This window comes from Calonectris borealis, unplaced genomic scaffold (genome assembly GCF_964195595.1).
Source record: "Calonectris borealis unplaced genomic scaffold, bCalBor7.hap1.2 HAP1_SCAFFOLD_33, whole genome shotgun sequence".
NCBI classification, from domain to species: domain Eukaryota; kingdom Metazoa; phylum Chordata; class Aves; order Procellariiformes; family Procellariidae; genus Calonectris; species Calonectris borealis.
The window spans coordinates 3110795-3179524 of NW_027441449.1; the positions used below are offsets into that span (position 1 = coordinate 3110795).

General features: G+C 47.6%; 1 protein-coding gene across 1 annotated transcript; it reads left to right on the plus strand.

The window, feature by feature from the left end:
• Positions 1–3732: 3732 nt before the first annotated feature.
• On the plus strand, positions 3733–19268 carry LOC142076136 (adenylate cyclase type 10-like). Its single transcript, XM_075138517.1, has 21 exons — positions 3733–3835; positions 4577–4770; positions 5208–5301; positions 5600–5685; positions 6189–6380; positions 6494–6615; positions 7252–7328; positions 7630–7819; positions 8739–8791; positions 10254–10407; positions 11114–11306; positions 11830–11916; positions 12347–12630; positions 13239–13375; positions 14205–14330; positions 15228–15524; positions 16212–16557; positions 17334–17541; positions 17913–18020; positions 18179–18357; positions 19039–19268. The coding sequence occupies exons 1-21, from the start codon at positions 3733–3735 to the stop codon at positions 19220–19222; spliced, it is 3414 nt and encodes a 1137-aa protein (XP_074994618.1). The 3' UTR covers positions 19223–19268.
• Positions 19269–68730: the final 49462 nt, after the last annotated feature.

Genomic DNA, 68730 nt, shown 5'->3' on the forward strand with positions numbered 1-68730 from the left:
GCACGGCACCCTCTTTTTATTTCTTCCCCTGGTGTGCTTGAAGTGATAATATTTGATGAACGTTGTTATTTTTGTGAGATATCTTAATTTCTTTCCAGTGTAGTGTCTCCCATCTCCATTCATCTTTTGGATCTGCCTCGTTCCCATGTACAACTAAAAGAGCAAGGCTCAGGTTTGTCTTGTCTGTTGGTAGGGTTCCCACACGTCCAGTGTAATTTAGTGGTGCATGGTCCCAGGGATCTTGTGTCTCAACTAGAAGGGTTATCCTTATCTCGACTAAAAGGAAAAACAAAATTGGGTTGGGGAGATGCTGCTGCTGTTGTTGTTGCCATCGGTATAGGTTCATCTTCTCCTGGTGAAGAAAAAGAAAGACGACGTTTCGGTGGGGAAGGCCGAACAGGTTACCCCTTTTAGAAAGAAGGAAAAATCCATCTAGTACCGATTCTGTGTTTTGCACCACTGCTACCAGTAGCTTCCCAAGCAAGTGGGCCACGGGGTTTAGTTAAAGTCACAGGCACAGTTCCAATTTGTGGTAAATTTACCATAACAGGTTGCCCTGGCTGTAATGTTAGCAGACGGCTTCTTTCATCAGCAGGGGGAATATTAGGCTCAGCTTTTACAAAGAATGCTCAGTTTGTTGCCCCCCTGGAATGCACCACCCCCACGGCACAGGAGTCGACACAGAGAACTTTTGCTCTATTTTGTGCTGCTAGAACAACTGCCCTTAATTCTCCTACTTGTGCACTACCTTCACCTTCTTCGATAATTTGTTGATGTTTAATGCAGCAGCCTTGGGTTGCCATTTGCCATCTATTCTCCTTGCTGAGGCATCAGTAAGCCAAATATCTTCTGATGGTGTTCCCTCGGTAAAGGGAGGCGCATTTAAAATAGGTGAGGGTTTAAAAGGTTGTTGTAATGCTAATGGGTCTGCATTTATAGGCATCTGTAATTTGGAAAGTTTAGTGTGTCCTTCAGTTAATCTTATTTCCTCTGCAATTCCTGTCAAGTATGCATACCATTTCCTAACTGTAGGCTTTTGTGCAAGTCCTTCTGGGGGTGCAGTCCCCTTCAGAACTGCTTCTAATAATTAATGGACCTCGCTGCACGAGCCTCCCTTCGGCACTGGGCGCCTCCGGGTCAGTGGCTCAGCGGCAAAGAGGGGACCGGGGTCACGGTGGCGGGCGATGACATAGGGAGGATGTCACTGTGAGCTGATTGTGTCGCTTGAGGACAGCTGACGGGCGATTGTGACCACCCCGCGAGGGCAGAGGGCCAGTCGTCCCGCGCAGAGGCCCCGGGCTCACTGCGACTCGCGCTGTGCGGCGAGGTCCTCGTCCTCCTCCCAGCTGGGCACGGCCATCTTCTCCTGAGGCACCCCACGTGCCACAGGGCGCTGGCGATGGCTTCCATCTGGGAGAGGCAATATTACTACTCCGACCTGGAGAAAGCAGCAGCTTTCCTCCCCACCCTCCTTGCTGAGGACTGCCCCAAGACCGACATTCAGTCTGTCCACGGAGTGCTGCTCTTCGCGGATATTTCAGGTGGGGCGAGCAGGGAGGAGCAACCACGGGCAGGAGCCATTTTGGGGCACACCGGGCCCTTTGGAGCCCTGTCCCTACCCCTCAGCCAGAGTGGCCATCTTGTCACTGCTGAGGTCTTTTGCTGGGATGCCCAAAGAGAGCGGGATGGCTTATCTTGGGCAGTCAACCGCTGCTGCCACCGGCGCTGAGCCGGGGCACGGGAAGGTGTGACCTACAGGCTCTCGCGCCGGGCAGCGTGGAACTGGCTGCCGGGTCCTTTGGCCCACACGGGCATCTCCTGATTTCTGGGTGTCCCTGTTCCAGGTTTCACTGCTTTGACAGAGAAGTTCATCCAGATGAGCGGCCTGGACAGAGGCACTGATGAGCTGGCGCAAACCCTCAACTCCTACTTGGGTGACATTTTGGAGGGTAAGAGCCGCCCTGGCATCGGGCCGTGAGGCTGCTCGTGGAGGGTGGAGGCAGACATGCCAGGCAGCCTGCTCCTGCCTCCTTGGAAGGGCTGGGGCTTTCTGTGGCCCGGAGGAACAGCGAGAGCAGCCAGGGTCTCCTGGCGAGCCAGGACCAGCGCAGGTCCTTTCTGTGGCCAAGGAGGCACCCGCTTTCTCAGCAGGCACCTCTGTGCCGCTGGCGCGAACAGCAGGCGCGGTGACGCCTTGGGGCCCGGAGCAGGCTGAGGGCACCCAGCAAGTGCCAGCGTGCGAGTGACCTGAGGGTGCTGGCACTGACGTGTGGGCGTGCGTGTGACCCCCACGAGCCCCCTTTCACAGGGGATGTCTTGACCCTTCCGAGCTGACCGCCAGCACATTGTGGCCACCCCTTTGGCAGCACTTGTGGAGCAAAGCAAGAGAGTCCTCAAAGATGATGAAGGGTCTGGAGCATCTCTCCTATGAGGACAGGCTGGGAGAGCTGGGACTGTTTGCTCTAGAGAAGAGACGGCTCAGGGGGGATCTTCGTAATGTGTCTAAAACCTGAAGGGAGGGTGCAAAGAGCCACTCTTGCCAGTGGTGCCCAGCGTCAGGACCAGAGGCCACGCCACGGGCAGGCACTGAAACACGGGAGGTTCCCTCTGTATGTCAGGAAGCACTTTTTGACCGCGAGGGTGACTGAGCCCTGGCACAGGTTGTGGAGTCTCCCTCCTTAGAGCTATTCAAAAACGATCTCGCCACCGTCCTGGGCAGCTGGCTCTGTGCGGCCCTGCTTAAGCAGCGGGGTTGGACCAGATGGACCCCAGAGGTCCCTTCCAGCTTCCACTTTTCCGAGCTTTGGTGGCGTCTGGAGGCCCCGCGACCCTGCCTGCTGTGCGGGTACCAGGGCTGTGGCCACTGTGAGCCTGGGAGACAGGCCGGAGTGGGGCTTTCCTGAGCTGTGCCCCAGAGCGCACCCTCGCCCGGGTGCTCCTCTCCGGGCAGAGGGGCTTGCTCTGTGGCTTCTGGAAGAAGGTGTCCACATGACTCTTCTTTTCCTTCCCTCTGTCCACAGAGATACTGGTGTTTGGAGGAGACATCTTGAAGTTTGCCGGTATGTACTTAGGACGACGATGCCCACGGGTCCTGATCTGCAGCACTGAACTGTTGTGGCGGCCATTTGCTCTGCTGTCCTTCCCAAGGGGCTCCGTGCAGCACCTTCAGCCAGCTTTCTGGCCAGGCACGCACCCCCCCCCGCAGCGCCCTTTCTCCAGGCTTCTCTTACCCCCCGGGCCTGCCTGCGGTTTGGCTTTGGCTCCCCTCGCTCTGCCCCCGCTCGTAGGGCCCTGGGCTGGGGGTGGGGGCAAGGAAGCACCGAGAGGAAGAGACCCCCTCGGGAGCGCCGCCGAAGGTGTGTGTCGGGGTGGTGGTGAGGGGCAGGGAGGTCCTGGTGATGGCGGAGCTCGGGCTGCCAGGCTGCGAGGGGAGGGGTCGTCCCTGGTGCGCTGCAGCTGCAGAGGAGCGCTCGGGGCGGGGGGTGCCACCGCTGCCGGCTGGCTGCTGCTGCGGCTGGCCCGGGAGAGGAGAGGTGTCCCGGTGCCCAGGGTGTGGTGCTCCAGCAGGATGCCCTCCCACAAGCCCATCTTCCTCAGCACGGCGGCCGGTTTCTGCTGTCCCTGCCACTGAGCATAGGTCGGGGAGAGTCAGGGCTCAGCAGAGCCTGTACCTTCCCCTCGCTTTCCCCAGGGGATGCTGTGCTGGTGCTGTGGAGAGCCCCCCCCCAGGAGATGGCTAAGACCATCCGCCTGGTGCTGCAATGTAGCCGGCAGATCCAGAAGAAACACGGGAGTCATGAGACGAACGTGCGTCAGAACATCCAGCTGAAGATAGGTACGGGTGCTGTGCCAGGCGCAGAGCCGTGGCACTCTCCCGTGCCACAGGGTGCTTCTCACCGGCAGGGAATGCGGGGATCCCTACTGGGGCTGGTGCCAAAGGAAAGCATCTCCTGCAAGCATTCAAGGGGCCAGCTGTGGTCGGAGCGGGGATGGGAGACCAGGACTGCTGGGTTTGCACGCGTTTGCAGATGCAGAGGAAGCTTCAAGGCAGAGCGGGTGTCAGATCAAGTATTAGGGTCTTGGAATGTCCGTTTTAGCAGAGACCTCTGCAGGAGGGAGCTACCCTTTCATTTTTTTCAGGTGGGGGCAGCTTTGCCCCCTTTCCCCTGCTGGATTCTCCCCTGCCTTGCACAAAGAGCAAAGGGGAACGGCTTTGCAGACGGCTGTGGGAAGGGCTTTGGCAGGCTGTTGTGTTTTCTCAAGCAGAGAGCTACAACCTGCCTGCACGTAAACGGAGCAGGCGGTGATCAAGCCTGCTGGTTTGCTGGGCTTCTGGGGCAGGCAGGGCTTCTGACGCCCGGCACTCTCAACACATTCTATTTCTAGACACCCGTTTCAGGGACCCGTGTCAGTGCGCTCCCGAGTCGGACGGAGGGTGCCCTCCCCCTCCATAACGCCCATCTCCCCGCTGGGCTTCAGATTAGCTTCTGAACAGCTGAGATGCCGGGGGCTGCAGAGCTCAAAACGTTCCCTGTGACAGTTCTGCTTCTCCCTCTCTCACCAGGGATCTCTGCAGGGCCCATGGACCTCCTGATTGTCAGACAGAGGACGTGGCAGTACTTCTTGATCTCTGGCCCGGCCCTGGATGAAGTTTGTGAGGCCCAAGAGCTTGCAACGGCAGGCGAAGTTATCCTCTCGGCCGCCGCCTGGGAGCAATGTGAGCAGCAAAGTCTCAGGACCAGGAGATGTGAAGGCAAAAGAGCTAGGAAGGTGGGTGGATGGGATGGCGTCTAGAGCCATTCTGAAGACCCCGACCTGGGCATGAAGGAGGGAGGTGTCAGAAGGCTGAGGAGCTGAATGTGGAGGGAGTTGTAGCTGTGAAAGCGGGCAGGCAGCTGAAGCTCTTGTCCTTCCACCTCAGGGGTAACTGTGGGCTGGGCTTGCTGGGTTTGAGGGGTCGGGAGGCACTGGAAGGGTTCTGGCCCCACCAGCAATGTCCTCTGTGGGTCCCGGAGCTGTTGTTGACAGCTGGGGGATGCTTGGGGGATGCCTGCCCAGCTCCGGTGCTTCTGAGGAAGCACTGCTGTCCCATCCAGCCAGGAGGGCTTGTTCTCCCCTCTTCTGGGCAGTGACAGTGGGGGGCAGGCTCTGTCCCCTGGGGCTCCTGGGGAGGCCAGTGGCAGCGCTTTCATTCCCTGTGTCTTCAGGTTACGGACATGGATTGGATGCCTTGGTCAGAATCCCAAGACGTTTTACGCAGGCTTGTCCAATACCCAATGGAGCACCGCTTGGAAGGGGAAGGTGAGTGCCAGCTTCACCTTCTTCTGTGACTGCCTGGGAAGGTGCGGCCCGGCTCCTTCAGGGGCCAGAGAGGAACCACTTCTGCCCTCTTCCCCCTTTCCGTCAGCGCTCACGCTTTTGGCCCTCCTGTGCATCGGCTGGGGCAGTCACTGCTGCTGCCTCCTCCTGCAGGGGACAGTTCTGCCCCGAGCATCTGGAGGTGGCAACGTGAGCAAACGAGAAGGCTCTTTCTCCTCCCTGCTTTCCACCGCCTCGTAGTCCCATCCTCCCAGCGACCACCTGCACTTTCTCTCCTCAGGTGCCATGAGGCCTCCTCTTATGCCCCATGACCCCGATGCGGAGGAGGAGATTAGGAAGTACATACCAGAAGCTGCTCTCAGGAAGGTATGGCCAGGCCACCGCTGCCGGGGGCTGCGTTTTTGGAGGGCAGCAGCGGTGCACTGCAGAGATGGAGTTCTCACGAGAACAGACAAACAAAAGAAAATGCACCCTGAGACGACAACGCGGGGAAACTGAGCCAAGGGGCACCGGTGCTGCACCATTGCGTGCGTTGTCCTCAGAGAGAGGCGGGTGGCGGGAGGCGGGCGTCTGTCTCTCTGTCTTTGCCGTGGCTATGGTTCTGGATGTGCTGCGGACATGACGGTGGGATAAAGGGGAGATTCCAGTGAAGTCCCTAGGGCGCTCCTGAGGGTCGCCCCTCATGTCCGTACCTGTATCTGCCTGCCGCAGGCCGGGCAGCCTGCCGGCCATCTGCACCCAGAGGAGGATTTACCCCTTCCTCCTCGTACCTGCTATTGCCGGTACGCCTGCTCTCCCTCGGGATGGGGGGTGGGCAGTAAGCCCCCGGGAGAGCTGGGCGGTGAAGCTGTCCTGCTCTTGTCTTCCAGCTTGATGACAGAGTGCCGCTGGACTTCTTCTCTGAGCTACGGCCGGTCACCAGCCTCTTCGTCCAACTGCGGCTGGCTGCAGGAAGCAGCAAAGAGGATTTCTGCGTAATCCTCCGCAATGCCAGCAGGATGATGCTAGAAATCCTCCGTCCGCACAACGGCGAAATCAACAAAGTCCTCCTGTTTGATAAAGTGAGTGTGAGGGAGCAATCGTCTCCCCCTACCCCGAGAGGGTGGGCGGTGAGCAAGAGGGAGAGACCCTACTTAGGCGTCGTAGCAAGATGTGCTGCATCTGTCCTTGGCAGGGCTGCACGTTCCTCTGCGTGTTTGGGCTCACCGGAGAAAAGCTGCCCTACGAGAGCGTTCACGCCTTGCAGTGCGCTAGTCAGATCTCCTACGCGTGCCCCATGATGCTCAGGGAAATACAGTGAGTGTGTGGTGGGGGGGCGGGTGCACGCTGCCTGGGACGGTGCAAGGGGGCTTACCAGAAAGAGACGTGCCTTCTAGCTTGCCCGCCCTCGTCCCTGGCAGGAAGGAGGCAGTGCCCTGAGAAGTGGCAGGTGACCCCTGGGCTTAGCCCACGGCAGCCAGGCGGACTCCCTCCAAGCACACCCTGCTAGCCACCGTGCTGGAGCGAGCCCTCGCAAGGGCGAGAGGCTCCTTGGTGCCAGAGGGAAAAGGCCCTTCTGGGCGACTGGTCCATGAACTGAAGCCACCTCATCTCAAGTTGCTGTCATCGCAGGCGGTGACATCATGGGGGCCTTCTTCCCTCTCTCTTTTCTCACAAGAAGGCTGGGGCCTTCTGCAGGTCGCAGCTCAGGGAACGTGGCCTCAGGGGAAGAGTCCAAAACTTCCTGCACGCGCTCTACCCCTGTCCTTTGTCCTTTGCAACCCGGGCATGTGGCACCCCTGAGCTCTCCACGTCCCCGAGGCCCGCGCTGGCGGGGCAGGACGGCAGGCGGCCCAGGCTAGCGCCGCGGGGAGGGGCAGGAAGGGATGGAGCCGGGCGGGCAGGACTGTGCCTGGGACGCTGCTGAAGCCACACCGTTTCCCTGTGTGCCAGGGCAGTGTCTGTTGCCGTTACCAGCGGGACGGTGTTCTGCGGAGTCCTTGGCCACCCTTTGCGGCACGAATACACAGGTAGGAGGCACACGTCTGCAGCGCGGGAGGCTGGCGTGGGCCCGCTTACGCACAGCAGCCTGGAAGAGGAAGGCGGGCTGGGAGAGGGCTTGCCCAGCAGCCGGTCGGGAATGGCCCAGGCGGCGCCGGTCCTGGCCCAGGGCGGGAGAATGGGCTCCGCGGCCGGTTGTTCCCCTGGGTTCTGCTGACCCCGCCGTGGCGTTGGCCTGTGCCGGAGGCGAGGCGGCCGTTGGCTGGGAAGGGCGTCGCGGGGCGGGTGGCACAGGTACATCAACGCGTGCTCTCTCTCTCTCCCTGGCAGTCATTGGCCAGAAGGTGAATTTGGCAGCCCGGATGATGGTGAACTACCCTGGGCTGGTGTCCTGTGATGCAGTGACGTACGCCGCCTCTCGGCTGCCCCCTCACTACTTCAAGAAGCTGGAGGACAAGGAGATGAAAGGCCTTGAACACCCTGGCACTGTCTATGAATACCTGGGGATCACCAAGGAGGAGTGAGTGTCCTCTGAGAGGGCTGGATGAGGGGACGGTGGCACCAAGGGTGCAGCCTTGGCCAGCAAAGAGGAGTTCTGCAGAGAGAGACCGGGCTGGTCTCCCTTCCGTGGGGCTGAGAGGGTCAGAAGCCCTGGCGTGGGAGGCTTTTTGCCTCTCTCCCCTGCTGTCTCCTGCTGCTGAGAGAGCGGGAGTAGCCACAGGGATGGGGACGGTTTGTCTGTCTTGGCAGACACAACCTGGCCTTGCAGGCTCTGTCCAAATGGCTTTCAACTGGGCTTTCCGTGCTGTGCTTGCTCCACCACGTGCCCTGGTAATGCTGACCTAAGGAGGTTTTTGTCCCAGCGGCTTCCGAGCAGGAAGTCCGGTTCCCATGGGGAATGTGGACCATCGGGACACTCTTCCCCGTGTCTTCCTGCTGAAATCTCAGCTCTTCCTCTGGGCCAGGATTTAACCTTCTCTTTGGATGACGGTTTGAATGTTAACATCGCCGTCTCTTTGAAACTACAGGAAGACTTGAGCCACAGGTGTCAGGTGCTTGGCATCCCAACTCGTTCAGTGACACAAGTCCTCCTTTCCAAGGCACTTGCTTTTCTTGGCCAACGTGGTGAAGCTGTCTGCTAGCCAAGAGCGCACCCTGCCTTCTTTCATGTCTCCAATTTCTCTGGGTTTGGCCTCTGGGGATGGATTCTTGATACGTCCTCCTGTCCCACCATGGCCGTTGGGCTTCTCTATGCTTGAAGCTGTCCTAATGTGCAGCTTGAACTTTGGCTGGGGGAGCGTGCAGGGGATAAGATGCTGCTCGAAAGAAAAGCAGGTACCCGAGAGGCACATCCTGCCCCTCCACGTCAGGCTGCTTCTCTGTGTCCCCTGGCTTCTCACCAGCTAATTGACTTGTGTTTTCTTTTCCCCTGCTTCTAGCGTATTTGGCATGGCTCTTACCACGGAGAGGTCAGAGGAACTCCCCTTGCTGGGTAGGTGGAGAACGCCTTGCTCTTCTGAACCCCAGTTTCTTCCCCGTGGTAACTTTTAGTGCCACGCTGGGAAGGGAGAAGCTTTTGCCAGGGATGGTGTTGCCTGCAGCGGCCCTAAGGAAGTGCCGCCTGTCTTGGCCTCTACTTGGTTGGTATCTGTGGAGTGGAAAGCGGGGTGAGGCGCCTGGTGCTCCCTGCCGTGCTCCAGACCTCGTACAAAGGTTCCTTTCAACTATGGAGCTGCTCACACCCCGGGGGCTAAGCTGATCCCCGTCTTTGGGATCAGGAAAGAGATTTCCTTCTGCCAGACTGACGGAGAGTTTTGGTGGTGGGTTCTCCCCCTCGTACTCCTCGGAGTTCCTTTCTTGGCAGCGTCTGCGAGTAGACATGGAAATGTCAGGACACACGGGATGCCTTTAATCGCTCGGTGTCTTGCCGGATGTTTTGGGCCCTGCTATGGCTTAAGCCCAGTAGGCAGCTCAGCCCCACAGAGCCGCTCGCTCCCCACAGTGGGATGGGGAAGAGAATTGGAAGGGCAAAAGGAAGAACACTGGTGGGCTGCGATACAGACAGCTTAATAGGGAAAGCAAAAGCTGCGCACGCGCGCAAGGCAAAATCAGGCATTCATTCACTGCTTCCCTTCGGCAGGAAGGTGTCTAGCCACTTCCAGGAAAGCAGGGCTTCATCGTGCGTAACGGTGACTTGGGAAGACAAGCTCCATAACTCCGAATGTCCCCCTTCCTCCTCCTTTCCCCCAGCTTTTCTTGCTGAGCACAGCATCACATGGCATGGAATAGGCCTTTGGGCAGTTGGGTCAGCTGTCGCGGCTGCGCCGCCTCCAAGCTTCTTACGCACCCCCAGCCTGCTCGCTGGCGGGGCGGCGTGAGGAATGGAAAAGGCCTTGACGCCGTGCGAGCACTCTTCAGCAACAACTCGAACATCGTTGTGTTATCAACGCCGATGTTGGGTCACAAATCCAAAACACAGCACCGTAGGAGCTGTTACTGAAGAAGGTTAACTTTAGCCCAGCCAAAACCAGTACAGGTTTGAAGATGCCGCCTTAGCTACTGGGAAGTGCTCTGCGGCTCACGGTACAGCGAGGGGTCTGTTTGGGACATAGCTGCCTGCAGCGACTCAAATCACCCCTTCCAGTCTCGCGCCGGATCGCCGCGGGGAGTCGCGTGGGGCCGGCTGAATCTCTGTGCTTACGGGAGGGGAGCGGGGCAGGGAAGAGGGCACGGGAGCGGCGCTGTGGGGCAGGCGGGCAGGCGGGTCTGCTGCCGCGCTGAGGAAGGCAGAGGGGCAAAAGCCGGGATGAGAGGGCGGGAAGGAGGCCTGGGTGTAGGCAGGCTGGCGGGTGCGGTGGCGGGGAGGGAAGCTGCGGTGGAGGGTGCCAGCTGAAGGGACGGCTCTTTGCTTTTCAGCACACCCCAGCAGCTCCTTTTCTTGTTTGTCTTCCCAGGTCGGGAGAAGGAGATTGACCTCTTTCGCAGCTGCTTGGAAGCCTATAAGGAGTTAGGACAAAGGCACATCCTGGCATTTGAGGGCAGGCTGGGCTCCGGCAGGAGCCACTTACTTACTGAACTGGCCCATTTAGGCCAGGAAGCTGGCTACAGGTACAGGTTTTTGACCCGTAGCTTTGGGACACTGCCCCTGCCCATCCCCTGACAGCCATGGAACACTCCAGCCCCTCTGCCAGTGCGCCTGGCCCTTGGACTGCAGCCTCCCGAAAAAGCCTCCTGGAGACACTCCCTAGGAGCTCCTGTGTGCTCGGCTCCCGCCTCTGCCTCTTCGGGGAGTTGGAAGTGGCTTCTTGAGCCATGGCCTTTCCTCCTTCACCTCTGGGCCAGGCACAGATAGAAGGAAAGAGCCCAAGCTCAGTGCTTTTCAGCTGGCTCCAGACCCAACAGACAGCAGGGTGGCCCGTCCCAGAAGCCCTGCTTGCCCTCTGCCTGTGTCCCAGCGGGAGGACTGGGGCAGAAAAGCCTTCCTGTGGCCTGGGAGGCAGACTGCTGAGGTCTGGAGCCCAAAGGCAAGCTCACCCCTTGCTCCACCCTTGCCTCTTAGCCCCGTGAGTTCCTCTGCAGGGGGCACGTAGCGAGACCTGGGGCCGACAGGGGGTCTGGGCCCAGCTCTCCCAGTGGCTTGGCAGCAACTGCCCCTCTGTGCCCTTTCTCGTACGGGGAGTGAAAAGCTTGGGCTTCTCTGGGAAGCACTTTGGGATGGGTGGCTGAAGAGCCCCGCGCAAGGGCACCTCCACCCTTTGGTCTTAGAAGGCATGGGCCGTTGGGGAGCTCAGTCCCTTTTGCTTTTGCACGGCAGGGTGGTTGCCATGAAACTGGTCGAGGTCAACATGAGGCAGTCCTTCTCTGCCCTCCGTACCCTGATGGCCAGGGCTCTGGGCCTCCACGACTGTGAATCGAGCAGCGCCAGGCAGAGCATGCTGCAGGAAAAGCTCCAAGGGACCATCGAAGAGAGCAGCTATTGCCACCTCAATGACATTTTCCTCGTCGAGGTAAGAGAGAGGCCTCTCTGGCCCTGGAGGAGGCCGCCTCCTGAGCTCTTCGGGGTCCGACGTTGTGTGGCGCGCTGCTGGGCGTGCCTTAGCTCAGGGTGGGAATCGCAGGGGTCACGGCACACGTTTCCCACTCCCGGGCCCGGTGGTGAGATCATGTCCCGCACTTCAGCCGGCAGCGCCCGGTGCCTTGCTCAGCACCCTGGAAGTGCGTTGGAGAGAGGCTGGTGCTGCCCTGGTGCTGAGGTCACTGCTGCGTGAGTGGTCTGCTCCAGCCAGCCCGAGATGCCCACAGCCGGAGAACCAGCTCTTCAGCCCACCCCAAAGCCCCAGCTCTGCCAAAGACCCTCAGCAGAGGGCCTCTGCTTGAGGCTCCGGGCGAAGTCCCCACTGGGGCTCCCCGTGTTGGGGAGAGGTGGGGTGCTGAGGCCAGCAGCGGCGGTTTGCTCTGCACTCTTGCTTGGTGGGTAAGCGTGCCTAGCCCCGGAGTGACGTTTCTCCCTGACTCTGCTTTTCTGGCCAGTTTCCCGTTTCGGACAAGGTTCGCAAGATGCATGAAACGGAAAGAAAAAATGAATTGCACGCGACTTGGACGAAAGTGCTAGAGAAGGTGAGCATTTCTCCTTCCTTCCTCCTGGGTCGCAGAAGGACAACAACCCTGCCGGCTGCGGGCTCTGCGCCACAGCAGTGTGAGCGGGTGGGAGGACCACGTGCCTGGGTCATCGCGCTTCAGGGCCCGAGAAACCCCCCACCTCCCCCCGCAGCCCCACAAACACACCCCGTAACTTTCCTCCTGTAAAGCCTGCCCTGCAGGAGAAACAGTCTTCTGCATTCCCTTGGCCAAGCTCCCTCCTCCTGCAGGGCAAGTGATGTTAGGTGCGACCTGAAAGTCTCAAGGGAATTAAGTGTCAGTAAGCTGCTGAGCAGGGAAGTGGTTGAGGAGAGACTTCAGAGAATCCTCTGGAGAGAGAGGCTAAACCTCCCCTGGAAGACGCTTGAGAATCCACCGGATTCCCCTCAGAACAACCTGCTTTTTTCAGACCATTGGAGGAGAATTTGGCATAGTTGTCATCGGCAATGCCCATTTCATCGACCTTGCCTCCTGGAGTATCATGTCACCCGTGCTCCGAAACATCTCCCTCTTCATGGTCATAAGCTTAGCTCCGGGCTACGCGAGAACAGAGAACTTCCGCAAAGCTGCAGCAGACAACACAACACCCCAGAAAATCACCTATCTTCGTCTGGCTGAGCTGAAACCCTCAGCCGTGGTGCAGAAAGTCTGCAAGAACCTCGGAGTGGTCAGCATCTCCAGGGATCTGGCAAGGTAAGTTGGAGCCAGGGGAGCTCTTCCTGAGGGCTCGAACCTCTGCAGACCGTGGAAGGGAATCAACCCCCCAGGAGAGGGGGCGCAGGGCCTCCAGAAGCAGCACTGACTCTAGCGAGTGCCTGACGGGGGTTGCTTGTTGTGCCTGGCCCTGGCAGGCGGGAGCTGAGAGCGGGCGACTCCCCAGACACAGAGCGCGGGGCTGTTGCAGAGGGAGGAAGGGAGGCAGGGAGGAAGAGTCCCGAGCCCCAGCGTGGCCGGGCTGTGAAAAGGCCTCGGTCTAGGTGGCCAGGCTGTGGGGGAGATTCCCTGGGGCAGAGGTCCGCCCTGCTGCCAGAGAGGATCTAAGCTCCTGCGGAGAGGAAAGGCCGGGCTCGCTGCTCGGTGCTTTGGGCGTTGTCCGCAATTCTTTTCCCATGGACTTCAGCGAAGGCTGGAGGTGCAGGGGGGCCCAAAAGCCCAAGCCAGCGGGAGGACCATCCCTTTCAAAAGTGCGGTGTAGCTGGCTGCTGGCTCCCCTGTTAGGCGCGAGTGACTCACCACCCACCCGAACTGTGTTTCACCTTACTTCCCTTCTGCTGGTCACTGCTGGGTCTGCTCCTGTCCAGGTTCCTGATCCAAAGGAGCTCGGGGAACCCATATTACTGCGAGGAGCTGCTGCGCTGCCTTCGCAGCAACGACATGCTCCTGTTCCGCACCCGGAGGCAGGGTGAAAAAGCAGAGGACAACTGGGAGAGCCTGATCAGTAAGCACCTTTACGGCTGACGAGCGAGTTGTTGTGGCGCATTCTCCGCAGCACAGTCTTGCCCCGTCGTTCCCCCACGGATCTGGGCAGAGTCAGATCCTGCAGCAGGGCAGAACTTGGTCTGGCGGAGGTGTGGGCTCCTGCGTGCCTTGCTGTTGGGACAGCCAAAGCAGGGGCTAGCGAGTTCTGGTGGCTTGGAGGGGCCTAAATTCTTGGGGCAGGGGCTGGGGGGCTAAAACAGGGGAAATTGCTCTGGAGCACATGTTTCTGCTGTTTCTTAGGCGTCCTAATGGGCATGTCATTTGCCTTGGCCAAATGCCAGCTCGCTTGAGAACAAACCCCAGCTTGAGGTGGGGGACAGGCCCGGGAAACTTGAATCCAAACCCATAAATCCCCACAAGGATGCTGGTAATAGAAGAAAACGGTGGTAATGCCGCCGAGAGGGCAATGCCAGCCAGAGTGCTGTGGCCTTGGGAACAGCCAGGACTGACGCTCCGTTTTGCATCATCGCCGGCAATTTCCCTGGCTGCGAGGCAGCGCTGTTGAAGGCAGCGATGCTGCTGCTTTCTGTCCCGGGGCGTTCAGTCGCGGAAGCTTTGACTGAGGGACTGTTTGGGAAAGCTGGTCTGAAGGCAGAACATCTTTGGGAGGGCTATGCAAAGAAACTGTTTTGCTCTGCTTAATGACCACGTTCAGCACAGGCAGGTCAGCGCGCCCGCACTGGGCCACGTAAGGTGGGACTTGTCCCATCTCAGGTGAATTTTGAGATGTTTGCAAGCTGCAAGTCCCTTTGCAAATTGCCTTATTCGTGCTCTCCTGCTCCACCCAGCTTCTGCAGTCGAGGCGTCGTCCCTCCCAGCACCCTCGAGCTCCAGCGCGGGGACCGACGGCAGGGTCTGCATCATCAGACCAGACGTGAACCTGGAGAACACCGTGCTGCCCGCCACCTTGAAAGGTGAGGGGCCGAGCGCCGCTCTGCCCGCTCTGCCCGGGGGGCTGCAGAGTCGCCCTCTCAGCCCGGGGGCTCTGCTGGGAACCAGAAACAGGCCTGGGGTTGCGGGCAGCCGTTTTCCCCTCCTGGGTGTGCACCAGCTGTGAGCCTGCTGGCTGCTTTCCAGCAGCAGGTAGGAGAGAAAAGGTTATTGGTGCAAGACTAACACAGCTCCCTTTTCTCACAGAAACAAATCCTTTGCTGGGAAAAATCTTTGACTTGCCTCTGACTCAGCTTTGAATGTGGCTTCTACCTCGCTATTCTCTTTTTAAGTTCCCCAGCTAACGCTGGTCTCAAGGCACTTGACCCAAATCAAATCCATTTTTTTTTCTGTGGATTGGCACAGAAATCCCCCCGTAGCCAGGGGAGCTGGGTGGGGGAGCTGTCAAGGAGCGTCCCTCCTCTCTAGCCGTACCCATTTGTATGAACCTTGGAGAAACGTCACGCTAAAGCATTCCCGCTATGAAGTTGCTTTGTCCAAAAACAAGCCCAGAAGAAAACCAAAAGAAAGGAATAGTATCGTCTGGGCAAGTTAAGACAACCGTTGTGGGGAGCTCCCAGTCCACCTCTGAGGTGGGGAAAGTTCTCCGTTCTCTGCGTGCACTGTTGGGCAGAAACCTACTCCAGGTCTGGCCGGGCGCAGCACGGGATGCCTGTACCTGCTGGATCCTGCCCTCCTCTGCCTCAGTGGGGGAGCATTTGTTTGAGCATCTCGCTTTTCCCCAGGCCTCGTGGCCTGCGATTCCAACAGGAGCGGAGCCGTTTTGAAGACGCCTACCCTGGGCTGCGATTGCCCAGCAGGCGCAGTCCCGAGGAGAGGAGGCCAAAGTCTACCCCGTTTCACGTGTTGAAACTTTGCAGCCTCAGCCTGGGGAACAGGCAAGAGGGAGACGTGTTGCTTCTTTTTGACAGAGGTTGTGCTGGCTCAGCTCGACCGGACAAAGCCACTGAAGCAGATGATTTTGAAGTTCGCAGCTGTCATCGGGCCGGTGTTTACCACCCAGATGCTGTCGCACATCCTTCCCGCTGACGTCAGGCACAAGATGAATTGCTTGTTGGACATGCTGGTGAGCGACAACATCCTTAAGTGGCTGAAAGACACAGAGCTGCCAGAAGATGCCCAAGAGGGGCCAGCCATCTGCCCGCAGGCAGAGCACGGTAAGGGGTAGCAGTGAGGTGAGCCAGGGAGCTCCCGGCTGTGTCCCGGCGGGGCTCCCCGGGGCATGGTGCGCTTCCCCCCCGTGATGGGCGGGTGGAGCTCGGGCAGGCACGGCTGTTCGGCGTGGGCTGTTCAAAGGTCTTACAGGTCGATCTCAAAGCACACCAGCTTTGCGCCGGAGGGAAGGTCCCACCAGCTGGCCCAAGGGCCTCCGCTCCCCTGCCTCCAAGCACTGCTCGTGGCGCAGGCATGAGAGGGCGTGTGGAATCCCTGACGTCCTCTCCCGGCCGCCTGCAGCGCCCAGATGAAAGATGCCCTCCAGAGTGCCCTGGGGCCTTCGACAGGCCTTTACTCAGCTTTGATTCCCCTGTGGCAGAGGGGAAAGCTCAGGAGGCTGGGGACTGCCCTGCCAAGAGCGGGGAGAAGGCGCTGGCTGGGGCTTGCTTCGGCTGGCGGCAACACCCCCAGCTCCTGCCCGGAGCGTAGCTGAGCGCTGTGTCCCCGGGGCTGTCCTAGCGTCAGCAAAGCAAGCCGGGCCCTTTCGCCCCGCGCCGCAAGGCTCGGCGTGCAGCAGCGCTGGTTCGCTGCCCAGGCTGCGCACCAAGGCAGGACTTTCGCGCCCCGGTTGGGACGGCCCCGAGCCCTGGCCCCAGCTCGGGCTGATGCAAAGGCCCTTTGCCTTGCAGGCATGGAGAGCCCCTGTCTGAGCAGGAAGGCCGTGCAGCAGCAGTGCAGCGTCCTGGCCTTCCGCGTCCCACTGCTGCGGGAGGTTGCCTACGAGCTGTGGCCCGCGAGACAGCGGGGCACCTTGCACCGCAAGTGTGCCGCCTTCCTGGAGCAGCACGCACACAAATGCCAGAGCTGCGGCCAAGGGGACTTTGTGGCCTTCCACCGCTGCGCCGTCACCAGCACCCAGGACGGAGGGAGCTGTCGGAGCCCTGCTGAGCAGGGCGACTCGTGCAGCTGGGAGGCCTTGGTGTTGGCAGGAGAACAGCTGAAGAGGAATAGGATCCGCGACACCGAGGGTATGCTGTGCACCGTGCTCCGCAGCCCGGGCCCTCCAGGAGCCCAGGGGCGTGTGCTGGGGATCGGGTGGGAGTAGATCTGCTAGGGACCAGCCCAGGAGGTGAGAACGACCACGGCAGACTTTCCTCTGTGTGTCGGGACCCTTGCAAGGATTCTTGCAAGCCCGCTGGGAGAGGGAGAGCAGCTCTGCCCCTGGGGTAGGCGAGGAGGTGTCTAACCCCCTGTTCTCTTCCCAGATGCTGCAGATCCTCTGCAGCAGCAGCAGGCTTTCACAGAGGAGGATTTTGGGTGAGCAGACAAAGTTTTGATTATTTTTGAAGCCAGTGAGCTCAGGGTCTCCAGAGGAGACAAAGGAAGTGCCGGCATTTGGCTGCTGGTTGTGACTCTAGCTTAGGGAAGAGGCTTTCCGTGGGGTGGGAGCTGGGAGGAGATGGCCATGGAGATGAGAAAGTGCCTGAGGAAGCCCGTGGGCTCAGAGCGATCGCCACACTACACTGGAACAGCCCTGGCTTTCCAGTTCCTGCAGAGTAGCGCTGCAAAATCTGCAGGGCAAAAGCCGCCAGAGGGACTCGGCTGGTTTGCCCGTGGGAGGTGACAGAAAGCCCAGCTTGTGTTTTTCTCCCTACCTACAAAGCACCTGTAAGAGTCACGCCTGCCTGCGGCCTCGTGCTCTGCTTTGAACAAAGGGCTTTTGGTGCCGTCTCTGTGGGGAGAAAGACCAGCAGAGGTGATGCCCGTGTGTTCTTTGCTCTCTTCCTCCCCGGGAACTCTCCTCTGAGCAGTGCGGCAGAGAGCGAACAGGCAGCTGAGCTGCCCAGCAAGACCGACGGGAAGAGCAGCAGCGCGTGCTCCTGTGAATGCGAAGCCATCGTGGAATCGGTGCTCGTGCCTTTGGCTCGCCACTACAAGGCGATGGGCGATACTGCCAGAGCCTTTTACTACCTCCTGGAGTGTGCGGCTGCCTACCTGCACGTCTCCAACATCTACATGGTGAGGTGCCCCGCTTGCCAGCACCCACTGTGCACGGAGTCCTGCCTGGCTCCGGGCAGGACAACTTCCCCGTTGCAGTCGGGCGTGCCTTGGAAGGGACGGGGGTCAGACCCTGACTTTTTCCTCCGGTTCGCCTCTTCTGCGGCAAGAGACGCAGGGCGCTGTGCCCTTGGCACGAGGGGCATTAGCAGGGAGGCGGTCTGAAGGATCACTGGTGCTGTGCTCTGAGCCAGCGTGGCTGTGTTTGGGCGGGCATCACCAGGGGGAGAAACAGGCCCTCTTAAGACCGATGCCGGAGGCAACGAGGGAGGACAGGGCTGGCCGTGGGCTCCGCACCCACGCTCACCTGCTCTCTGTGTGCTTGCGCAAAGGCCCTCATGAAGCTGAATGAAGCGGAGGTTCTGAGGAACTCAGTAGCGGAGAGAGCGAAGGTGATAGCCCGCTTCGAAGAGGCCACCTTCTTCAGCCTCAAAGGGGAGGTAAAGAGACGGGGAGGTCTGGAAGGATCTCCTTGGGGACGGAGCTGGATGCCTGCCCCAGTTGCAGGGGATATCCCCGGCACCTCCAGCCACTGGCAGATTCCTGCAGTCTCTTGGGCAACTCGGCCATGTCGGGATGTTTCCCTTTTCCTCTGCAGGCCTGCTGGCGTATGGGACGCGTGAAGCTGGCAAAGAAAATGATCAGGAAGGCTTTGAGCCTGCTCAAAAGGCAGTTCCCCCGGACCATCGTTGGAGCCTTTGTCAAGTCTCAGGTGGAAAAGTTGCCGTGTGCCGCGTACGTTGCCAGAAGAGCATCCTCCCTGCCGCAGGAGGCCCGGTAAGAAGCAGAACTGAGAACCCAGGGGAGGAAGAGCCATCTCCTCCCTGGTCCCAGGCACCCAGGCCCAGCCCTGCCTAGACTTGAGGCCACACCTAACCTGGCGCATGGGCCTTAGCAGGACCGAGGCACCAAGGAGCGATGCGCGGGTAGAACAGGGACCGGCAGAGCCCCACGCTCCCTCCCTCCCTGCGCAGTCGCGGGAACAAAGCACGCCTTTGGGTAAAGAGCAGCTTGCAGCCGGGGATGCGTCTGCCGGCGCGCGTTGGCAGTGGCAGGGGGTTGGTGGTGGCTGGGAAGAGAGAGCTGTGAACAGGGAGCAGAGGCTGAAGAGGGGCAGGGGGTCTGGAGGCAGGAGCAGGACGTGGGGACGGAGCAGTAGGTGGAGGTGAGGAGTGAGGATGAGGAAGCTCAGAGAGTGATCCCCCTTTTCCTGCCGGTTCCCAGCTTTGCTTGGCCCCCCCGGCGCTGTAGTGCCAACACGCCCTCTCCAGCGGTCGGCTTCCCCCGGCGGCACTTCTTTGTCTGCCCCCTTCCGCTCCGGCAGCCCTCCCTCCATCAGCTCCCTTTCCTCCCAGGAGGTGTAACTGGCTTGTCCCCCGCCCCGCTTCCCCCGTCCCTGTCCCATGTAGCACTGTGCAGCGGGTGCCCCTGGGCCCAGCAGTTTCTCTTGTGCGGCAGGAGGAAGAGGCTAGCCCGGCTGCTGCGGCAGAGCTGCTGCCTTTCCTTACTGGAGCACCTCTTCAGCCTGGAGGGAACGCCCAGCGGACCAACGTTCTCCCGCCTGGCAGCGCGCATGAAGGCCAACACGGACAGGGCAGCGGACTCCTACTGGGCAGCAGACTCCCGCCACAGATCCGCTTAGCTTCATTGCCACCCTGTTCCGTCTCATTAAACGTCTCCTTTATGACGACCTTTGTTGTCGTTCTGAGATACGCTGTCCTGTCGTTTCCGTGGAGGGCTACTGGTGCTCCCTCAGCGATGGCTGCAGCTCTCTCGCAGGCCCTGGTGCAGACTCACGATTGAAGACGCTTCTGAGTTTAGGTCACATTAAAACCAGAGACCCTCTAAAACCCTGGCCCTCTCTCTTGCCCTTGTTCCTCACCCCCCACGTACGGTCAGCCGTACTGCTGCTCCCTATCCTTCCCCAGCTAAAGGGGAGGAGAAACCTGTTCAAGAAGGCAAGGGTGGCAGGAAAAGCCCCAGCTGCCGAGGGGACTTTGGACAGGTATCTCCAAAGGTTTTGCCTTGTCTGAACCCGTTGGGGGACTTGAAACAACACACCCTTCTGCCCCGCATTGCCCGCAAGTCAGCGTCTGCCGCAAAACTCTACGAACAATTACGGTGCATAAGCAGCACCGCAGACACTGGGGAAGAAACGTGGGGCCACAGCACGCAGGTAGGTCATAGGTCCGCTCCTCCTGCCCTTCCAGCTGGCAGCACTCCTCCCCGCGGCAGAATTCCTTAGGCTCATCCCCTCCGGCTGCCTACCAGCGGCTTTGGCGTGAGAAGGGTTTGCATCTGGAAGTTGTTATCTTCTGCGCTTCACGCTGAGGCACCTGTAAGATCGTGGCAGGCTTCCAAATCGCGGGCATAGCTACAGAAGAGGGGCAGGAGCTCACCGGCGAATTGCAGCTCCGTTAGGGAACTGCAGAATGGCAGGGGCTTCACTCGAGGAGCTTCCAGTCACCTGCAGGAGCTCTGCCTGTGCAGCTTTGCCTCTGGCACCCTCCTTAGCACAGAAGTTCGGTGGCCGAGCTCACAGCTGTGCCAGGCCTTCTGGTCCAAAAGCTTCCGTTTCTTCACACAGGCGTTAAGCAGGACCGGGGTCCCTCCGGCCGCACGTAATGGCCTCCCCGCTGCCAGCTGGGACCGTCCGTATGTGTGGCACCTACTGCAGTGGCCAGTTGTGCCTTCAGCCATCCCCGAGGTGGGCGGATAAAGCTAACCCACTCCAAAAGTCAGCCCAAAAGGGGACCGATAAAGTCACAGAGTCTCACTTCAGAGATGACCTGGAGGTGCCGGGATTCTCGGTACCCAGCTGTGCTCCAGAGCGGCCAGCTGCACGTTTCAAGGATGCTTCTGGTCCCCAGGCTCCCAGGAACGTTCTTCTGCTCAGCCATTTCCCCTTCGGAGCAGTCACCCTCAGGCCAAACACTCATTTCAAGGGCCCAGAGCCTCATTTTTAAGGACCACAGTCTGATTATGAAGGTCAAAGCCTCATTTTTAGCATCCAAAGCCTTATTTATAGGGTCCAAAACTGTCTTTTATTGCGAACAGCCTTTTTTTAGGACACACACTTCCATTTTTAGGGTCTAACCCCTCAATTTTATGGCAGAAAACCTCATCTTAGGCTCCAAAGCCTCATTTTTATGGTCTAAAGGCTCCATTTCAGTTTACAAAATCTCATTTTTAGAGTCCAAAGCTGCATTTTTAGTTTCTAAAGTCTGATTTTCAGGCTCCAAAGACTCGGTTTTAAGATCCAGCCAGTTGTTTTTAGGGTCCAAGCCAAATACTGAGTTTCCAAACCCTCATTCTTATGGTCCAACCCCTCTTTTGGGGCTCAAAGCTTCATTTCAGGCAGTTTTGAACTCTAGAATCAAAGCTTCATTTTCAGGGTCCACAGCTTTGATTCTAGAGTTCAGAACTGCCTTTTTATGGCCCAAACCCTCATTTTTAGGGTGTAAACCCCTCTTTTGGGGCTCAAAACTCCGTTTTTAGGGTCCACATCTTTGATTCTAGACTTCAGAATTGCCTTCTTATGGCCCAAACCCTCATTTTTATGGTCCAAAGGCTTCGTTTCAGTTTACAAAATCTCATTTTTAGAGTCCAAACCTGCATTTCTAGTTTCTAAATTCTGGTTTTCAGGCTCCAAAAGCTCAGTTTTACGATCCAGCCAGTCGTTTTAGGGTACAAGCCATACACTGAGTTTCCAAATCCTCATTTTTATGGTCCAAAACCCTCTTCTGGGGCTCAAAGCTTCATTTTTAGGGTCCACAGCTTTGATTCTAGAGTTCAGAATTGCCTTTCTATGGCCCAAACCCTCATTTTTACGGTCCACAGCTTTGATTCTAGAGTTCAGAATTGCCTTTTTATGGCCGAAACCCTCATTTTTAGGGTCCAAACCCCTCATTTGGGACTCAAAGCTTCATTTTTAGGATCCACAGCTTTCATTCTATACTTCAGAATTCCTTTTTATGGCCCAGACCCTCATTTTTAGGGTCCAAAGGATCCATTTCAGTTTACAAAATCTCATTTTTAGAGTCCAAAGCTGCATTTTTAGTTTCTGAAGTCTGATTTTCAGGCTCCAAAGGCTCAGTTTTAGGATCCAGCCAGTCGTTTTTAGGCTCCGAGCCATATACTGAGTTTCTAAACCCTCATTTTGATGGTCCAAACCCGTCTTCTGGGGCTCAAAGCTTCATTTTTAGGGTCCACAGCTTTGATTTTAGAGATCAGAATTGCCTTTTTATGGCCCAAACCCTCATTTTTAGGGTCCAAACCCATCTTTTGGGGCTCCAAGCTTCATTTTTAGGGTCCACAGTTGATTCTAGACTTCAGAATTGCCTTTTTTTATGGTCCAAACCCTTATTTTTAGGGTCCAAACCCCTCTTTTGCAGCTCAAAGCTTCAATTTTAGGGTCCACAGCTTTGATTCTAGACTTCAGAATTGCCTTTTTATGGCCCAAACCCTCATTTTTAAGGTCCAAAGGCTCCATTTCAGTTTACAAAATCTCATTTTGAGAGTCCAAAGCTGCATTTTTAGCGTCTAAAGTCTGATTTTCAGGCTCCAAAGGCTCGGTTTTAGGATCCAGCCAGTTCTTTTTAGGGTCCAAGCCATGTACTGAGTTTCCAAACCCTCATTTTTAGGGTCCAAACCGCTCTTTTGGGGCTCAAAGCTTCATTTTTAGGATCCACAGCTTTGAGTCTAGACTTCAAAATTGCCTTTTTATGGACCAAACCCTCATTTTTAGGGTCCAAACCCCTCTTTTGGGGCTCAAAGCTTCATTTTTAGGGTCCACAGCTTGGATTCTAGAGTTCAGAATTGCCTTTTTTATGGCCCAAACCCTCATTTTGAGGGTGTAAACCCCTCTTTTGCGGCTCAAAGCTTCATTTTTAGGGTCCACAGCTTTGAGTCTAGAGTTCAAAACTGCCTTTTCATGGCCAAAACCCTCATTTTTGTGGTGTAAACCCCTCTTTTGCGGCTCAAAGCTTCATTTTTAGGGTCCACAGGTTTGAGTCTAGAGTTCAAAACTGCCTTTTCATGGCCAAAACCCTCATTTTTGTGGTGTAAACCCCTCTTTAGGGGCTCAATGCTCCACTTTTACAGCCCACAGCTTTGATTCTGGAGTTCAGAATTGTCCTTTTATGGCCCAAACCCTCATTTTTAGGGTGTAAACCCCTCTTCTGCGGCTCAAAGCTCCACTTTTAGGGTCCACATCTTGGATTCTAGACTTCAGAATTGCCTTTTTATGGCCCAAACCCTCATTCTTAGGGTCCAAACCCCTCTTTTGGGGCTCCAAGCTTCATATTTAGGCTCCACAGCTATGAGTCTAGAGTTCAGAATTGCTTTGTTATGGCCCAAACCCTCATTTTTAGGGTCCAAAGCCTCCTCTTCAGTTTACAAAATCTCATTTTTAGAGTCCAAAGCTGCATTTTTAGTTTCTAAAGTCCGATTTTCAGGCTCCAAAGGCTCGGTTTTAGGATCCAGCCAGTTCTTTTTAGGGTCCAAGCCATATACTGAGTTTCTAAACCCTCATTTTTAGGGTCCAAACCCCTCTTTTGGGGCTCCAAGCTTCATTTTTAGGGTCCACAGCTTTGATTCTAGAGTTCAGAACTGCCTTTTTATGGCCCAAACCCTCATTTTTAGGGTCCAAACCCCTCTTTTGGGGCTCAAAGCTTCATTTTTAGGGTCCACAGCTTTGAGTCTAGAGTTCAGAATTGCCTTTTTATGGCCCAAACCCTCATTTTTAGGGTCCAAACCCCTCTTTTGGGGCTCAAAGCTTCATTTTTAGGGTCCACAGCTTTGAGTCTAGACTTCAGAATTGCCTTTTTTATGGCCCAAACCCTCATTTTTAGGGTGTAAACCCCTCTTTTGGGGCTCAAAGCTTCATTTTTAGCGTACACAGCTTTGATTTTAGAGTTCAAAACTGGCTTTTTACGGCCTAAACCCTCATTTTTAGGGTGTAAACGCCTCTTTTGGGGCTCAAATCTCCACTTTTAGGCTCCACACCTTTGATTCTGGAGTTCAGAATTGCCCTTTTATGGCCCAAACCCTCATTTTTAGGGTCCAAACCCCTCTTTTGGGGCTCAAAGCTTCATTTTTAGGGTCCACAGCTTTGAGTCTAGAGTTCAGAATTGCATTTTTATGGCCCAAACCCTCATTTTGAGGGTGTAAACCCCTCTTTTGCGGCTCAAAGCTTCATTTTTAGGGTCCACAGCTTTGAGTCTAGAGTTCAAAACTGCCTTTTCATGGCCAAAACCCTCATTTTGATGGTCCAAACCCCTCTTTTGGGGCTCAAAGCTTCATTTTTAGGGTCCACAGCTTTGATTCTAAATTTCAGAATTGCCTTTTTATGGCCCAAACCCTCATTTTTAAGGTCCAAAGGCTCCATTTCAGTTTACAAAATCTCATTTTTAGAGTCCAAAGCTGCATTTTTAGTTTCTAAAGTCTGATTTTCAGGCTCCAAACGCTCGGTTTTAGGATCCAGCCAGTACTGTTTAGGCTCCAAGCCATATAATGAGTTTCTGAACCCTCATTTTTAGGGTCCAAACCCCTCTTTTGGGGCTCAAAGCTTCATTTTTAGGGTCCACAGCTTTGAGTCTAGAATTCAGAATTGCCTTTTAGTGTCCAAACCCCTCTTTTGGGGCTCAAAGCTTCATTTTTAGGGTCCACAGCTTTGAGTCTACAGTTCAGAATTGCCTTTTTATGGCCCAAACCCTCATTTTGAGGGTGTAAACCCCTCTTTTGCGGCTCAAAGCTTCATTTTTAGGGTCCACAGCTTTGAGTCTAGAGTTCAAAACTGCCTTTTCATGGCCAAAACCCTCATTTTTGTGGTGTAAACCCCTCTTTTGGGGCTCAAAGCTTCATTTTTAGGGTCCACAGCTTTGATTCTAGACTTCAAAATTGCCTTTTTATGGCCCAAACCCTCATTTTTAGGGTCCAAACCCCTCTTTTGCGGCTCCAAGCTTCATTTTTAGGGTCCACAGCATTGATTCTAGACTTCAGAATTGCCTTTTTATGGCCCAAACCCTCATTTTTAAGGTCCAAAGGCTCCGTTTCAGTTTACAAAATCTCATTTTTAGAGTCCAAAGCTGCATTTTTAGTTTCTAAAGTCTGATTTTCAGGCTCCAAAGGCTCGGTTTTAGGATCCAGCCAGTTCTTTTTAGGGTCCAAGCCATATACTGAGTCTCTAAACCCTCATTTTTACGGTCCAAACCCCTCGTTTGGGGCTCCAAGCTTCATGTTTAGGGTCCACAGCTTGGATTCTAGACTTCAGAATTGCCTTTTTATGGCCCAAACCCTCATTTTTAGGGTCCAAACCCCTCTTTTGCGGCTCAAAGCTTCATTTTTAGGGTCCACAGCTTTGATTCTAGACTTCAGAGTTGCCTTTTTAAGGCCCAAACCCTCATTTTTAGGGTGTAAACCCCTCTTTTGGGGCTCAAAGCTTCATTTTTAGGGTACACAGCTTTGAGTCTAGACTTCAGAATTGCCTTTTTATGGCCCAAACCCTCATTTTTAAGGTCCAAATGCTCCGTTTCAGTTTACAAAATCTCATTTTTAGAGTCCAAAGCTGCATTTAAAGTTTCTAAAGTCTGATTTTCAGGCTCCAAAGGCTCGGTTTTAGGATCCAGCCAGTTCTTTTTAGGGTCCAAGCCATATACTGAGTCTCTAAACCCTCATTTTTACGGTCCAAACCCCTCTTTTGGGGCTCAAAGCTTCATTTTTAGGGTCCACAGCTTGGATTCTAGACTTCAGAATTGCCTTTTTATGGCCCAAACCCTCATTTTTAGGGTCCAAACCCCTCTTTTGGGGCTCCAAGCTTCATTTTTAGGGTCCACAGCTTTGAGTCTAGAGTTCAGAATTGCCTTTTTATGGCCCTAACCCTCATTTATGGGTCCAAACCCCTCTTTTGGGGCTCCAAGCTTCATTTTCAGAGTCCACAGCTTTGAGTCTAGAGTTCAGAATTGCCTTTTTTATGGCCCAAACCCTCATTTTGAGGGTGTAAACCCCTCTTTTGTAGCTCAAAGCTTCATTTTTAGGGTCCACAGCTGTGATTCTAGACTTCAGAATTGCCTTTTTTATGGCCCCAACCCTCATTTTTAGGGTCCAAACCCCTCTTCTGGGGCTCCGAGCTTCATTTTTAGGGTCCACAGCTTTGAGTCTAGAGTTCAGAACTGCCTTTTTATGGCCCAAACCCTCATTTTTAGGGTGTAAACCCCTCTTCTGCGGCTCAAAGCTTCATTTTTAGGGTCCACAGCTTTGAGTCTAGAATTCAGAATTGCCTTTTAGGGTCCAAACCCCTCTTTTGGGGCTCAAAGCTTCATTTTTATGGTCCACAGCTTTGAGTCTAGAGTTCAGAATTGCCTTTTTATGGCCCAAACCCTCATTTTGAGGGTGTAAACCCCTCTTTTGCGGCTCAAAGCTTCATTTTTAGGGTCCACAGCTTTGAGTCTAGAGTTCAAAACTGCCTTTTCAAGGCCAAAACCCTCATTTTTGTGGTGTAAACCCCTCTTTTGGGGCTCAAAGCTCCACTTTTAGTGTCCACAGCTTTGATTCTAGACTTCAGAGTTGCCTTTTTAAGGCCCAAACCCTCATTTTGATGGTCCAAACCCCTCTTTTGGGGCTCAAAGCTTCAGTTTTAGGGTCCACAGCTTTGAGTCTAGACTTCAGAATTGCATTTTATGGCCCAAACCCTCATTTTTAAGGTCCAAAGGCTCCATTTCAGTTTACAAAATCTCATTTTTAGAGTCCAAAGCTGCATTTTTCGTTTCTGAAGTCTGGTTTTCAGGCTCCAAAGGCTCGGTTTTAGGATCCAGCCAGTTCTTTTTAGGATCCAAGCCATATACTGAGTTTCCAAACCCTCATTTTTAGGGTCCAAACCCCTCTTTTGGGGCTCAGAGCTTCATTTTTAGGTTCCACAGCTTTGAGTCTAGAGTTCAGAATTGCCTTTTTATGGCCCAAACCCTCATTTTTAGGGTCCAAACCCCTCTTTTGGGGCTCAAAGCTTCATTTTTAGGGTCCACAGCTTTGAGTCTAGACTTCAGAATTGCCTTTTTTATGGCCCAAACCCTCATTTTTAGGGTGTAAACCCCTCTTTTGGGGCTCAAAGCTTCATTTTTAGCGTACACAGCTTTGATTTTAGAGTTCAAAACTGGCTTTTTACGGCCTAAACCCTCATTTTTAGGGTGTAAACGCCTATTTTGGGGCTCAAATCTCCACTTTTAGGCTCCACACCTTTGATTCTGGAGTTCAGAATTGCCCTTTTATGGCCCAAACCCTCATTTTTAGGGTCCAAACCCCTCTTTTGGGGCTCAAAGCTTCATTTTTAGGGTCCACAGCTTTGAGTCTAGAGTTCAGAATTGCATTTTTATGGCCCAAACCCTCATTTTGAGGGTGTAAACCCCTCTTTTGCGGCTCAAAGCTTCATTTTTAGGGTCCACAGCTTTGAGTCTAGAGTTCAAAACTGCCTTTTCATGGCCAAAACCCTCATTTTGATGGTCCAAACCCCTCTTTTGGGGCTCAAAGCTTCATTTTTAGGGTCCACAGCTTTGATTCTAAATTTCAGAATTGCCTTTTTATGGCCCAAACCCTCATTTTTAAGGTCCAAAGGCTCCATTTCAGTTTACAAAATCTCATTTTTAGAGTCCAAAGCTGCATTTTTAGTTTCTAAAGTCTGATTTTCAGGCTCCAAACGCTCGGTTTTAGGATCCAGCCAGTACTGTTTAGGCTCCAAGCCATATAATGAGTTTCTGAACCCTCATTTTTAGGGTCCAAACCCCTCTTTTGGGGCTCAAAGCTTCATTTTTAGGGTCCACAGCTTTGAGTCTAGAATTCAGAATTGCCTTTTAGTGTCCAAACCCCTCTTTTGGGGCTCAAAGCTTCATTTTTAGGGTCCACAGCTTTGAGTCTACAGTTCAGAATTGCCTTTTTATGGCCCAAACCCTCATTTTGAGGGTGTAAACCCCTCTTTTGCGGCTCAAAGCTTCATTTTTAGGGTCCACAGCTTTGAGTCTAGAGTTCAAAACTGCCTTTTCATGGCCAAAACCCTCATTTTTGTGGTGTAAACCCCTCTTTTGGGGCTCAAAGCTTCATTTTTAGGGTCCACAGCTTTGATTCTAGACTTCAAAATTGCCTTTTTATGGCCCAAACCCTCATTTTTAGGGTCCAAACCCCTCTTTTGCGGCTCCAAGCTTCATTTTTAGGGTCCACAGCATTGATTCTAGACTTCAGAATTGCCTTTTTATGGCCCAAACCCTCATTTTTAAGGTCCAAAGGCTCCGTTTCAGTTTACAAAATCTCATTTTTAGAGTCCAAAGCTGCATTTTTAGTTTCTAAAGTCTGATTTTCAGGCTCCAAAGGCTCGGTTTTAGGATCCAGCCAGTTCTTTTTAGGGTCCAAGCCATATACTGAGTCTCTAAACCCTCATTTTTACGGTCCAAACCCCTCGTTTGGGGCTCCAAGCTTCATGTTTAGGGTCCACAGCTTGGATTCTAGACTTCAGAATTGCCTTTTTATGGCCCAAACCCTCATTTTTAGGGTCCAAACCCCTCTTTTGCGGCTCAAAGCTTCATTTTTAGGGTCCACAGCTTTGATTCTAGACTTCAGAGTTGCCTTTTTAAGGCCCAAACCCTCATTTTTAGGGTGTAAACCCCTCTTTTGGGGCTCAAAGCTTCATTTTTAGGGTACACAGCTTTGAGTCTAGACTTCAGAATTGCCTTTTTATGGCCCAAACCCTCATTTTTAAGGTCCAAATGCTCCGTTTCAGTTTACAAAATCTCATTTTTAGAGTCCAAAGCTGCATTTTTAGTTTCTAAAGTCTGATTTTCAGGCTCCGAAGGCTCGGTTTTAGGATCCAGCCAGTTCTTTTTAGGGTCCAAGCCATATACTGAGTCTCTAAACCCTCATTTTTACGGTCCAAACCCCTCTTTTGGGGCTCAAAGCTTCATTTTTAGGGTCCACAGCTTGGATTCTAGACTTCAGAATTGCCTTTTTATGGCCCAAACCCTCATTTTTAGGGTCCAAACCCCTCTTTTGGGGCTCCAAGCTTCATTTTCAGAGTCCACAGCTTTGAGTCTAGAGTTCAGAATTGCCTTTTTTATGGCCCAAACCCTCATTTTGAGGGTGTAAACCCCTCTTTTGTAGCTCAAAGCTTCATTTTTAGGGTCCACAGCTGTGATTCTAGACTTCAGAATTGCCTTTTTTATGGCCCCAACCCTCATTTTTAGGGTCCAAACCCCTCTTCTGGGGCTCCGAGCTTCATTTTTAGGGTCCACAGCTTTGAGTCTAGAGTTCAGAACTGCCTTTTTATGGCCCAAACCCTCATTTTGAGGGTGTAAACCCCTCTTCTGCGGCTCAAAGCTTCATTTTTAGGGTCCACAGCTTTGATTTTAGAGTTCAAAACTGGCTTTTACAGCCAAAACCCTCATTTTTGTGGTGTAAACCCCTCTTTTGGGGCTCAAAGCTCCACTTTTAGGCTCCACAGCTTTGATTCTAGACTTCAGAATTGCCTTTTTATGGCCCAAACCCTCATTTTTAGGGTCCAAACCGCTCTTTTGGGCCTCCAATCTTCATTTTTAGGGTCTACAGCTTTGAGTCTAGACTTCAGAATTGCCTTTTTATGGCCCAAACCCTCATTTTTAGGGTCCAAACCCCTCTTCTGGGGCTCCGAGCTTCATTTTTAGGGTCCACAGCTTTGATTCTAGAGTTCAGAATTGCCTTTTTATGGCCCAAACCCTCATTTTTAGGGTGTAAACCCCTCTTCTGCGGCTCAAAGCTTCATTGTTAGGGTCCACAGCTTGGATTCTAGAGTTTAGAATTGCATTTTTACGGCCAAAACCCTCATTTTTTTGGTATAAACCCCTCTTTTGGGGCTCAAAGCTTCATTTTTAGGGTCCACAGCTTTGAGTCTAGAGTTCAGAATTGCCTTTTTATGGCCCAAACCCTCATTTTTAGGGTCCAAAGCCTCCGCTTCAATTTACAAAATCTCATTTTTAGAGTCCAAAGCTGCATTTTTAGTTTCTAAAGTCTCATTTTCAGGCTCAAAAAGCCTCGGTCTTAGGATCCAGCCAGTTGTTTTTAGGGTCCAAGCCATATACTGAGTTTCCAAACCCTCATTTTTATGGTGTAAACCCCTCTTTTGGGGCTCAAAGCTTCATTTTTAGGGTCCACAGCTTTGATTTTAGAGTTCAAAACTGCCTTTTTACGGCCAAACCCCTCATTTTTGTGGTGTAAAGCCCTCTTTTGGGGCTCAAAGCTCCATTTTTAGGCTCCACAGCTTGGATTCTAGACTTCAGAATTGCCTTTTACGGCCCAAACCCTCATTTTTAGGGTCCAAACCCCTCCTTTGGGGCTCCAAGCTTCATTTTTAGGGTCCACAGCATTGATTCTAGACTTCAGAATTGCCTTTTTATGGCCCAAACCCTCATTTTTAAGGTCCAAAGGCTCCGTTTCAGTTTACAAAATCTCATTTTTAGAGTCCAAAGCTGCATTTTTAGTTTCTAAAGTCTGATTTTCAGGCTCCAAAGGCTCGGTTTTAGGATCCAGCCAGTTCTTTTTAGGGTCCAAGCCATATACTGAGTCTCTAAACCCTCATTTTTACGGTCCAAACCCCTCGTTTGGGGCTCCAAGCTTCATGTTTAGGGTCCACAGCTTGGATTCTAGACTTCAGAATTGCCTTTTTATGGCCCAAACCCTCATTTTTAGGGTCCAAACCCCTCTTTTGCGGCTCAAAGCTTCATTTTTAGGGTCCACAGCTTTGATTCTAGACTTCAGAGTTGCCTTTTACGGCCCAAACCCTCATTTTTAGGGTCCAAACCCCTCCTTTGGGGCTCCAAGCTTCATTTTTAGGGTCCACAGCATTGATTCTAGACTTCAGAATTGCCTTTTTATGGCCCAAACCCTCATTTTTAAGGTCCAAAGGCTCCGTTTCAGTTTACAAAATCTCATTTTTAGAGTCCAAAGCTGCATTTTTAGTTTCTAAAGTCTGATTTTCAGGCTCCAAAGGCTCGGTTTTAGGATCCAGCCAGTTCTTTTTAGGGTCCAAGCCATATACTGAGTCTCTAAACCCTCATTTTTACGGTCCAAACCCCTCGTTTGGGGCTCCAAGCTTCATGTTTAGGGTCCACAGCTTGGATTCTAGACTTCAGAATTGCCTTTTTATGGCCCAAACCCTCATTTTTAGGGTCCAAACCCCTCTTTTGCGGCTCAAAGCTTCATTTTTAGGGTCCACAGCTTTGATTCTAGACTTCAGAGTTGCCTTTTTAAGGCCCAAACCCTCATTTTTAGGGTGTAAACCCCTCTTTTGGGGCTCAAAGCTTCATTTTTAGGGTACACAGCTTTGAGTCTAGACTTCAGAATTGCCTTTTTATGGCCCAAACCCTCATTTTTAAGGTCCAAATGCTCCGTTTCAGTTTACAAAATCTCATTTTTAGAGTCCAAAGCTGCATTTTTAGTTTCTAAAGTCTGATTTTCAGGCTCCAAAGGCTCGGTTTTAGGATCCAGCCAGTTCTTTTTAGGGTCCAAGCCATATACTGAGTCTCTAAACCCTCATTTTTACGGTCCAAACCCCTCTTTTGGGGCTCAAAGCTTCATTTTTAGGGTCCACAGCTTGGATTCTAGACTTCAGAATTGCCTTTTTATGGCCCAAACCCTCATTTTTAGGGTCCAAACCCCTCTTTTGGGGCTCCAAGCTTCATTTTTAGGGTCCACAGCTTTGAGTCTAGAGTTCAGAATTGCCTTTTTATGGCCCTAACCCTCATTTATGGGTCCAAACCCCTCTTTTGGGGCTCCAAGCTTCATTTTCAGAGTCCACAGCTTTGAGTCTAGAGTTCAGAATTGCCTTTTTTATGGCCCAAACCCTCATTTTGAGGGTGTAAACCCCTCTTTTGTAGCTCAAAGCTTCATTTTTAGGGTCCACAGCTGTGATTCTAGACTTCAGAATTGCCTTTTTTATGGCCCCAACCCTCATTTTTAGGGTCCAAACCCCTCTTCTGGGGCTCCGAGCTTCATTTTTAGGGTCCACAGCTTTGAGTCTAGAGTTCAGAACTGCCTTTTTATGGCCCAAACCCTCATTTTGAGGGTGTAAACCCCTCTTCTGCGGCTCAAAGCTTCATTTTTAGGGTCCACAGCTTTGATTTTAGAGTTCAAAACTGGCTTTTACAGCCAAAACCCTCATTTTTGTGGTGTAAACCCCTCTTTTGGGGCTCAAAGCTCCACTTTTAGGCTCCACAGCTTTGATTCTAGACTTCAGAATTGCCTTTTTATGGCCCAAACCCTCATTTTTAGGGTCCAAACCGCTCTTTTGGGCCTCCAATCTTCATTTTTAGGGTCTACAGCTTTGATTCTAGAGTTCAGAATTGCCTTTTTATGGCCCAAACCCTCATTTTTAGGGTGTAAACCCCTCTTCTGCGGCTCAAAGCTTCATTGTTAGGGTCCACAGCTTGGATTCTAGAGTTTAGAATTGCATTTTTACGGCCAAAACCCTCATTTTTTTGGTATAAACCCCTCTTTTGGGGCTCAAAGCTTCATTTTTAGGGTCCACAGCTTTGAGTCTAGAGTTCAGAATTGCCTTTTTATGGCCCAAACCCTCATTTTTAGGGTCCAAAGCCTCCGCTTCAATTTACAAAATCTCATTTTTAGAGTCCAAAGCTGCATTTTTAGTTTCTAAAGTCTCATTTTCAGGCTCAAAAAGCCTCGGTCTTAGGATCCAGCCAGTTGTTTTTAGGGTCCAAGCCATATACTGAGTTTCCAAACCCTCATTTTTATGGTGTAAACCCCTCTTTTGGGGCTCAAAGCTTCATTTTTAGGGTCCACAGCTTTGATTTTAGAGTTCAAAACTGCCTTTTTACGGCCAAACCCCTCATTTTTGTGGTGTAAAGCCCTCTTTTGGGGCTCAAAGCTCCATTTTTAGGCTCCACAGCTTGGATTCTAGACTTCAGAATTGCCTTTTACGGCCCAAACCCTCATTTTTAGGGTCCAAACCCCTCCTTTGGGGCTCCAAGCTTCATTTTTAGGCTCCACAGCTTTCAGTCTAGAGTTCAAAACTGCCTTTTTATGGCCCAAACCCTCATTTTAAAGGTCCCAAGGCTCCATTTCAGTTTACAAAATCTAATTTTTAGAGTCCAAAGCTGCATTTTTAGTTTCTAAAGTCTGATTTTCAGGCTCCAAAGGCTCGGTTTTAGGATCCAGCCAGTTCTTTTTAGGGTCCAAGCCATATACTGAGTTTCTAAACCCTCACTTTTAGGGTGCAAAGCTCTCTTTTGGGGCTCAAAGCTTCATTTTTAGGCTCCACAGCTTTGATTCTAGAGTTCAGAATTGCGTTTTTATGGCCAAAACCCTCATTTTTAGGGTCCAAACCCCTCTTTTGTAGCTCAAAGCTTCATTTTTAGGGTCCACAGCTGTGATTCTAGACTTCAGAATTGCCTTTTTTATGGCCCCAACCCTCATTTTTAGGGTCCAAACCCCTCCTTGGGGCTCAAAGCTCCACTTTTAGGCTCCACAGCTTTGAGTCTAGAGTTCAGAATTGCCTTTTTATGGCCCAAACCCTCATTTTTAGGGTGTAAACCCCTCTTTTGGGGCTCAAAGATTCATTTTTAGGGTCCACAGCTTTGAGTCTAGAGTTCAGAACTGCCTTTTTATGGCCCAAACCCTCATTTTTAGGGTGTAAACCCCTCTTCTGCGGCTCAAAGCTTCATTTTTAGGGTCCACAGCTTTGATTTTAGAGTTCAAAACTGGCTTTTACAGCCAAAACCCTCATTTTTGTGGTGTAAACCCCTCTTTTGGGGCTCAAAGCTCCACTTTTAGGCTCCACAGCTTTGATTCTAGACTTCAGAATTGCCTTTTTATGGCCCAAACCCTCATTTTTAGGGTCCAAACCCCTCTTTTGGGGCCCAAAGCTCCACTTTTAGGGTCCACAGCTTTGAGTCTGGAGGTCAGAATTGCCTTTTTATGGCCCAAACCCTCATTTTTAGGGTCCAAACCCCTCTTTTGGGGCTCAAAGCTTCATTTTTACGGTCCACAGCTTTGATTCTAGACTTCAGAATTGCCTTTTTATGGCCCAAACCCTCATTTTTAGGGTCCAAAGCCTCCGCTTCAGTTTACAAAATCTCATTTTTAGAGTCCAAAGCTGCATTTAAAGTTTCTAAAGTCTGATTTTCAGGCTCCAAAGGCTCGGTTTTAGGATCCAGCCAGTTGTTTTTAGGGTCCAAGCCATATACTGAGTTTCTAAACCCTCATTTTTAGGGTCCAAACCGCTCTTTTGGGGCTCCAAGCTCCACTTTTAGGGTCCGCAGCTTTGAGTCTAGATTTCAGAATTGCCTTTTTATGGTACAAAACCTCATTTTTAGGGTCCAAAGCCCTCTTTTGGGGCTCAAAGCTTCAATTTTAGGTTCCACAGCTTTGATTCTAGACTTCAGAATTGCCTTTTTATGGCCCAAACCCTCATTTTTAGGGTTCAAAGCCTCCGCTTCAGTTTACAAAATCTCATTTTTAGAGTCCAAAGCTACATTTTTAGTTTCTAAAGTCTGATTTTCAGGCTCCAAAGGCTCGGTTTTAGAATCCAGCCAGTTGTTTTTAGGGTCCAAGCCATATACTGCGTTTTCAAACCCTCATTTTTATGGTGTAAACCTCTCTTTTGGGGCTCAAAGCTTCATTTTTAGGGTCCACAGCTTTGAGTCTAGAGTTCAGAATTGCCTTTTTACGGCCAAAACCCTCATTTTTGTTTTGTAAACCCCTCTTTTGGGGCTCAAAGCTTCATTTTTAGGGTCCACAGCTTGGATTCTAGGCTTCAGAATTGCCTTTTTATGGCCCAAACCCTCATTTTTAGGGTCCAAACCCCTCTTTTGTAGCTCAAAGCTTCATTTTTAGGGTCCACAGCTGTGATTCTAGACTTCAGAATTGCCTTTTTTATGGCCCCAACCCTCATTTTTAGGGTCCAAACCCCTCCTTGGGGCTCAAAGCTCCACTTTTAGGCTCCACAGCTTTGAGTCTAGAGTTCAGAACTGCCTTTTTTAGGCCCAAACCCTCATTTTTAGGGTGTAAACCCCTCTTCTGCGGCTCAAAGCTTCATTTTTAGGGTCCACAGCTTTGATTTTAGAGTTCAAAACTGCCTTTTTACAGCCAAAACCCTCATTTTTGTGGTGTAAACCCCTCTTTTGGGGCTCAAAGCTCCAGTTTTAGCGTCCACAGCTTTGAGTCTGGAGTTCAGAATTGCCTTTTTATGGCCCAAACCCTCATTTTTAGGGTCCAAACCCCTCTTTTGGGGCTCAAAGCTTCATTTTTACGGTCCACAGCTTTGATTCTAGACTTCAGAATTGCTTTGTTATGGCCCAAACCCTCATTTTTAGGGTCCAAAGCCTCCGCTTCAGTTTACAAAATCTCATTTTTAGAGTCCAAAGCTGCATTTAAAGTTTCTAAAGTCTGATTTTCAGGCTCCAAAGGCTCGGTTTTAGGATCCAGCCAGTTCTTTTTAGGGTCCAAGCCATATACTGAGTCTCTAAACCCTCATTTTTAGGGTCCAAACCGCTCTTTTGGGGCTCAAAGCTCCGCTTTTAGGCTCCACAGCTTTGAGTCTAGAGTTCAGAATTGCCTTTTTATGGCCCAAACCCTCATTTTTAGGGTCCAAACCCCTGTTTTGCGGCTCAAAGCTTCATTTTTAGGGTCCACAGCTTTGAGTCTAGAGTTCAAAACTGCCTTTTTATGGCCCAAACCCTCATTTTTAGGGTCCAAACCCCTGTTTTGGGGCTCCAAGCTTCATTTTTAGGGTCCACAGCTTTGAGTCTAGAGTTCAGAATTGCCTTTTTATGGTCCAAACCCCCATTTTTAAGGTCCAAAGGCTCCGCTTCAGTTTACAAAATCTCATTTTGAGAGTCCAAAGCTGCATTTTTAGTTTCTAAAGTCTGATTTTCAGGCTCTAAAGGCTCGGTTTTAGGATCCAGCCAGTTCTTTTTAGGGTCCAAGCCATATACTGAGTTTCTAAACCCTCATTTTTATGGTCCATACCGCTCTTTTGGGGCTCAAAGCTTCATTTTTAGGGTCCACAGCTTTGATTTTAGAGTTCAAAACTGCCTTTTTACGGCCAAACCCCTCATTTTTTGGTGTAAAGCCCTCTTTTGGGGCTCAAAGCTCCATTTTTAGGCTCCACAGCTTGGATTCTAGACTTCAGAATTGCCTTTTACGGCCCAAACCCTCATTTTTAGGGTCCAAACCCCTCCTTTGGGGCTCAAAGCTTCATTTTTAGGCTCCACAGATTTCAGTCTAGAGTTCAAAACTGCCTTTTTATGGCCCAAACCCTCATTTTAAAGGTCCCAAGGCTCCATTTCAGTTTACAAAATCTAATTTTTAGAGTCCAAAGCTGCATTTTTAGTTTCTAAGGTCTGATTTTCAGGCTCCAAAGGCTCGGTTTTAGGATCCAGCCAGTTGTTTTTAGGGTCCAAGCCATATACTGAGTTTCTAAACCCTCACTTTTAGGGTGCAAAGCTCTCTTTTGGGGCTCAAAGCTTCATTTTTAGGCTCCACAGCTTTGATTCTAGAGTTCAGAATTGCGTTTTTATGGCCAAAACCCTCATTTTTAGGGTCCAAACCCCTCTTTTGTAGCTCAAAGCTTCATTTTTAGGGTCCACAGCTGTGATTCTAGACTTCAGAATTGCCTTTTTTATGGCCCCAACCCTCATTTTTAGGGTCCAAACCCCTCTTCTGGGGCTCCGAGCTTCATTTTTAGGGTCCACAGCTTTGAGTCTAGAGTTCAGAACTGCCTTTTTATGGCCCAAACCCTCATTTTTAGGGTGTAAACCCCTCTTCTGCGGCTCAAAGCTTCATTTTTAGGGTCCACAGCTTTGATTTTAGAGTTCAAAACTGGCTTTTACAGCCAAAACCCTCATTTTTGTGGTGTAAACCCCTCTTTTGGGGCTCAAAGCTCCACTTTTAGGCTCCACAGCTTTGATTCTAGACTTCAGAATTGCCTTTTTATGGCCCAAACCCTCATTTTTAAGGTCCAAAGGCTCCATTTCAGTTTACAAAATCTCATTTTTAGAGTCCAAAGCTGCATTTTTAGTTTCTAAAGTCTGATTTTCAGGCTGCAAACGCTCGGTTTTAGGATCCAGCCAGTACTGTTTAGGCTCCAAGCCATATACTGAGTTTCTAAACCCTCATTTTTAGGGTCCATACCGCTCTTTTGGGGCTCAAAGCTTCATTTTTAGGCTCCACAGCTTTGATTCTAGACTTCAGAATTGCTTTTTATGGCCCAAACACTCATTTTTAGGGTCCAAACCCCTCTTTTGGGGCTCCAAGCTTCATTTTTAGGGTCCACAGCTTTGAGTCTAGAATTCAGAATTGCCTTTTAGGGTCCAAACCCCTCTTTTGGGGCTCAAAGCTTCATTTTTAGTGTCCACAGCTTTGATTCTAGACTTCAGAGTTGCCTTTTTAAGGCCCAAACCCTCATTTTGATGGTCCAAACCCCTCTTTTGCGGCTCAAAGCTTCATTTTTAAGTTCCACAGCTTGGATTCTAGAGTTCAGAATTGCCTTTTTATGGCCCAAACCCTCAGTTTTAAGGTCCAAAGGCTCCATTTCAGTTTACAAAATGTCATTTTGAGAGTCCAAAGCAGCATTTTTAGTTTCTGAAGTCTGATTTTCAGGCTCTAAAAGCTCGGTTTTAGGATCCAGCCAGTTCTTTTTAGGGTCCAAGCCATATACTGAGTTTCTAAACGCTCATTTTTACGGTTCAAACCCCTCTTTTGGGGCTCCAAGCTTCATTTTTAGGGTCCACAGCTTGGATTCTAGACTTCAGAATTGCCTTTTTATGGCCCAAACGCTCATTTTTAGGGTCCAAACCCCTCTTTTGGGGCTCCAAGCTTCATTTTTAGGGTCCACAGCTTTGAGTCTAGAGTTCAGAATTGCCTTTTTATGGCCCAAACCCTCATTTTTAGGGTCCAAACCCCTGTTTTGCGGCTCAAAGCTTCATTTTTAGGGTCCACAGCTTTGAGTCTAGAGTTCAAAACTGCCTTTTTATGGCCCAAACCCTCATTTTTAGGGTCCAAACCCCTGTTTTGGGGCTCCAAGCTTCATTTTTAGGGTCCACAGCTTTGAGTCTAGAGTTCAGAATTGCCTTTTTATGGTCCAAACCCCCATTTTTAAGGTCCAAAGGCTCCGCTTCAGTTTACAAAATCTCATTTTGAGAGTCCAAAGCTGCATTTTTAGTTTCTAAAGTCTGATTTTCAGGCTCTAAAGGCTCGGTTTTAGGATCCAGCCAGTTCTTTTTAGGGTCCAAGCCATATACTGAGTTTCTAAACCCTCATTTTTATGGTCCATACCGCTCTTTTGGGGCTCAAAGCTCCACTTTTACGGTCCACAGCTTGGATTCTAGAGTTCAGAATTGCCTTTTTATGGCCCAAACCCTCATTTTTAGGGTCGAAACCGCTCTTCGGGGCTCAAAGCTTCATTTTTAGTGTCCACAGCTTTGATTCTAGACTTCAGAATTGCCTTTTTAAGGCCCAAACCCTCATTTTGATGGTCCTAACCCCTCTTTTGGGGCTCAAAGCTTCATTTTTAGGGTCCACAGCTTTGATTCTAGACTTCAGAATTGCCTTTTTATGGCCCAAACCCTCATTTTTAAGGTCCAAAGCCTCCATTTCAGTTTACAAAATCTCATTTTTAGAGTCCAAAGCTGCATTTTTAGTTTCTAAAGTCTGATTTTCAGGCTCCAAAGGCTCGGTTTCAGGATCCAGCCAGTTCTTTTTAGGGTCCAAGCCATATACTGAGTTTCCAAACCCTCATTTTTACGGTCCAAACTGCTCTTTTGGGGCTCAAAGCTTCATTTTTAGGGTCCACAGCTTTGATTCTAGAGTTCACATCTGCCTTTTTATGGCCCAAACCCTCATTTTGATGGTCCAAACCCCTCTTTTGGGGCTCAAAGCTTCATTTTTAGGGTCCACAGCTTGGATTCTAGAGTTCAGAATTGCCTTTTTATGGCCCAAACCCTCATTTTTAGGGTGTAAACCCTTCTTTTGGGGCTCAAAGCTTCATTTTTAGGGTCAACAGCTTTGATTTTAGAGTTCAAAACTGCCTTTTCACGGCCAAAACCCTCATTTTTGTGGTGTAAACCCCTCTTTTGGGGCTCAAAGCTCCACTTTTAGCGTTCACAGCTTTGAGTCTGGAGTTCAGAATTGCCTTTTTATGGCCCAAACCCTCATTTTTAGGGTCCAAACCCCTCTTTTGGGGCTCCAAGCTTCATTTTTAGGGTCCACAGCTTTGATTCTGGACTTCAGAATTGCATTTTTTTTGGCCCAAACCCTCATTTTGATGCTCCAAACCCCTGTTTTGGGCCTCCAATCTTCATTTTTAGGGTCCACAGCTTTGATTCTAGACTTCAGAGTTGCCTTTTTAATGGCCCAAACCCCCATTTTTAGGGTCCAAACCGCTCTTTTGGGGCTCAAAGCTTCATTTTTAGGGTCCACAGCTTTGATTCTAGAGTTCAGATTTCCCTTTTTTATGTCCCAAACCCTCATTTTTAGGGTCCAAACTGCTCTTTTGGGGCACAAAGTTCATTTTTAGGCTCCACAGCTTTGATTCTAGACTTCAAAATTGCCTTTTTATAGCCCAAACCCCCATTTTTAGGGTCCAAACCGCTCTTTTGGGGCTCAAAGCTTCATTTTTAGGCTCCACAGCTTGGATTCTAGACTTCAGAATTGCCTTTTACGGCCCAAACCCTCATTTTTAGGGTCCAAATCCCTCTTTTGGGGCTCAAAGCTTCATTTTTAGGGTCCACAGCTTGGATTCTAGAGTTCAGAATTGCCTTTTTATGGCCCAAACCCTCATTTTTAGGGTCCAAACCCCTCTTTTGCGGCTCAAAGCTTCATTTTTAGGGTCCACAGCTTTCAGTCTAGAGTTCAAAACTGCCTTTTTATGGCCCAAACCCTCATTTTTAGGGTCCAAACCCCTCTTTTGGGCCTCCAAGCTTCATTTTTAGGGTCCACAGTTTTGAGTCTAGAGTTCAGAACTGCCTTTTTATGGCCCAAACCCCCATTTTTAAGGTCCAAAGGCTCCGCTTCAGTTTACAAAATCTCATTTTTAGAGTCCAAAGCTGCATTTTTAGTTTCTAAAGTCTGATTTTCAGGCTCCAAAGGCTCGGTTTTAGGATCCAGCCAGTTCTTTTTAGGGTCCAAGCCATATACTGAGTTTCTAAACCCTCATTTTTATGGTCCATACCGCTCTTTTGGGGCTCAAAGCTTCATTTTTAGGGTCCACAGCTTGGATTCTAGAGTTCAGAATTGCCTTTTTATGGCCCAAACCCTCATTTTTAGGGTCCAAAGCCTCCATTTCAGTTTACAAAATCTCATTTTTAGAGTCCAAAGCTGCATTTTTAGTTTCTAAAGTCTGATTTTCAGGCTCCAAACGCTCGGTTTTAGGATCCAGCCAGTACTGTTTAGGCTCCAAGCCATATAATGAGTTTCTGAACCCTCATTTCTAGGGTCCAAACCCCTCTTTAGGGGCTCAAAGCTTCATTTTTAGGCTCCACAGCTTTGATTCTAGACTTCAGAATTGCTTTTTATGGCCCAAACACTCATTTTTAGGGTCCAAACCCCTCTTTTGGGGCTCAGAGCTTCATTTTTAGGGTCCACAGCTTTGAGTCTAGAATTCAGAATTGCCTTTTAGGGTCCAAACCCCTCTTTTGCGGCTCAAAGCTTCATTTTTAGGGTCCACAGCTTTGAGTCTAGAGTTCAAAACTGCCTTTTCATGGCCCAAACCATCATTTTTAGGGTCCAAACCCCTCTTTTGGGGCTCAAAGCTTCATTTTTAGGGTCCAAAGCTTTGAGTCTAGAGTTCAAAACTGCCTTTTCATGGCCAAAACCCTCATTTTTGTGGTGTAAACCCCTCTTTTGGGGCTCAAAGCTCCACTTTTAGGCTCCACAGCTTTGAGTCTAGACTTCAGAATTGCCTTTTTATGGCCCAAACCCTCATTTTTAAGGTCCAAAGGCTCCATTTCAGTTTACAAAATCTCTTTTTTAGAGTCCAAAGCTGCATTTTTAGTTTCTAAAGTCTGATTTTCAGGCTCCAAACGCTCGGTTTTAGGATCCAGCCAGTTCTTTTTAGGATCCAAGCCATATACTGAGTTTCCAAACCCTCATTTTTAGGGTCCAAACCCCTCTTTTGGGGCTCAAAGCTTCATTTTTAGGGTCCACAGCTTGGATTCTAGACTTCAGAATTGCCTTTTTATGGCCCAAACCCTCATTTTTAAGGTCCAAAGGCTCCATTTCAGTTTACAAAATCTCATTTTTAGAGTCCAAAGCTGCATTTTTAGTTTCTAAAGTCTGATTTTCAGGCTGCAAACGCTCGGTTTTAGGATCCAGCCAGTACTGTTTAGGCTCCAAGCCATATACTGAGTTTCTAAACCCTCATTTTTAGGGTCCATACCGCTCTTTTGGGGCTCAAAGCTTCATTTTTAGGCTCCACAGCTTTGATTCTAGACTTCAGAATTGCTTTTTATGGCCCAAACACTCATTTTTAGGGTCCAAACCCCTCTTTTGGGGCTCCAAGCTTCATTTTTAGGGTCCACAGCTTTGAGTCTAGAATTCAGAATTGCCTTTTAGGGTCCAAACCCCTCTTTTGGGGCTCAAAGCTTCATTTTTAGTGTCCACAGCTTTGATTCTAGACTTCAGAGTTGCCTTTTTAAGGCCCAAACCCTCATTTTGATGGTCCAAACCCCTCTTTTGCGGCTCAAAGCTTCATTTTTAGGGTCCACAGCTTGGATTCTAGAGTTCAGAATTGCCTTTTTATGGCCCAAACCCTCAGTTTTAAGGTCCAAAGGCTCCATTTCAGTTTACAAAATGTCATTTTGAGAGTCCAAAGCAGCATTTTTAGTTTCTGAAGTCTGATTTTCAGGCTCTAAAAGCTCGGTTTTAGGATCCAGCCAGTTCTTTTTAGGGTCCAAGCCATATACTGAGTTTCTAAACCCTCATTTTTACGGTTCAAACCCCTCTTTTGGGGCTCCAAGCTTCATTTTTAGGGTCCACAGCTTGGATTCTAGACTTCAGAATTGCCTTTTTATGGCCCAAACGCTCATTTTTAGGGTCCAAACCCCTCTTTTGGGGCTCCAAGCTTCATTTTTAGGGTCCACAGCTTTGAGTCTAGAGTTCAGAATTGCCTTTTTATGGCCCAAACCCTCATTTTTAGGGTCCAAACCCCTGTTTTGCGGCTCAAAGCTTCATTTTTAGGGTCCACAGCTTTGAGTCTAGAGTTCAAAACTGCCTTTTTATGGCCCAAACCCTCATTTTTAGGGTCCAAACCCCTGTTTTGGGGCTCCAAGCTTCATTTTTAGGGTCCACAGCTTTGAGTCTAGAGTTCAGAATTGCCTTTTTATGGTCCAAACCCCCATTTTTAAGGTCCAAAGGCTCCGCTTCAGTTTACAAAATCTCATTTTGAGAGTCCAAAGCTGCATTTTTAGTTTCTAAAGTCTGATTTTCAGGCTCTAAAGGCTCGGTTTTAGGATCCAGCCAGTTCTTTTTAGGGTCCAAGCCATATACTGAGTTTCTAAACCCTCATTTTTATGGTCCATACCGCTCTTTTGGGGCTCAAAGCTCCACTTTTACGGTCCACAGCTTTGATTCTAGAGTTCAGAATTGCCTTTTTATGGCCCAAACCCTCATTTTTAGGGTCGAAACCGCTCTTCGGGGCTCAAAGCTTCATTTTTAGTGTCCACAGCTTTGACTCTAGACTTCAGAATTGCCTTTTTAAGGCCCAAACCCTCATTTTGATGGTCCTAACCCCTCTTTTGGGGCTCAAAGCTTCATTTTTAGGGTCCACAGCTTTGATTCTAGACTTCAGAATTGCCTTTTTATGGCCCAAACCCTCATTTTTAAGGTCCAAAGCCTCCATTTCAGTTTACAAAATCTCATTTTTAGAGTCCAAAGCTGCATTTTTAGTTTCTAAAGTCTGATTTTCAGGCTCCAAAGGCTCGGTTTCAGGATCCAGCCAGTTCTTTTTAGGGTCCAAGCCATATACTGAGTTTCCAAACCCTCATTTTTACGGTCCAAACTGCTCTTTTGGGGCTCAAAGCTTCATTTTTAGGGTCCACAGCTTTGATTCTAGAGTTCACATCTGCCTTTTTATGGCCCAAACCCTCATTTTGATGGTCCAAACCCCTCTTTTGGGGCTCAAAGCTTCATTTTTAGGGTCCACAGCTTGGATTCTAGAGTTCAGAATTGCCTTTTTATGGCCCAAACCCTCATTTTTAGGGTGTAAACCCTTCTTTTGGGGCTCAAAGCTTCATTTTTAGGGTCAACAGCTTTGATTTTAGAGTTCAAAACTGCCTTTTCACGGCCAAAACCCTCATTTTTGTGGTGTAAACCCCTCTTTTGGGGCTCAAAGCTCCACTTTTAGCGTTCACAGCTTTGAGTCTGGAGTTCAGAATTGCCTTTTTATGGCCCAAACCCTCATTTTTAGGGTCCAAACCCCTCTTTTGGGGCTCCAAGCTTCATTTTTAGGGTCCACAGCTTTGATTCTGGACTTCAGAATTGCATTTTTTTTGGCCCAAACCCTCATTTTGATGCTCCAAACCCCTGTTTTGGGCCTCCAATCTTCATTTTTAGGGTCCACAGCTTTGATTCTAGACTTCAGAGTTGCCTTTTTAATGGCCCAAACCCTCATTTTTAGGGTCCAAACCCCTATTCTGGGGCTCAAAGCTTCATTTTTAGGGTCCACAGCTTTGATTCTAGAGTTCAGATTTCCCTTTTTTATGTCCCAAACCCTCATTTTTAGGGTCCAAACTGCTCTTTTGGGGCACAAAGTTCATTTTTAGGCTCCACAGCTTTGATTCTAGACTTCAAAATTGCCTTTTTATAGCCCAAACCCCCATTTTTAGGGTCCAAACCGCTCTTTTGGGGCTCAAAGCTTCATTTTTAGGCTCCACAGCTTGGATTCTAGACTTCAGAATTGCCTTTTACGGCCCAAACCCTCATTTTTAGGGTCCAAATCCCTCTTTTGGAGCTCAAAGCTTCAATTTTAGGGTCCACAGCTTTGAGTCTAGAGTTCAGAATTGCCTTTTTATGGCCCAAACCCTCATTTTTAGGGTGTAAACCCCTCTTTTGGGGCTCAAAGATTCATTTTTAGGGTCCACAGCTTTGATTTTAGAGTTCAAAACTGCCTTTTTACGGCCAAACCCCTCATTTTTGTGGTGTAAAGCCCTCTTTTGGGGCTCAAAGCTCCATTTTTAGGCTCCACAGCTTGGATTCTAGACTTCAGAATTGCCTTTTACGGCCCAAACCCTCATTTTTAGGGTCCAAACCCCTCCTTTGGGGCTCCAAGCTTCATTTTTAGGCTCCACAGATTTCAGTCTAGAGTTCAAAACTGCCTTTTTATGGCCCAAACCCTCATTTTAAAGGTCCCAAGGCTCCATTTCAGTTTATAAAATCTAATTTTTAGAGTCCAAAGCTGCATTTTTAGTTTCTAAAGTCTGATTTTCAGGCTCCAAAGGCTCGGTTTTAGGATCCAGCCAGTTGTTTTTAGGGTCCAAGCCATATACTGAGTTTCTAAACCCTCACTTTTAGGGTGCAAAGCTCTCTTTTGGGGCTCAAAGCTTCATTTTTAGGCTCCACAGCTTTGATTCTAGAGTTCAGAATTGCGTTTTTATGGCCAAAACCCTCATTTTTAGGGTCCAAACCCCTCTTTTGTAGCTCAAAGCTTCATTTTTAGGGTCCACAGCTGTGATTCTAGACTTCAGAATTGCCTTTTTTATGGCCCCAACCCTCATTTTTAGGGTCCAAACCCCTCCTTGGGGCTCAAAGCTCCACTTTTAGGCTCCACAGCTTTGAGTCTAGAGTTCAGAATTGCCTTTTTATGGCCCAAACCCTCATTTTTAGGGTCCAAACCCCTCTTCTGGGGCTCCGAGCTTCATTTTTAGGGTCCACAGCTTTGAGTCTAGAGTTCAGAACTGCCTTTTTATGGCCCAAACCCTCATTTTTAGGGTGTAAACCCCTCTTCTGCGGCTCAAAGCTTCATTTTTAGGGTCCACAGCTTTGATTTTAGAGTTCAAAACTGGCTTTTACAGCCAAAACCCTCATTTTTGTGGTGTAAACCCCTCTTTTGGGGCTCAAAGCTCCACTTTTAGGCTCCACAGCTTTGATTCTAGACTTCAGAATTGCCTTTTTATGGCCCAAACCCTCATTTTTAGGGTCCAAACCGCTCTTTTGGGCCTCCAATCTTCATTTTTAGGGTCTACAGCTTTGAGTCTAGACTTCAGAATTGCCTTTTTATGGCCCAAACCCTCATTTTTAGGGTCCAAACCCCTCTTCTGGGGCTCCGAGCTTCATTTTTAGGGTCCACAGCTTTGATTCTAGAGTTCAGAATTGCCTTTTTATGGCCCAAACCCTCATTTTTAGGGTGTAAACCCCTCTTCTGCGGCTCAAAGCTTCATTGTTAGGGTCCACAGCTTGGATTCTAGAGTTTAGAATTGCATTTTTACGGCCAAAACCCTCATTTTTTTGGTATAAACCCCTCTTTTGGGGCTCAAAGCTTCATTTTTAGGGTCCACAGCTTTGAGTCTAGAGTTCAGAATTGCCTTTTTATGGCCCAAACCCTCATTTTTAGGGTCCAAAGCCTCCGCTTCAATTTACAAAATCTCATTTTTAGAGTCCAAAGCTGCATTTTTAGTTTCTAAAGTCTCATTTTCAGGCTCAAAAAGCCTCGGTCTTAGGATCCAGCCAGTTGTTTTTAGGGTCCAAGCCATATACTGAGTTTCCAAACCCTCATTTTTATGGTGTAAACCCCTCTTTTGGGGCTCAAAGCTTCATTTTTAGGGTCCACAGCTTTGATTTTAGAGTTCAAAACTGCCTTTTTACGGCCAAACCCTTCATTTTTGTGGTGTAAAGCCCTCTTTTGGGGCTCAAAGCTCCATTTTTAGGCTCCACAGCTTGGATTCTAGACTTCAGAATTGCCTTTTACGGCCCAAACCCTCATTTTTAGGGTCCAAACCCCTCCTTTGGGGCTCAAAGCTTCATTTTTAGGCTCCACAGCTTTCAGTCTAGAGTTCAAAACTGCCTTTTTATGGCCCAAACCCTCATTTTAAAGGTCCCAAGGCTCCATTTCAGTTTACAAAATCTAATTTTTAGAGTCCAAAGCTGCATTTTTAGTTTCTAAAGTCTGATTTTCAGGCTCCAAAGGCTCGGTTTTAGGATCCAGCCAGTTCTTTTTAGGGTCCAAGCCATATACTGAGTTTCTAAACCCTCACTTTTAGGGTGCAAAGCTCTCTTTTGGGGCTCAAAGCTTCATTTTTAGGCTCCACAGCTTTGATTCTAGAGTTCAGAATTGCGTTTTTATGGCCAAAACCCTCATTTTTAGGGTCCAAACCCCTCTTTTGTAGCTCAAAGCTTCATTTTTAGGGTCCACAGCTGTGATTCTAGACTTCAGAATTGCCTTTTTTATGGCCCCAACCCTCATTTTTAGGGTCCAAACCCCTCTTTGGGGCTCAAAGCTCCACTTTTAGGCTCCACAGCTTTGAGTCTAGAGTTCAGAACTGCCTTTTTTAGGCCCAAACCCTCATTTTTAGGGTGTAAACCCCTCTTCTGCGGCTCAAAGCTTCATTTTTAGGGTCCACAGCTTTGATTTTAGAGTTCAAAACTGGCTTTTACAGCCAAAACCCTCATTTTTGTGGTGTAAACCCCTCTTTTGGGGCTCAAAGCTCCAGTTTTAGCGTCCACAGCTTTGAGTCTGGAGTTCAGAATTGCCTTTTTATGGCCCAAACCCTCATTTTTAGGGTCCAAACCCCTCTTTTGGGGCTCAAAGCTTCATTTTTACGGTCCACAGCTTTGATTCTAGACTTCAGAATTGCTTTGTTATGGCCCAAACCCTCATTTTTAGGGTCCAAAGCCTCCGCTTCAGTTTACAAAATCTCATTTTTAGAGTCCAAAGCTGCATTTAAAGTTTCTAAAGTCTGATTTTCAGGCTCCAAAGGCTCGGTTTTAGGATCCAGCCAGTTCTTTTTAGGGTCCAAGCCATATACTGAGTCTCTAAACCCTCATTTTTAGGGTCCAAACCGCTCTTTTGGGGCTCAAAGCTCCGCTTTTAGGCTCCACAGCTTTGAGTCTAGAGTTCAGAATTGCCTTTTTATGGCCCAAACCCTCATTTTTAGGGTCCAAACCCCTGTTTTGCGGCTCAAAGCTTCATTTTTAGGGTCCACAGCTTTGAGTCTAGAGTTCAAAACTGCCTTTTTATGGCCCAAACCCTCATTTTTAGGGTCCAAACCCCTCTTTTGGGGCTCCAAGCTTCATTTTTAGGGTCCACAGCTTTGAGTCTAGAGTTCAGAATTGCCTTTTTATGGTCCAAACCCCCATTTTTAAGGTCCAAAGGCTCCGCTTCAGTTTACAAAATCTCATTTTGAGAGTCCAAAGCTGCATTTTTAGTTTCTAAAGTCTGATTTTCAGGCTCTAAAGGCTCGGTTTTAGGATCCAGCCAGTTGTTTTTAGGGTCCAAGCCATATACTGAGTTTCTAAACCCTCATTTTTATGGTCCATACCGCTCTTTTGGGGCTCAAAGCTTCATTTTTAGGGTCCACAGCTTTGATTTTAGAGTTCAAAACTGCCTTTTTACGGCCAAACCCCTCATTTTTTGGTGTAAAGCCCTCTTTTGGGGCTCAAAGCTCCATTTTTAGGCTCCACAGCTTGGATTCTAGACTTCAGAATTGCCTTTTACGGCCCAAACCCTCATTTTTAGGGTCCAAACCCCTCCTTTGGGGCTCAAAGCTTCATTTTTAGGCTCCACAGATTTCAGTCTAGAGTTCAAAACTGCCTTTTTATGGCCCAAACCCTCATTTTAAAGGTCCCAAGGCTCCATTTCAGTTTACAAAATCTAATTTTTAGAGTCCAAAGCTGCATTTTTAGTTTCTAAGGTCTGATTTTCAGGCTCCAAAGGCTCGGTTTTAGGATCCAGCCAGTTGTTTTTAGGGTCCAAGCCATATACTGAGTTTCTAAACCCTCACTTTTAGGGTGCAAAGCTCTCTTTTGGGGCTCAAAGCTTCATTTTTAGGCTCCACAGCTTTGATTCTAGAGTTCAGAATTGCGTTTTTATGGCCAAAACCCTCATTTTTAGGGTCCAAACCCCTCTTTTGTAGCTCAAAGCTTCATTTTTAGGGTCCACAGCTGTGATTCTAGACTTCAGAATTGCCTTTTTTATGGCCCCAACCCTCATTTTTAGGGTCCAAACCCCTCCTTGGGGCTCAAAGCTCCACTTTTAGGCTCCACAGCTTTGAGTCTAGAGTTCAGAACTGCCTTTTTTAGGCCCAAACCCTCATTTTTAGGGTGTAAACCCCTCTTCTGCGGCTCAAAGCTTCATTTTTAGGGTCCACAGCTTTGATTTTAGAGTTCAAAACTGGCTTTTACAGCCAAAACCCTCATTTTTGTGGTGTAAACCCCTCTTTTGGGGCTCAAAGCTCCAGTTTTAGCGTCCACAGCTTTGAGTCTGGAGTTCAGAATTGCCTTTTTATGGCCCAAACCCTCATTTTTAGGGTCCAAACCCCTCTTTTGGGGCTCAAAGCTTCATTTTTACGGTCCACAGCTTTGATTCTAGACTTCAGAATTGCTTTGTTATGGCCCAAACCCTCATTTTTAGGGTCCAAAGCCTCCGCTTCAGTTTACAAAATCTCATTTTTAGAGTCCAAAGCTGCATTTAAAGTTTCTAAAGTCTGATTTTCAGGCTCCAAAGGCTCGGTTTTAGGATCCAGCCAGTTCTTTTTAGGGTCCAAGCCATATACTGAGTCTCTAAACCCTCATTTTTAGGGTCCAAACCGCTCTTTTGGGGCTCAAAGCTCCGCTTTTAGGCTCCACAGCTTTGAGTCTAGAGTTCAGAATTGCCTTTTTATGGCCCAAACCCTCATTTTTAGGGTCCAAACCCCTGTTTTGCGGCTCAAAGCTTCATTTTTAGGGTCCACAGCTTTGAGTCTAGAGTTCAAAACTGCCTTTTTATGGCCCAAACCCTCATTTTTAGGGTCCAAACCCCTGTTTTGGGGCTCCAAGCTTCATTTTTAGGGTCCACAGCTTTGAGTCTAGAGTTCAGAATTGCCTTTTTATGGTCCAAACCCCCATTTTTAAGGTCCAAAGGCTCCGCTTCAGTTTACAAAATCTCATTTTGAGAGTCCAAAGCTGCATTTTTAGTTTCTAAAGTCTGATTTTCAGGCTCTAAAGGCTCGGTTTTAGGATCCAGCCAGTTGTTTTTAGGGTCCAAGCCATATACTGAGTTTCTAAACCCTCATTTTTATGGTCCATACCGCTCTTTTGGGGCTCAAAGCTTCATTTTTAGGGTCCACAGCTTTGATTTTAGAGTTCAAAACTGCCTTTTTACGGCCAAACCCCTCATTTTTTGGTGTAAAGCCCTCTTTTGGGGCTCAAAGCTCCATTTTTAGGCTCCACAGCTTGGATTCTAGACTTCAGAATTGCCTTTTACGGCCCAAACCCTCATTTTTAGGGTCCAAACCCCTCCTTTGGGGCTCAAAGCTTCATTTTTAGGCTCCACAGATTTCAGTCTAGAGTTCAAAACTGCCTTTTTATGGCCCAAACCCTCATTTTAAAGGTCCCAAGGCTCCATTTCAGTTTACAAAATCTAATTTTTAGAGTCCAAAGCTGCATTTTTAGTTTCTAAGGTCTGATTTTCAGGCTCCAAAGGCTCGGTTTTAGGATCCAGCCAGTTGTTTTTAGGGTCCAAGCCATATACTGAGTTTCTAAACCCTCACTTTTAGGGTGCAAAGCTCTCTTTTGGGGCTCAAAGCTTCATTTTTAGGCTCCACAGCTTTGATTCTAGAGTTCAGAATTGCGTTTTTATGGCCAAAACCCTCATTTTTAGGGTCCAAACCCCTCTTTTGTAGCTCAAAGCTTCATTTTTAGGGTCCACAGCTGTGATTCTAGACTTCAGAATTGCCTTTTTTATGGCCCCAACCCTCATTTTTAGGGTCCAAACCCCTCTTCTGGGGCTCCGAGCTTCATTTTTAGGGTCCACAGCTTTGAGTCTAGAGTTCAGAACTGCCTTTTTATGGCCCAAACCCTCATTTTTAGGGTGTAAACCCCTCTTCTGCGGCTCAAAGCTTCATTTTTAGGGTCCACAGCTTTGATTTTAGAGTTCAAAACTGGCTTTTACAGCCAAAACCCTCATTTTTGTGGTGTAAACCCCTCTTTTGGGGCTCAAAGCTCCACTTTTAGGCTCCACAGCTTTGATTCTAGACTTCAGAATTGCCTTTTTATGGCCCAAACCCTCATTTTTAGGGTCCAAACCGCTCTTTTGGGCCTCCAATCTTCATTTTTAGGGTCTACAGCTTTGAGTCTAGACTTCAGAATTGCCTTTTTATGGCCCAAACCCTCATTTTTAGGGTCCAAACCCCTCTTCTGGGGCTCCGAGCTTCATTTTTAGGGTCCACAGCTTTGATTCTAGAGTTCAGAATTGCCTTTTTATGGCCCAAACCCTCATTTTTAGGGTGTAAACCCCTCTTCTGCGGCTCAAAGCTTCATTGTTAGGGTCCACAGCTTGGATTCTAGAGTTTAGAATTGCATTTTTACGGCCAAAACCCTCATTTTTTTGGTATAAACCCCTCTTTTGGGGCTCAAAGCTTCATTTTTAGGGTCCACAGCTTTGAGTCTAGAGTTCAGAATTGCCTTTTTATGGCCCAAACCCTCATTTTTAGGGTCCAAAGCCTCCGCTTCAGTTTACAAAATCTCATTTTTAGAGTCCAAAGCTGCATTTTTAGTTTCTAAAGTCTCATTTTCAGGCTCAAAAAGCCTCGGTCTTAGGATCCAGCCAGTTGTTTTTAGGGTCCAAGCCATATACTGAGTTTCCAAACCCTCATTTTTATGGTGTAAACCCCTCTTTTGGGGCTCAAAGCTTCATTTTTAGGGTCCACAGCTTTGATTTTAGAGTTCAAAACTGCCTTTTTACGGCCAAACCCCTCATTTTTGTGGTGTAAAGCCCTCTTTTGGGGCTCAAAGCTCCATTTTTAGGCTCCACAGCTTGGATTCTAGACTTCAGAATTGCCTTTTACGGCCCAAACCCTCATTTTTAGGGTCCAAACCCCTCCTTTGGGGCTCCAAGCTTCATTTTTAGGCTCCACAGCCTTCAGTCTAGAGTTCAAAACTGCCTTTTTATGGCCCAAACCCTCATTTTTAGGGTGCACAGCTTTGATTCTGGAGTTCAGAATTGCCTTTTTATGGCCCAAACCTTCATTTTGATGGTCCAAACCCCTCTTTTGGGGCTCAAAGCTTCATTTTTAGGGTCTACAGCTTTGATTCTAGAGTTCAGAATTGCCTTTTTATGGCCCAAACCCTCATTTTTAAGATCCAAAGGCTCCATTTCAGTTTACAAAATCTCATTTTTAGAGTCCAAAGCTGCATTTAAAGTTTCTAAAGTCTGATTTTCAGGCTCCAAAGGCTCGGTTTTAGGATCCAGCCAGTTGTTTTTAGGGTCCAAGGCATATACTGAGTTTCTAAACCCTCATTTTTAGGGTCCAAACCCCTCTTTTGGTGCTCAAAGCTTCATTTTTAGGGTCCGCAGCTTTGATTCTAGACTTCAGAATTGCCTTTTTATGGCCCAAACCTTCATTTTGATGGTCCAAACCCCTCTTTTGGGGCTCAAAGCTTCATTTTTAGGGTCTACAGCTTTGATTCTAGACTTCAGAATTGCCTTTTTATGGCCCACACCCTCATTTTTAAGGTCCAAAGGCTCCATTTCAGTTTACAAAATCTCATTTTTAGAGTCCAAAGCTGCATTTTTAGTTTCTAAAGTCTGATTTTCAGGATCCAAAGGCTCGGTTTTAGGATCCAGCCAGTTCTTTTTAGGGTCCAAGCCATATACTGAGTTTCTAAACCCTCACTTTTAGGGTGCAAAGCTCTCTTTTGGGGCTCAAAGCTTCATTTTTAGGCTCCACAGCTTTGATTCTAGACTTCAGAATTGCCTTTTTATGGCCCAAACCCTCATTTTTAGGGTGTAAACCCCTCTTTTGGGGCTCAAAAATTCATTTTTAGGGTCCACAGCTTTGATTTTAGAGTTCAGAATTGCCTTTTTATGGCCCAAACCCTCATTTTTAGGGTCCAAACCCCTCTTTTGGGGCTCAAAGCTTCATTTTTAGGGTCCACAGCTTTGATTTTAGAGTTCAAAACTGCCTTTTACAGCCAAAACCCTCATTTTTGTGGTGTAAACCCCTCTTTTGGGGCTCAAAGCTCCACTTTTAGGCTCCACAGCTTTGAATCTAGACTTCAAAATTGCTTTTTAAGGCCCAAACCCTCATTTTTGTGGTGTAAACCCCTCTTTTGGGGCTCAAAGCTCCACTTTTAGGCTCCACAGCTTTGATTCTAGACTTCAGAATTGCCTTTTTATGGCCCAAACCCTCATTTTTAGGGTCCAAACCCCTCTTCTGGGGCTCCGAGCTTCATTTTTAGGCTCCACAGCTTTGAGTCTAGAGTTCAGAACTGCCTTTTTATGGCCCAAACCCTCATTTTTAGGGTGTAAACCCCTCTTCTGCGGCTCAAAGCTTCATTGTTAGGGTCCACAGCTTGGATTCTAGAGTTTAGAATTGCATTTTTACGGCCAAAACCCTCATTTTTTTGGTATAAACCCCTCTTTTGGGGCTCAAAGCTTCATTTTTAGGGTCCACAGCTTTGAGTCTAGAGTTCAGAATTGCCTTTTTATGGCCCAAACCCTCATTTTTAGGGTCCAAAGCTGCATTTTTAGTTTCTAAAGTCTCATTTTCAGTCTCAAAAAGCCTCGGTCTTAGGATCCAGCCAGTTGTTTTTAGGGTCCAAGCCATATACTGAGTTTCCAAACCCTCATTTTTATGGTGTAAACCCCTCTTTTGGGGCTCAAAGCTTCATTTTTAGGGTCCACAGCTTTGATTTTAGAGTTCAAAACTGCCTTTTTACGGCCAAACCCCTCATTTTTGTGGTGTAAAGCCCTCTTTTGGGGCTCAAAGCTCCATTTTTAGGCTCCACAGCTTGGATTCTAGACTTCAGAATTGCCTTTTACGGCCCAAACCCTCATTTTTAGGGTCCAAACCCCTCCTTTGGGGCTCCAAGCTTCATTTTTAGGCTCCACAGCTTTCAGTCTAGAGTTCAAAACTGCCTTTTTATGGCCCAAACCCTCATTTTAAAGGTCCCAAGGCTCCATTTCAGTTTACAAAATCTAATTTTTAGAGTCCAAAGCTGCATTTTTAGTTTCTAAAGTCTGATTTTCAGGCTCCAAAGGCTCGGTTTTAGGATCCAGCCAGTTCTTTTTAGGGTCCAAGCCATATACTGAGTTTCTAAACCCTCACTTTTAGGGTGCAAAGCTCTCTTTTGGGGCTCAAAGCTTCATTTTTAGGCTCCACAGCTTTGATTCTAGAGTTCAGAATTCCGTTTTTATGGCCCCAACCCTCATTTTTAGGGTCCAAACCCCTCCTTGGGGCTCAAAGCTCCACTTTTAGGCTCCACAGCTTTGATTCCAGACTTCAGAATTGCCTTTTTTATGGCCTCAACCCTCATTTTTAGGGTCCAAACCCCTCTTTTGGGGCTGAAAGCTCCATTTTTAGGGTCCACAGCTTTGAGTCTAGAGATCAGAACTGCCTTTTTATGGCCCAAACCCTCATTTTTAGGGACCAAACCCCTCTTTTGCAGCTCAAAGCTTCATTTTTAGGGTCCACAGCTTTGATTCTAGACTTCAAAATTGCCTTTTTAAGGCCCAAACCCTCATTTTCATGGTCCAAACCCCTCTTTTGCGGTTCAAAGCTTCATTTTTAGGGTCCACAGCTTTGATTCTAGAGTTCAGAATTGCCTTTTTATGGCACAAACCCTCCTTTTTAGGGTCCAAACCCCTCTTTTGGGGCTCCAAGCTTCATTTTTAGGGTCCACAGCTTTGATTCTAGACTTCAGAATTGCCTTTTTTATGGCCCAAACCCTCATTTTTAGTGTCCAAACCCCTCTTTTGGGGCTCAAAGCTCCACTTTTAGGGTCCGCAGCTTTGAGTCTGGAGTTCAGAATTGCCTTTTTATGGCCTAAACCCTCATTTTTAGGGTTCAAAGCCTCCGCTTCAGTTTACAAAATCTCATTTTTAGAGTCCAAAGCTGCATTTTTAGTTTCTAAAGTCTGATTTTCAGGGTCCAAAGGCTCGGTTTTAGGATCCAGCCAGTTGTTTTTAGGGTCCAAGGCATATACTGCGTTTTCAAACCCTCATTTTTATGGTGTAAACCCCTCTTTTGGTGCTCAAAGCTTCATTTTTAGGGTCCGCAGCTTTGATTCTAGACTTCAGAATTGCCTTTTTATGGCCCAAACCTTCATTTTGATGGTCCAAACCCCTCTTTTGGGGCTCAAAGCTTCATTTTTAGGGTCTACAGCTTTGATTCTAGACTTCAGAATTGCCTTTTTATGGCCCAAACCCTCATTTTTAGGGTGTAAACCCCTCTTTTGGGGCTCAAAAATTCATTTTTAGGGTCCACAGCTTTGATTTTAGAGTTCAGAATTGCCTTTTTATGGCACAAACCCTCCTTTTTAGGGTCCAAACCCCTCTTTTGGGGCTCCAAGCTTCATTTTTAGGGTCCACAGCTTTGATTCTAGACTTCAGAATTGCCTTTTTTATGGCCCAAACCCTCATTTTTAGTGTCCAAACCCCTCTTTTGGGGCTCAAAGCTCCACTTTTAGGGTCCGCAGCTTTGAGTCTGGAGTTCAGAATTGCCTTTTTATGGCCTAAACCCTCATTTTTAGGGTTCAAAGCCTCCGCTTCAGTTTACAAATTCTCATTTTTAGAGTCCAAAGCTGCATTTTTAGTTTCTAAAGTCTGATTTTCAGGGTCCAAAGGCTCGGTTTTAGGATCCAGCCAGATGTTTTTAGGGTCCAAGCCATATACTGCGTTTTCAAACCCTCATTTTTATGGTGTAAACCTCTCTTTTGGGGCTCAAAGCTTCATTTTTAGGGTCCACAGCTTTGAGTCTAGAGTTCAGAATTGCCTTTTTACGGCCAAAACCCTCATTTTTGTTTTGTAAACCCCTCTTTTGGGGCTCAAAGCTTCATTTTTAGGGTCCACAGCTTGGATTCTAGGCTTTAGAATTGCCTTTTTATGGCCCAAACCCTCATTTTTAGGGTCCAAAGCCTCCGCTTCAGTTTACAAAATCTCATTTTTAGAGTCCAAAGCTGCATTTTTAGTTTCTAAAGTCTGATTTTCAGGATCCAAAGGCTCAGTTTTAGGATCCAGCCAGTCGTTTTTAGGGTCCAAGCCATATTCTGAGTTTCCAAACCCTCATTTTTAGGGTGCACAGCTTTGATTCTGGAGTTCAGAATTGCCTTTTTATGGCCCAAACCTTCATTTTGATGGTCCAAACCCCTCTTTTGGGGCTCAAAGCTTCATTTTTAGGGTCTACAACTTTGATTCTAGAGTTCAGAATTGCCTTTTTATGGCCCAAACCCTCATTTTTAAGATCCAAAGGCTCCATTTCAGTTTACAAAATCTCATTTTTAGAGTCCAAAGCTGCATTTTTAGTTTCTAAAGTCTAATTTTCAGGGTCCAAAGGCTCGGTTTAAGGATCCAGCCAGTTGTTTTTAGGGTCCAAGGCATATACTGAGTTTCTAAACCCTCATTTTTAGGGTCCAAACCCCTCTTTTGGTGCTCAAAGCTTCATTTTTAGGGTCCGCAGCTTTGATTCTAGACTTCAGAATTGCCTTTTTATGGCCCAAACCTTCATTTTGATGGTCCAAACCCCTCTTTTGGGGCTCAAAGCTTCATTTTTAGGGTCTACAGCTTTGATTCTAGACTTCAGAATTGCCTTTTTATGGCCCACACCCTCATTTTTAAGGTCCAAAGGCTCCATTTCAGTTTACAAAATCTCATTTTTAGAGTCCAAAGCTGCATTTTTAGTTTCTAAAGTCTGATTTTCAGGCTCCAAAGGCTCGGTTTTAGGATCCAGCCAGTTCTTTTTAGGGTCCAAGCCATATACTGAGTTTCTAAACCCTCACTTTTAGGGTGCAAAGCTCTCTTTTGGGGCTCAAAGCTTCATTTTTAGGCTCCACAGCTTTGATTCTAGACTTCAGAATTGCGTTTTTATGGCCCAAACCCTCATTTTTAGGGTGTAAACCCCTCTTTTGGGGCTCAAAAATTCATTTTTAGGGTCCACAGCTTTGATTTTAGAGTTCAGAATTGCCTTTTTATGGCCCAAACCCTCATTTTTAGGGTCCAAACCCCTCTTTTGGGGCTCAAAGCTTCATTTTTAGGGTCCACAGCTTTGATTTTAGAGTTCAAAACTGCCTTTTACAGCCAAAACCCTCATTTTTGTGGTGTAAACCCCTCTTTTGGGGCTCAAAGCTCCACTTTTAGGGTCCGCAGCTTTGAGTCTAGACTTCAAAATTGCTTTTTAAGGCCCAAACCCTCATTTTTGTGGTGTAAACCCCTCTTTTGGGGCTCAAAGCTCCACTTTTAGGCTCCACAGCTTTGATTCTAGACTTCAGAATTGCCTTTTTATGGCCCAAACCCTCATTTTTAGGGTCCAAACCCCTCTTCTGGGGCTCCGAGCTTCATTTTTAGGGTCCACAGCTTTGATTCTAGAGTTCAGAATTGCCTTTTTATGGCCCAAACCCTCATTTTTAGGGTGTAAACCCCTCTTCTGCGGCTCAAAGCTTCATTGTTAGGGTCCACAGCTTGGATTCTAGAGTTTAGAATTGCATTTTTACGGCCAAAACCCTCATTTTTTTGGTATAAACCCCTCTTTTGGGGCTCAAAGCTTCATTTTTAGGGTCCACAGCTTTGAGTCTAGAGTTCAGAATTGCCTTTTTATGGCCCAAACCCTCATTTTTAGGGTCCAAAGCCTCCGCTTCAATTTACAAAATCTCATTTTTAGAGTCCAAAGCTGCATTTTTAGTTTCTAAAGTCTCATTTTCACTCTCAAAAAGCCTCGGTCTTAGGATCCAGCCAGTTGCTTTTAGGGTCCAAGCCATATACTGAGTTTCCAAACCCTCATTTTTATGGTGTAAACCCCTCTTTTGGGGCTCAAAGCTTCATTTTTAGGGTCCACAGCTTTGATTTTAGAGTTCAAAACTGCCTTTTTACGGCCAAACCCCTCATTTTTGTGGTGTAAAGCCCTCTTTTGGGTCTCAAAGCTCCATTTTTAGGCTCCACAGCTTGGATTCTAGACTTCAGAATTGCCTTTTACGGCCCAAACCCTCATTTTTAGGGTCCAAACCCCTCCTTTGGGGCTCCAAGCTTCATTTTTAGGCTCCACAGCTTTCAGTCTAGAGTTCAAAACTGCCTTTTTATGGCCCAAACCCTCATTTTAAAGGTCCCAAGGCTCCATTTCAGTTTACAAAATCTAATTTTTAGAGTCCAAAGCTGCATTTTTAGTTTCTAAAGTCTGATTTTCAGGCTCCAAAGGCTCGGTTTTAGGATCCAGCCAGTTCTTTTTAGGGTCCAAGCCATATACTGAGTTTCTAAACCCTCACTTTTAGGGTGCAAAGCTCTCTTTTGGGGCTCAAAGCTTCATTTTTAGGCTCTACAGCTTTGATTCTAGAGTTCAGAATTGCGTTTTTATGGCCAAAACCCTCATTTTTAGGGTCCAAACCCCTCTTTTGTAGCTCAAAGCTTCATTTTTAGGGTCCACAGCTGTGATTCTAGACTTCAGAATTGCCTTTTTTATGGCCCCAACCCTCATTTTTAGGGTCCAAACCCCTCCTTGGGGCTCAAAGCTCCACTTTTAGGCTCCACAGCTTTGAGTCTAGAGTTCAGAATTGCCTTTTTTATGGCCTCAACCCTCATTTTTAGGGTCCAAACCCCTCTTTTGGTGCTGAAAGCTCCATTTTTAGGGTCCACAGCTTTGAGTCTAGAGATCAGAACTGCCTTTTTATGGCCCAAACCCTCATTTTTAGGGACCAAACCCCTCTTTTGCAGCTCAAAGCTTCATTTTTAGGGTCCACAGCTTTGATTCTAGACTTCAAAATTGCCTTTTTAAGGCCCAAACCCTCATTTTCATGGTCCAAACCCCTCTTTTGGGGCTCAAAGCTTCATTTTTAGGGTCCACAGCTTTGATTCTAGACTTCAGAATTGCCTTTTTTATGGCCCAAACCCTCATTTTTAGTGTCCAAACCCCTCTTTTGGGGCTCAAAGCTCCACTTTTAGGGTCCGCAGCTTTGAGTCTGGAGTTCAGAATTGCCTTTTTATGGCCTAAACCCTCATTTTTAGGGTTCAAAGCCTCCGCTTCAGTTTACAAAATCTCATTTTTAGAGTCCAAAGCTGCATTTTTAGTTTCTAAAGTCTGATTTTCAGGGTCCAAAGGCTCGGTTTTAGGATCCAGCCAGTTGTTTTTAGGGTCCAAGCCATATACTGCGTTTTCAAACCCTCATTTTTATGGTGTAAACCTCTCTTTTGGGGCTCAAAGCTTCATTTTTAGGGTCCACAGCTTTGAGTCTAGAGTTCAGAATTGCCTTTTTACGGCCAAAACCCTCATTTTTGTTTTGTAAACCCCTCTTTTGGGGCTCAAAGCTTCATTTTTAGGGTCCACAGCTTGGATTCTAGGCTTTAGAATTGCCTTTTTATGGCCCAAACCCTCATTTTTAGGGTCCAAAGCCTCCGCTTCAGTTTACAAAATCTCATTTTTAGAGTCCAAAGCTGCATTTTTAGTTTCTAAAGTCTGATTTTCAGGATCCAAAGGCTCAGTTTTAGGATCCAGCCAGTCGTTTTTAGGGTCCAAGCCATATTCTGAGTTTCCAAACCCTCATTTTTAGGGTGCACAGCTTTGATTCTGGAGTTCAGAATTGCCTTTTTATGGCCCAAACCTTCATTTTGATGGTCCAAACCCCTCTTTTGGGGCTCAAAGCTTCATTTTTAGGGTCTACAACTTTGATTCTAGAGTTCAGAATTGCCTTTTTATGGCCCAAACCCTCATTTTTAAGATCCAAAGGCTCCATTTCAGTTTACAAAATCTCATTTTTAGAGTCCAAAGCTGCATTTTTAGTTTCTAAAGTCTAATTTTCAGGGTCCAAAGGCTCGGTTTAAGGATCCAGCCAGTTGTTTTTAGGGTCCAAGGCATATACTGAGTTTCTAAACCCTCATTTTTAGGGTCCAAACCCCTCTTTTGGTGCTCAAAGCTTCATTTTTAGGGTCCGCAGCTTTGATTCTAGACTTCAGAATTGCCTTTTTATGGCCCAAACCTTCATTTTGATGGTCCAAACCCCTCTTTTGGGGCTCAAAGCTTCATTTTTAGGGTCTACAGCTTTGATTCTAGACTTCAGAATTGCCTTTTTATGGCCCACACCCTCATTTTTAAGGTCCAAAGGCTCCATTTCAGTTTACAAAATCTCATTTTTAGAGTCCAAAGCTGCATTTTTAGTTTCTAAAGTCTGATTTTCAGGATCCAAAGGCTCGGTTTTAGGATCCAGCCAGTTCTTTTTAGGGTCCAAGCCATATACTGAGTTTCTAAACCCTCACTTTTAGGGTGCAAAGCTCTCTTTTGGGGCTCAAAGCTTCATTTTTAGGCTCCACAGCTTTGATTCTAGACTTCAGAATTGCCTTTTTATGGCCCAAACCCTCATTTTTAGTGTCCAAACCCCTCTTTTGGGGCTCAAAAATTCATTTTTAGGGTCCACAGCTTTGATTCTAGAGTTCAGAATTGCCTTTTTATGGCACAAACCCTCCTTTTTAGGGTCCAAACCCCTCTTTTGGGGCTCCAAGCTTCATTTTTAGGGTCCACAGCTTTGATTCTAGACTTCAGAATTGCCTTTTTTATGGCCCAAACCCTCATTTTTAGTGTCCAAACCCCTCTTTTGGGGCTCAAAGCTCCACTTTTAGGGTCCGCAGCTTTGAGTCTGGAGTTCAGAATTGCCTTTTTATGGCCTAAACCCTCATTTTTAGGGTTCAAAGCCTCCGCTTCAGTTTACAAAATCTCATTTTTAGAGTCCAAAGCTGCATTTTTAGTTTCTAAAGTCTGATTTTCAGGCTCCAAAGGCTCGGTTTTAGGATCCAGCCAGATGTTTTTAGGGTCCAAGCCATATACTGCGTTTTCAAACCCTCATTTTTATGGTGTAAACCCCTCTTTTGGGGCTCAAAAATTCATTTTTAGGGTCCACAGCTTTGAGTCTAGAGTTCAGAATTGCCTTTTTACGGCCAAAACCCTCATTTTTGTTTTGTAAACCCCTCTTTTGGGGCTCAAAGCTTCATTTTTAGGGTCCACAGCTTGGATTCTAGGCTTTAGAATTGCCTTTTTATGGCCCAAACCCTCATTTTTAGTGTCCAAACCCCTCTTTTGGGGCTCAAAGCTCCACTTTTAGGGTCCGCAGCTTTGAGTCTGGAGTTCAGAATTGCCTTTTTATGGCCTAAACCCTCATTTTTAGGGTTCAAAGCCTCCGCTTCAGTTTACAAAATCTCATTTTTAGAGTCCAAAGCTGCATTTTTAGTTTCTAAAGTCTGATTTTCAGGGTCCAAAGGCTCGGTTTTAGGATCCAGCCAGTTGTTTTTAGGGTCCAAGCCATATACTGCGTTTTCAAACCCTCATTTTTATGGTGTAAACCTCTCTTTTGGGGCTCAAAGCTTCATTTTTAGGGTCCACAGCTTTGAGTCTAGAGTTCAGAATTGCCTTTTTACGGCCAAAACCCTCATTTTTGTTTTGTAAACCCCTCTTTTGGGGCTCAAAGCTTCATTTTTAGGGTCCACAGCTTGGATTCTAGGCTTTAGAATTGCCTTTTTATGGCCCAAACCCTCATTTTTAGGGTCCAAAGCCTCCGCTTCAGTTTACAAAATCTCATTTTTAGAGTCCAAAGCTGCATTTTTAGTTTCTAAAGTCTGATTTTCAGGATCCAAAGGCTCAGTTTTAGGATCCAGCCAGTCGTTTTTAGGGTCCAAGCCATATTCTGAGTTTCCAAACCCTCATTTTTAGGGTGCACAGCTTTGATTCTGGAGTTCAGAATTGCCTTTTTATGGCCCAAACCTTCATTTTGATGGTCCAAACCCCTCTTTTGGGGCTCAAAGCTTCATTTTTAGGGTCTACAACTTTGATTCTAGAGTTCAGAATTGCCTTTTTATGGCCCAAACCCTCATTTTTAAGATCCAAAGGCTCCATTTCAGTTTACAAAATCTCATTTTTAGAGTCCAAAGCTGCATTTTTAGTTTCTAAAGTCTAATTTTCAGGGTCCAAAGGCTCGGTTTAAGGATCCAGCCAGTTGTTTTTAGGGTCCAAGGCATATACTGAGTTTCTAAACCCTCATTTTTAGGGTCCAAACCCCTCTTTTGGTGCTCAAAGCTTCATTTTTAGGGTCCGCAGCTTTGATTCTAGACTTCAGAATTGCCTTTTTATGGCCCAAACCTTCATTTTGATGGTCCAAACCCCTCTTTTGGGGCTCAAAGCTTCATTTTTAGGGTCTACAGCTTTGATTCTAGACTTCAGAATTGCCTTTTTATGGCCCACACCCTCATTTTTAAGGTCCAAAGGCTCCATTTCAGTTTACAAAATCTCATTTTTAGAGTCCAAAGCTGCATTTTTAGTTTCTAAAGTCTGATTTTCAGGATCCAAAGGCTCGGTTTTAGGATCCAGCCAGTTCTTTTTAGGGTCCAAGCCATATACTGAGTTTCTAAACCCTCACTTTTAGGGTGCAAAGCTCTCTTTTGGGGCTCAAAGCTTCATTTTTAGGCTCTACAGCTTTGATTCTAGAGTTCAGAATTGCGTTTTTATGGCCAAAACCCTCATTTTTAGGGTCCAAACCCCTCTTTTGTAGCTCAAAGCTTCATTTTTAGGGTCCACAGCTGTGATTCTAGACTTCAGAATTGCCTTTTTTATGGCCCCAACCCTCATTTTTAGGGTCCAAACCCCTCCTTGGGGCTCAAAGCTCCACTTTTAGGCTCCACAGCTTTGATACCAGACTTCAGAATTGCCTTTTTTATGGCCTCAACCCTCATTTTTAGGGTCCAAACCCCTCTTTTGGTGCTGAAAGCTCCATTTTTAGGGTCCACAGCTTTGAGTCTAGAGATCAGAACTGCCTTTTTATGGCCCAAACCCTCATTTTTAGGGACCAAACCCCTCTTTTGCAGCTCAAAGCTTCATTTTTAGGGTCCACAGCTTTGATTCTAGACTTCAAAATTGCCTTTTTAAGGCCCAAACCCTCATTTTCATGGTCCAAACCCCTCTTTTGGGGCTCAAAGCTTCATTTTTAGGGTCCACAGCTTTGATTCTAGACTTCAGAATTGCCTTTTTTATGGCCCAAACCCTCATTTTTAGTGTCCAAACCCCTCTTTTGGGGCTCAAAGCTCCACTTTTAGGGTCCGCAGCTTTGAGTCTGGAGTTCAGAATTGCCTTTTTATGGCCTAAACCCTCATTTTTAGGGTTCAAAGCCTCCGCTTCAGTTTACAAAATCTCATTTTTAGAGTCCAAAGCTGCATTTTTAGTTTCTAAAGTCTGATTTTCAGGGTCCAAAGGCTCGGTTTTAGGATCCAGCCAGATGTTTTTAGGGTCCAAGCCATATACTGCGTTTTCAAACCCTCATTTTTATGGTGTAAACCTCTCTTTTGGGGCTCAAAGCTTCATTTTTAGGGTCCACAGCTTTGAGTCTAGAGTTCAGAATTGCCTTTTTACGGCCAAAACCCTCATTTTTGTTTTGTAAACCCCTCTTTTGGGGCTCAAAGCTTCATTTTTAGGGTCCACAGCTTGGATTCTAGGCTTTAGAATTGCCTTTTTATGGCCCAAACCCTCATTTTTAGGGTCCAAAGCCTCCGCTTCAGTTTACAAAATCTCATTTTTAGAGTCCAAAGCTGCATTTTTAGTTTCTAAAGTCTGATTTTCAGGATCCAAAGGCTCAGTTTTAGGATCCAGCCAGTCGTTTTTAGGGTCCAAGCCATATTCTGAGTTTCCAAACCCTCATTTTTAGGGTGCACAGCTTTGATTCTGGAGTTCAGAATTGCCTTTTTATGGCCCAAACCTTCATTTTGATGGTCCAAACCCCTCTTTTGGGGCTCAAAGCTTCATTTTTAGGGTCTACAACTTTGATTCTAGAGTTCAGAATTGCCTTTTTATGGCCCAAACCCTCATTTTTAAGATCCAAAGGCTCCATTTCAGTTTACAAAATCTCATTTTTAGAGTCCAAAGCTGCATTTTTAGTTTCTAAAGTCTAATTTTCAGGGTCCAAAGGCTCGGTTTAAGGATCCAGTCAGTTGTTTTTAGGGTCCAAGGCATATACTGAGTTTCTAAACCCTCATTTTTAGGGTCCAAACCCCTCTTTTGGTGCTCAAAGCTTCATTTTTAGGGTCCACAGCTTTGATTCTAGACTTCAGAATTGCCTTTTTATGGCCCAAACCTTCATTTTGATGGTCCAAACCCCTCTTTTGGGGCTCAAAGCTTCATTTTTAGGGTCTACAGCTTTGATTCTAGACTTCAGAATTGCCTTTTTATGGCCCACACCCTCATTTTTAAGGTCCAAAGGCTCCATTTCAGTTTACAAAATCTCATTTTTAGAGTCCAAAGCTGCATTTTTAGTTTCTAAAGTCTGATTTTCAGGATCCAAAGGCTCGGTTTTAGGATCCAGCCAGTTCTTTTTAGGGTCCAAGCCATATACTGAGTTTCTAAACCCTCACTTTTAGGGTGCAAAGCTCTCTTTTGGGGCTCAAAGCTTCATTTTTAGGCTCCACAGCTTTGATTCTAGACTTCAGAATTGCCTTTTTATGGCCCAAACCCTCATTTTTAGGGTCCAAACCCCTCTTTTGGGGCTCAAAAATTCATTTTTAGGGTCCACAGCTTTGATTCTAGAGTTCAGAATTGCCTTTTTATGGCACAAACCCTCCTTTTTAGGGTCCAAACCCCTCTTTTGGGGCTCCAAGCTTCATTTTTAGGGTCCACAGCTTTGATTCTAGACTTCAGAATTGCCTTTTTTATGGCCCAAACCCTCATTTTTAGTGTCCAAACCCCTCTTTTGGGGCTCAAAGCTCCACTTTTAGGGTCCGCAGCTTTGAGTCTGGAGTTCAGAATTGCCTTTTTATGGCCTAAACCCTCATTTTTAGGGTTCAAAGCCTCCGCTTCAGTTTACAAAATCTCATTTTTAGAGTCCAAAGCTGCATTTTTAGTTTCTAAAGTCTGATTTTCAGGCTCCAAAGGCTCGGTTTTAGGATCCAGCCAGATGTTTTTAGGGTCCAAGCCATATACTGCGTTTTCAAACCCTCATTTTTATGGTGTAAACCCCTCTTTTGGGGCTCAAAAATTCATTTTTAGGGTCCACAGCTTTGAGTCTAGAGTTCAGAATTGCCTTTTTACGGCCAAAACCCTCATTTTTGTTTTGTAAACCCCTCTTTTGGGGCTCAAAGCTTCATTTTTAGGGTCCACAGCTTGGATTCTAGGCTTTAGAATTGCCTTTTTATGGCCCAAACCCTCATTTTTAGGGTCCAAAGCCTCCGCTTCAGTTTACAAAATCTCATTTTTAGAGTCCAAAGCTGCATTTTTAGTTTCTAAAGTCTGATTTTCAGGATCCAAAGGCTCAGTTTTAGGATCCAGCCAGTCGTTTTTAGGGTCCAAGCCATATTCTGAGTTTCCAAACCCTCATTTTTAGGGTGCACAGCTTTGATTCTGGAGTTCAGAATTGCCTTTTTATGGCCCAAACCTTCATTTTGATGGTCCAAACCCCTCTTTTGGGGCTCAAAGCTTCATTTTTAGGGTCTACAACTTTGATTCTAGAGTTCAGAATTGCCTTTTTATGGCCCAAACCCTCATTTTTAAGATCCAAAGGCTCCATTTCAGTTTACAAAATCTCATTTTTAGAGTCCAAAGCTGCATTTTTAGTTTCTAAAGTCTAATTTTCAGGGTCCAAAGGCTCGGTTTAAGGATCCAGCCAGTTGTTTTTAGGGTCCAAGGCATATACTGAGTTTCTAAACCCTCATTTTTAGGGTCCAAACCCCTCTTTTGGTGCTCAAAGCTTCATTTTTAGGGTCCGCAGCTTTGATTCTAGACTTCAGAATTGCCTTTTTATGGCCCAAACCTTCATTTTGATGGTCCAAACCCCTCTTTTGGGGCTCAAAGCTTCATTTTTAGGGTCTACAGCTTTGATTCTAGACTTCAGAATTGCCTTTTTATGGCCCACACCCTCATTTTTAAGGTCCAAAGGCTCCATTTCAGTTTACAAAATCTCATTTTTAGAGTCCAAAGCTGCATTTTTAGTTTCTAAAGTCTGATTTTCAGGCTCCAAAGGCTCGGTTTTAGGATCCAGCCAGTTGTTTTTAGGGTCCAAGCCATATACTGAGTTTCTAAACCCTCACTTTTAGGGTGCAAAGCTCTCTTTTGGGGCTCAAAGCTTCATTTTTAGGCTCCACAGCTTTGATTCTAGACTTCAGAATTGCCTTTTTATGGCCCAAACCCTCATTTTTAGGGTGTAAACCCCTCTTTTGGGGCTCAAAAATTCATTTTTAGGGTCCACAGCTTTGATTTTAGAGTTCAGAATTGCCTTTTTATGGCCCAAACCCTCATTTTTAGGGTCCAAACCCCTCTTTTGGGGCTCAAAGCTTCATTTTTAGGGTCCACAGCTTTGATTTTAGAGTTCAAAACTGCCTTTTACAGCCAAAACCCTCATTTTTGTGGTGTAAACCCCTCTTTTGGGGCTCAAAGCTCCACTTTTAGGGTCCGCAGCTTTGAGTCTAGACTTCAAAATTGCTTTTTAAGGCCCAAACCCTCATTTTTGTGGTGTAAACCCCTCTTTTGGGGCTCAAAGCTCCACTTTTAGGCTCCACAGCTTTGATTCTAGACTTCAGAATTGCCTTTTTATGGCCCAAACCCTCATTTTTAGGGTCCAAACCCCTCTTCTGGGGCTCCGAGCTTCATTTTTAGGGTCCACAGCTTTGATTCTAGAGTTCAGAATTGCCTTTTTATGGCCCAAACCCTCATTTTTAGGGTGTAAACCCCTCTTCTGCGGCTCAAAGCTTCATTGTTAGGGTCCACAGCTTGGATTCTAGAGTTTAGAATTGCATTTTTACGGCCAAAACCCTCATTTTTTTGGTATAAACCCCTCTTTTGGGGCTCAAAGCTTCATTTTTAGGGTCCACAGCTTTGAGTCTAGAGTTCAGAATTGCCTTTTTATGGCCCAAACCCTCATTTTTAGGGTCCAAAGCCTCCGCTTCAATTTACAAAATCTCATTTTTAGAGTCCAAAGCTGCATTTTTAGTTTCTAAAGTCTCATTTTCACTCTCAAAAAGCCTCGGTCTTAGGATCCAGCCAGTTGCTTTTAGGGTCCAAGCCATATACTGAGTTTCCAAACCCTCATTTTTATGGTGTAAACCCCTCTTTTGGGGCTCAAAGCTTCATTTTTAGGGTCCACAGCTTTGATTTTAGAGTTCAAAACTGCCTTTTTACGGCCAAACCCCTCATTTTTGTGGTGTAAAGCCCTCTTTTGGGGCTCAAAGCTCCATTTTTAGGCTCCACAGCTTGGATTCTAGACTTCAGAATTGCCTTTTACGGCCCAAACCCTCATTTTTAGGGTCCAAACCCCTCCTTTGGGGCTCCAAGCTTCATTTTTAGGCTCCACAGCTTTCAGTCTAGAGTTCAAAACTGCCTTTTTATGGCCCAAACCCTCATTTTAAAGGTCCCAAGGCTCCATTTCAGTTTACAAAATCTAATTTTTAGAGTCCAAAGCTGCATTTTTAGTTTCTAAAGTCTGATTTTCAGGCTCCAAAGGCTCGGTTTTAGGATCCAGCCAGTTCTTTTTAGGGTCCAAGCCATATACTGAGTTTCTAAACCCTCACTTTTAGGGTGCAAAGCTCTCTTTTGGGGCTCAAAGCTTCATTTTTAGGCTCCACAGCTTTGATTCTAGAGTTCAGAATTGCGTTTTTATAGCCAAAACCCTCATTTTTAGGGTCCAAACCCCTCTTTTGTAGCTCAAAGCTTCATTTTTAGGGTCCACAGCTGTGATTCTAGACTTCAGAATTGCCTTTTTTATGGCCCCAACCCTCATTTTTAGGGTCCAAACCCCTCCTTGGGGCTCAAAGCTCCACTTTTAGGCTCCACAGCTTTGATTCCAGACTTCAGAATTGCCTTTTTTATGGCCTCAACCCTCATTTTTAGGGTCCAAACCCCTCTTTTGGTGCTGAAAGCTCCATTTTTAGGGTCCACAGCTTTGAGTCTAGAGATCAGAACTGCCTTTTTATGGCCCAAACCCTCATTTTTAGGGACCAAACCCCTCTTTTGCAGCTCAAAGCTTCATTTTTAGGGTCCACAGCTTTGATTCTAGACTTCAAAATTGCCTTTTTAAGGCCCAAACCCTCATTTTCATGGTCCAAACCCCTCTTTTGCGGTTCAAAGCTTCATTTTTAGGGTCCACAGCTTTGATTCTAGAGTTCAGAATTGCCTTTTTATGGCCCAAACCCTCCTTTTTAGGGTCCAAACCCCTCTTTTGGGGCTCCAAGCTTCATTTTTAGGGTCCACAGCTTTGATTCTAGACTTCAGAATTGCCTTTTTTATGGCCCAAACCCTCATTTTTAGTGTCCAAACCCCTCTTTTGGGGCTCAAAGCTCCACTTTTAGGGTCCGCAGCTTTGAGTCTGGAGTTCAGAATTGCCTTTTTATGGCCTAAACCCTCATTTTTAGGGTTCAAAGCCTCCGCTTCAGTTTACAAAATCTCATTTTTAGAGTCCAAAGCTGCATTTTTAGTTTCTAAAGTCTGATTTTCAGGGTCCAAAGGCTCGGTTTTAGGATCCAGCCAGTTGTTTTTAGGGTCCAAGCCATATACTGCGTTTTCAAACCCTCATTTTTATGGTGTAAACCTCTCTTTTGGGGCTCAAAGCTTCATTTTTAGGGTCCACAGCTTTGAGTCTAGAGTTCAGAATTGCCTTTTTACGGCCAAAACCCTCATTTTTGTTTTGTAAACCCCTCTTTTGGGGCTCAAAGCTTCATTTTTAGGGTCCACAGCTTGGATTCTAGGCTTTAGAATTGCCTTTTTATGGCCCAAACCCTCATTTTTAGGGTCCAAAGCCTCCGCTTCAGTTTACAAAATCTCATTTTTAGAGTCCAAAGCTGCATTTTTAGTTTCTAAAGTCTGATTTTCAGGATCCAAAGGCTCAGTTTTAGGATCCAGCCAGTCGTTTTTAGGGTCCAAGCCATATTCTGAGTTTCCAAACCCTCATTTTTAGGGTGCACAGCTTTGATTCTGGAGTTCAGAATTGCCTTTTTATGGCCCAAACCTTCATTTTGATGGTCCAAACCCCTCTTTTGGGGCTCAAAGCTTCATTTTTAGGGTCTACAACTTTGATTCTAGAGTTCAGAATTGCCTTTTTATGGCCCAAACCCTCATTTTTAAGATCCAAAGGCTCCATTTCAGTTTACAAAATCTCATTTTTAGAGTCCAAAGCTGCATTTTTAGTTTCTAAAGTCTAATTTTCAGGGTCCAAAGGCTCGGTTTAAGGATCCAGCCAGTTGTTTTTAGGGTCCAAGCCATATACTGAGTTTCTAAACCCTCATTTTTAGGGTCCAAACCCCTCTTTTGGTGCTCAAAGCTTCATTTTTAGGGTCCGCAGCTTTGATTCTAGACTTCAGAATTGCCTTTTTATGGCCCAAACCTTCATTTTGATGGTCCAAACCCCTCTTTTGGGGCTCAAAGCTTCATTTTTAGGGTCTACAGCTTTGATTCTAGACTTCAGAATTGCCTTTTTATGGCCCACACCCTCATTTTTAAGGTCCAAAGGCTCCATTTCAGTTTACAAAATCTCATTTTTAGAGTCCAAAGCTGCATTTTTAGTTTCTAAAGTCTGATTTTCAGGCTCCAAAGGCTCGGTTTTAGGATCCAGCCAGTTGTTTTTAGGGTCCAAGCCATATACTGAGTTTCTAAACCCTCACTTTTAGGGTGCAAAGCTCTCTTTTGGGGCTCAAAGCTTCATTTTTAGGCTCCACAGCTTTGATTCTAGACTTCAGAATTGCCTTTTTATGGCCCAAACCCTCATTTTTAGGGTGTAAACCCCTCTTTTGGGGCTCAAAAATTCATTTTTAGGGTCCACAGCTTTGATTTTAGAGTTCAGAATTGCCTTTTTATGGCCCAAACCCTCATTTTTAGGGTCCAAACCCCTCTTTTGGGGCTCAAAGCTTCATTTTTAGGGTCCACAGCTTTGATTTTAGAGTTCAAAACTGCCTTTTACAGCCAAAACCCTCATTTTTGTGGTGTAAACCCCTCTTTTGGGGCTCAAAGCTCCACTTTTAGGCTCCACAGCTTTGAATCTAGACTTCAAAATTGCCTTTTTAAGGCCCAA

Bases quoted from the DNA above. Each gene is read 5' to 3' on its own strand.
- LOC142076136 (XM_075138517.1), top strand. From the start codon at position 3,733: ATGGCTAAGACCATCCGCCTGGTGCTGCAATGTAGCCGGCAGATCCAG. The intron at 5,302-5,599 runs GTGAGTGCCAGC...TTCTCTCCTCAG, and splicing joins GCACCGCTTGGAAGGGGAAG to GTGCCATGAGGCCTCCTCTT. The intron at 7,329-7,629 runs GTAGGAGGCACA...TCTCCCTGGCAG, and splicing joins TTTGCGGCACGAATACACAG to TCATTGGCCAGAAGGTGAAT.